Here is a 72,089-nt window from a genome sequence, read left to right on the forward strand (position 1 = left end):
ATATTAAATACATGTTTCGTGTATGAATATTAAATTCATGTTTATTGTATAAATAATAAACACATTTAAAGTGTATGAATATTAAATACATATTTAGTGTATGAATATTAAATACATGATTAGTGTATTAATATTAAATACAAGATTAGTGTATGAATATTAAATACATGTTTAGTGTATGAATATTAAATACATGTTTAGTGTATTAATATTAAATACATGTTTAGTGTATAAATAATAACTATATATTAGGTTATGAATATTAAATAAATGTTTAGTGTTATAATATTTAATACATGTTTAGTGTATTAATATTAAATATGTGTTTAGTGTATAAATAATAACTACATGTTTAGTGTATGAATATTAAATACATGTTTAGTGTATGAATATTAAATACATGTTTAGTGTATTAATATTAAATATATGTTTAGTTTATTAAAATTAAATACATATTTTTGTATAAATGTTAAATACATGTTTAGTGTATAAATAATAACTACATGTTTAGTGTATGAATATTAAATTCATGTTTATTGTATGAATATTAAATACATGTAAAGTGTATGAACATTAAATACATATTTAGTGTATAAATATTAAATACATGATTAGTGTATTCATATTAAAAACATGATTAGTGTATGAATATTAAATACATGTTTAGTGTTATAATATTAAATATATGTTTAGTGTATTAATATTAAATATATGTTTAGTTTATTAAAATTAAATACATATTTTTGTATTAATATTAAATACATGTTTAATTTATAAATGTTCAATACATGTTTAGTGTATGAATATTAAATACATGTTTAGTGTATAAATATTTAATACATGTTTACTGTATTGATATTAAATACATGTTTAGTGTATAAATAATAACTACATTTTTAGTGTATGAATATTAAATACATGTTTATTGTATAAATATTAAATACATTTTTAGTGTATAAATATTAAATACATGATTAGTGTATTAATATTAAATACATGATTAGTATATTAATATTAAATACATGTTTAGTGTATGAATATTAAATACATGTTTAGTGTATAAATATTAAATACATGTTTAGTGTATTAATATTAAATATATGTTTAGTTTATTAAAATTAATTACATGTTTTTGTATTAATATTAAATACATGTTTATTGTATAAATATTAAATACATGTTTAGTGTATTAATATTAAATACATGTTTAGTGTATAAATATAAGTGTATGAGAAACCAAACTTATGTAAAAAAAAAATAAAAGAAACGAAAAAAAGGAAAAAGAGAGAGAGAGAGACGGAGAGGACCGGACTTATTAAGAGGGAACGTGCGCCCTCCTGTGGACTTCTGCCGCAACTGCTCACATAAAGAAATTCATTATTTCCAAGTGTGCCTTATTTAGAGGATAATAAATACATGTTTACTGTATGAATATTAAATATATGTTTAGTATATAATTACATATACGTTTAGTGTATGAATATTAAATACATGTTTAGTGTATAAATATTAAATACATGTTTAGTGTATAAATATTAAATACACTTTTACTGTATAAATATTAAATACATGTTTAGTGTATTAATATTAAATATATGTTTAGTTTACTAAAATTAAATACATGTTTTTGTATTAATATTAAATACATATTAAGTGTAAGAATAATAACTACATGTTTATTGAATGAATATTAAATACATGTTTTTGTATTAATATTTAATACATGTTTAGTCTATAAATATTAAATACATGTTTAGTGTATTAATATTAAATATATGTTTAGTTTATTAAAATTAAATACATGTTTTTGTATTAATATTAAATACATGTTTAGTGTATTAATATTAAATACATGTTTAGTGTATAAATATTTAATACATGTTTACTGTATTAATATTAAATACATGTTTAGTGTATAAATAATAACTACATTTTTAGTGTATGAATATTAAATACATGTTTAGTGTATAAATATTAAATACATGTTTAGTGTATTAATATTAAATACATGTTTAGTGTATAAATATTAAATACATGTTTAGTGTATAAATAATAACTACATGTTTAGTGTATGAATATTAAATACATGTTTAGTGTATTCATATTAAATACATGTTTAGTGTATTAATATTAAATATATGTTTAGTTTATTAAAATTAAATACATGTTTTTGTATTAATATTAAATACATGTTTAGTGTATAAATGTTAAATACATGTTTAGTGCATAAATAATAAGTACATGTTTAGTGTATGAATATTAAATACATGTTTAGTGTATTAATATTAAATACATGTTTAGTGTATTAATATTAAATACATGTTTAGTGTATGAATATTAAATACATGTTTAGTGTATTAATATTAAATATGTTTAGTTTATTAAAATTAAATACATGTTTTTGTATTAATAATACATACATGTTTAGTGTATTAATATTAAATATATGTTTAGTTTATTAAAATTAAATAAATGTTTTTGTATTAATATTAAATACATGTTTAGTGTATAAATAATATCTACATGTTTAGTGTATGAATATTAAATACATGTTTAGTGTATAAATATTAAATACATGTTTAGTGTATTAATATTAAATATATGTTTAGTTTACTAAAATTAAATACATGTTTTCGTATTAATATTAAATACATGTTTAGTGTATAAATATTAAATACATGTTTAGTGTATTAATATTAAATACATGTTTAGTGTATTAATATTAAATATATGTTTAGTTTATTAAAATTAAATACATATTTTTGTATTAATATTAAATACATGTTTAGTGTATGAATATTAAATACTTGTTTAGTGTATGAATATTAAATACGTGTTTAGTGTATTAATATTAAATACATGTTTAGTATACAAATATTTATTACATGTTTACTGTATTAATATTAAATACATGTTTAGTGTATAAATATTAAATATATGTTTAGTGTATTAATATTAAATACATGTTTCGTGTATGAATATTAAATTCATGTTTATTGTATAAATAATAAACACATTTAAAGTGTATGAATATTAAATACATATTTAGTGTATGAATATTAAATACATGTTTAGTGTATTAATATTAAATACATGTTTAGTGTATAAATAATAACTATATATTAGGTGTTTGAATATTAAATACATGTTTAGTGTTATAATATTTAATACATGTTTAGTGTATTAATATTGAATATATGTTTAGTGTATAAATAATAACTACATGTTTAGTGTATGAATATTAAATACATGTTTAGTGTATTAATATTAAATACATGTTTAGTGTATGAATAATAACTACATGTTTAGTGTATGAATATTAAATTCATGTTTATTGTATGAATATTAAATACATGTAAAGTGTATGAATATTAAATACATATTTAGTGTATAAATATTAAATACATGATTAGTGTATTAATATTAAATACATGATTAGCGTATGAATATTAAATACATGTTTAGTGTATGAATATTAAATACATGTTTAGTGTATGAATATTAAATACATGTTTAGTTTATTAAAATTAAATACATATTTTTGTATTAATATTAAATACATGTTTAATTTATAAATGTCCAATACATGTTTAGTGTATAAATATTAAATACATGTTTAGTGTATAAATAATAACTACATGTTTAGTGTATGAATATTAAATACATGTTTAGTGTATAAATATTTAATACATGTTTACTGTATTAATATTAAATACATGTTTAGTGTATAAATATTTAATACATGGTTACTGTATTAATATTAAATACATGTTTAGTGTATAAATAATAACTACATTTTTAGTGTATGAATATTAAATACATGTTTAGTGTATAAATAATAACTACATTTTTAGTGTATGAATATTAAATACATGTTTATTGTATAAATATTAAATACATGTTTAGTGTATGAATATTAAATACACGTTTAGTGTATACATATTAAATACATGTTAAGTGTATGAATATTAAATACATTTTTAGTGTATACATATTAAATACATGTTTAGTGTATGAATATTAAATACATGTTTAGTGTATAAATATTAAATACATGTTTAGTGTATTAATATTAAATATATGTTTAGTTTATTAAAATTAAATACATGTTTTTGTACTAATATTAAATACATGTTTAGTGTATAAATATTAAATACATGTTTAGTGTATTAATATTAAATACATGTTTAGTGTATAAATATAAGTGTATGAGAAACCAAACTTATGTAAAAAAAAAATAAAAGAAACGAAAAAAAGGAAAAAGAGAGAGAGAGAGACGGAGAGGACCGGACTTATTAAGAGGGAACGTGCGCCCTCCTATGGACTTCTGCCGCAACTGCACACATAAAGAAATTCATTATTTCCAAGTGTGCCTTATTTAGAGGATAATAAATACATGTTTACTGTATGAATATTAAATATATGTTTAGTATATAATTACATATACCTTTAGTGTATGAATATTAAATACATGTTTAGTGTATAAATATTAAATACATGTTTAGTGTATAAATATTAAATACACTTTTACTGTATAAATATTAAATACATGTTTAGTGTATAAATATTAAATACATGTTTAGTTTATTAAAATTAAATACATATTTTTGTATTAATATTAAATACATATTAAGTGTAAGAATAATAACTACATGTTTATTGAATGAATATTAAATACATGTTTTTGTATTAATATTTAATACATGTTTAGTGTATAAATATTAAATACATGTTTAGTGTATTAATATTAAATATATGTTTAGTTTATTAAAATTAAATACATGTTTTTGTATTAATATTAAATACATGTTTAGTGTATTAATATTAAATACATGTTTAGTGTATAAATATTTAATACATGTTTACTGTATTAATATTAAATACATGTTTAGTGTATAAATAATAACTACATTTTTAGTGTATGAATATTAAATACATGTTTAGTGTATAAATATTAAATACATGTTTAGTGTATTTATATTAAATACATGTTTAGTGTATAAATATTAAATACATGTTTAGTTAATAAATATTAAATACATGATTAGTGTATTAATATTAAATACATGTTTACTGTATTAATATTAAATACATGTTTAGTGTATAAATAATAACTAAATGTTTAGTCTAAGAATATTAAATACATGTTTAGTGTATTAATATTAAATACATGTTTAGTGTATTAATATTAAATATATGTTTAGTTTAATAAAATTAAATACATATTTTTGTATGAATATTAAATACATGTTTAGTGTATTAATATTAAATATGTGTTTAGTTTTTTTAAATTAAATACATGTTTTTGTATTAATATTAAATACATATTAAGTGTAAGAATAATAACTACAAGTTTATTGTATGAATATTAAATACATGTTTAGTGTATAAATATTTAATACATGTTTAGTGTATTAATATTAAATATATGTTTAGTTTATTAAAATTAAATACATGTTTTTGTATTAATATTAATTACATGTTTAGTGTATTAATATTAAATACATGTTTAGTGTATGAATGTTAAATACATGTTTAGTGTATTAATATTAAATATATGTTTAGTTTATTAAAATTAAATACATGTTTTTGTATTAATATTAAGTACATGTTTAGTGTATAAATGTTAAATACATGTTTAGTGTATTAATATTAAATATTTGTTTAGATTATTAAACTTAAATACATGTTTTTGTATTAATATTAAATACATGTTTAGTGTATGAATATTAAATACATGTTTAGTGTATTAATATTAAATACATGTTTAGTGTATAAATATTTAATACATGTTTACTGTATTAATATTAAATACATGTTTAGTGTATAAATAATAACTACATTTTTAGTGTATGAATATTAAATACATGTTTAGTGTATAAATATTAAATACATGTTTAGTGTATTAATATTAAATACATGTTTAGTGTATAAATATTAAATACATGTTTAGTTAATAAATATTAAATACATGATTAGTGTATTAATATTAAATACATGTTTACTGTATTAATATTAAATACATGTTTAGTGTATAAATAATAACTAAATGTTTAGTCTAAGAATATTAAATACATGTTTAGTGTATTAATATTAAATACATGTTTAGTGTATAAATGTTAAATACATGTTTAGTGTATTAATATTAAATATTTGTTTAGATTATTAAACTTAAATACATGTTTTTGTATTAATATTAAATACATGTTTAGTGTATGAATATTAAATACATGTTTAGTGTATTAATATTAAATACATGTTTAGTGTATAAATATTAAATATACGTTTAGTGTAAAAATATTAAATACATGTTTAGTGTATTAATATTATATATATGTTTAGTTTATTAAAATTAAATACATGTTTTTGTATTAATATTAAATAAATATTAAGTGTAAGAATAATAACTACATGTTTATTGAATGAATATTAAATACATGTTTAGTGTATGAATATTAAATACATGTTTGTGTATAAATATTAAATACATTTTTAGTGTATTAATATTAAATATATGTTTAGTTTATTAAACTTAAATACATGTTTTTGTATTAATATTAAATACGTGTTTAGTGTATGTATATTAAATACACGTTTAGTGTATGAATATTAAATACATGTTTAGTTTATGAATATTAAATACAGGTTTAGTGTATTAATATTAAATACATGTTTAGTGTATAATGTTAAATACATGTTTAGTTTATGATTATTAAATACATGTTTAGTGTATTAATATTAAATACATGTTTTTGTATTAATATTAATTACATGTTTAGTGTATAAATATTAAATACATGTTTAGTGTATTAATATTAAATACATGTTTAGTGTATTAATATTAAATACATGTTTAGTGTATTGATATTAAATACATGTTTAGTGTATAAATGTTAAATACATGTTTAGTGTATAAATATTAAATATATGTTTAGTTTATTAAAATTAAATATATGTTTTTGTATTAATATTAAATACATGTTTAGTGTATAAATATTAAATACATGTTTAGTGTATTAAATTTAAATACATGTTTTTGTATTAATATTAATTACATGTTTAGTGTATAAATATTAAATACATGTTTAGTGTATTAATATTAAATACATGTTTAGTGTATTAATATTAAATACATGTTTAGTGTATTAATATTAAATACATGTTTAGTGTATTAATGTTAAATACATGTTTAGTGTATAAATATTAAATATATGTTTAGTTTATTAAAATTAAATACATGTTTAGTGTATTAATATTAAATACATGTTTAAGGTATAAATATTAAACATATGTTTAGTTTATTAAAATTAAATATATGTTTAGTTTATTAAAATTAAATACATGTTTTTGTATTAATATTAAATACATGTTTAGTGTATTATTATTAATTACATGTGTAGTGTATAAATATTAAATACATGTTTAGTGTATTAATATTAAATACATGTTTAGTGTATAAATATTAAATACATGTTTAGTGTATGAATATTAAATACATGTTTAGTGTATTAATATTAAATACATGTTTAGTGTATTAATATTAAATCTATGTTTAGTTTATTAAAATTAAATAAATGTTTTTGTATTAATATTAAATACATGTTTAGTGTATAAATATTAAATACAGGTTTAGTGTATTAATATTAAAAACATGTTTAGTGTATAATGTTAAATACATGTTTAGTTTATGATTATTAAATACATGTTTAGTGTATAAATATTTAATACATGTTTACTGTATCAATATTAAATACATATTTAGTGTATAAATAATAACTACATGTTTAGTGTATGAATATTAAATACATGTTTAGTGTATTAATATTAAATATGTGTTTAGTTTATTAAAATTAAATAAATGTTTTTGTATTAATATTAAATACATGTCTAGTGTATAAATATTAAATACAGGTTTAGTGTATTAATATTAAATACATGTTTAGTGTATAATGTTAAATACATGTTTAGTTTATGATTATTAAATACATGTTTAGTGTATTAATATTAAATACATGTTTTTGTATTAATATTAATTACATGTTTAGTGTATAAATATTAAATACATGTTTAGTGTATAAATATTAAATACATGTTTAGTGTATTAATATTAAATACATGTTTAGTGTATAAATGTTAAATATATGTTTAGTGTATTAATATTAAATATATGTTTAGTTTATTAAAATTAAATACATGTTTTTGTATTAATATTAAATACATGTTTAGTGTATAAATATTAAATACATGTTTAGTGTATTAATATTAAATATATGTTTAGTTTATTAAAATTAAATACATGTTTTTGTATTAATATTAAATACATGTTTAGTGTATAAATATTAAATACATGTTTAGTGTATTAATATTAAATACATGTTTTTGTATTAATATTAATTACATGTTTAGTGTATTAATATTAAATACATGTTTAGTGTATTAATATTAAATATATGTTTAGTGTATTAATATTATATACATGTTTAGTGTATAAATGTTAAATACATGTTTAGTGTATAAATATTAAATATATGTTTAGTTTATTAAAATTAAATACATGTTTTTGTATTAATATTAATTACATGTTTAGTGTATAAATATTAAATACATGTTTAGTGTATTAATATTAAATACATGTTTAGTGTATTAATATTAAATACATGTTTAGTGTATTAATATTAAATATATGTTTAGTGTATGAATATTAAATACATGTTTATTTCATGAATATTAAATACATGTTTAGTGTATAAATATAAGTGTATGAGAAACCAAACTTGTGTAAAAAAAATAAAAGAAACAAAAAAAAAAGGAAAAAGAGAGAGAGAGAGACGGAGAGGACCGGACTTATTAAGAGGGAACGTGCGCCCTCCTGTGGACTTCTGCCGCAACTGCACACATAAAGAAATTCATTATTTCCAAGTGTGCCTTATTTAGAGGATAATAAATACATGTTTACTGTATGAATATTAAATATATGATTAGTATATGATTAAATATATGTTTGGTATATGATTATTAAATACATGTTCAGTGTATTAATATTAAATACATGCTTAGTGTATGAATATTAAATACATGTTTAGTGTATTAATATTATATATATGTTTAGTTTATTAAAATTAAATACATGTTTTTGTATTAATATTAAATAAATATTAAGTGTAAGAATAATAACTACATGTTTATTGAATGAATATTAAATACATGTTTAGTGTATAAATATGTAATACATGTTTACTGTATTAATATTAAATACATGTTTAGTGTATGAATATTAAATACATGTTTGTGTATAAATATTAAATACATGTTTAGTGTATTAATATTAAATATATGTTTAGTTTATTAAAATTAAATACATGTTTTTGTATTAATATTAAATACATGTTTAGTGTATAAATATTAAATACATGTTTAGTGTATTAATATTAAATACATGTTTAGTGTATAAATATGTAATACATGTTTACTGTATTAATATTAAATACATGTTTAGTGTATGAATATTAAATACATGTTTGTGTATAAATATTAAATACATGTTTAGTGTATTAATATTAAATATATGTTTAGTTTATTAAAATTAAATACATGTTTTTGTATTAATATTAAATACATGTTTAGTGTATAAATATTAAATACATGTTTAGTGTATAAATATTAAATATATGTTTAGTTTATTAAAATTAAATACATGTTTTTGTAATAATATTAAATACATGTTTAGTGTATAAATATTAAATACATGTTTAGGGTATAAATATTAAATACATGTTTATTTCATGAATATTAAATACATGTTTAGTGTATAAATATAAGTGTATGAGAAACCAAACTTGTGTAAAAAAAATAAAAGAAACAAAAAAAAAAAGGAAAAAGAGAGAGAGAGAGACGGAGAGGACCGGACTTATTAAGAGGGAACGTGCGCCCTCCTGTGGAGTTCTGCCGCAACTGCACACATAAAGAAATTCATTATTTCCAAGTGTGCCTTATTTAGAGGATAATAAATACATGTTTACTGTATGAATATTAAATATATGATTAGTATATAATTACATATACGTTTAGTAAATGATTATTAAATACATGTTCAGTGTATTAATATTAAATACATGTTTAGTGTATGAATATTAAATACATGTTTAGTGTATGAATATTAAATACATGTTTGTGTATAAATATTAAATACATTTTTAGTGTATTAATATTAAACATATGTTTAGTTTATTAAACTTAAATACATGTTTTTGTATTAATATTAAATACATGTTAAGTGTATGTATATTAAATACACGTTTAGTGTATGAATATTAAATACATGTTTAGTGTATAAATAATAACTAAATGATTAGTGTATAACTATTAAATACATGTTTAGTGTATAATGTTAAATACATGTTTAGTTTATGATTATTAAATACATGTTTAGTGTATTAATATTAAATACATGTTTTTGTATTAATATTAATTACATGTTTAGTGTATAAATATTAAATACATGTTTAGTGTATTAATATTAAATACATGTTTAGTGTATTAATATTAAATACATGTTTAGTGTATTAATATTAAATACATGTTTAGTGTATAAATGTTAAATACATGTTTAGTGTATAAATATTAAATATATGTTTAGTTTATTAAAATTAAATACATGTTTTTGTATTAATATTAATTACATGTTTAGTGTATAATTATTAAATACATGTTTAGTGTATTAATATTAAATAAATGTTTAGTGTATTAATATTAAATACATGTTTAGTGTATTAATATTGAATATATGTTTAGTTTATTAAAATTAAATATATGTTTTTGTATTAATATTAAATACATGTTTAGTGTATAAATATTAAATACATGTTCAGTGTATTAAATTTAAATACATGTTTTTGTATTAATATTAATTACATGTTTAGTGTATAAATATTAAATACATGTTTACTGTATAAATATTAAATACATGTTTCGTGTACGAATATTAAATACATGTTTAGTGTATAAATATTAAATACATGTTTAATGTATGAATATTAAATACATGTTTAGTGTATTAATATTAAATACATGTTTAGTGTATTAATATTAAATACATGTTTAGTGTATTAATGTTAAATACATGTTTAGTGTATAAATATTAAATATATGTTTAGTTTATTAAAATTAAATACATGTTTTTGTATTAATATTAATTACATGTTTAGTGTATAAATATTAAATACATGTTTAGTGTATTAATATTAAATACATGTTTAAGGTATAAATATTAATCATATGTTTAGTTTATTAAAATTAAATATATGTTTAGTTTATTAAAATTAAATACATGTTTTTGTATTAATATTAAATACATGTTTAGTGTATTATTATTAATTACATGTTTAGTGTATAAATATTAAATACATGTTTAGTGTATTAATATTAAATACATGTTTAGTGTATAAATATTAAATACATGTTTAGTGTATGAATATTAAATACATGTTAAGTGTATTAAATTTAAATACATGTTTTTGTATTAATATTAAAAACATGTTTAGTGTATGAATGTTAAATACATGTTTAGTGTATTAATATTAAATACATGTTTAGTGTATTAATATTAAATCTATGTTTGGTTTATTAAAATTAAATAAATGTTTTTGTATTAATATTAAATACATGTTTAGTGTATAAATATTAAATACAGGTTTAGTGTATTAAATTTAAATACATATTTAGTGTATAATGTTAAATACATGTTTAGTTTATGATTATTAAATACATGTTTAGTGTATAAATATTTAATACATGTTTACTGTATCAATATTAAATACATATTTAGTGTATAAATAATAACTACATGTTTAGTGTATGAATATTAAATACATGTTTAGTGTATTAATATTAAATATATGTCTAGTTTATTAAAATTAAATACATGTTTTTGTATTAATATTAAATATATGTTTAGTGTATAAATATTAAATACATGTTTAGTGTATGAATGTTAAATACATGTTTAGTGTATTAATATTAAATACATGTTTAGTGTATTAATATTAAATCTATGTTTAGTTTATTAAAATTAAATAAATGTTTTTGTATTAATATTAAATACATGTTTAGTGTATAAATATTAAATACAGGTTTAGTGTATTAATATTAAATACATGTTTAGTGTATAATGTTAAATACATGTTTAGTTTATGATTATTAAATACATGTTTAGTGTATAAATATTTAATACATGTTTACTGTATCAATATTAAATACATATTTAGTGTATAAATAATAACTACATGTTTAGTGTATGAATATTAAATACATGTTTAGTGTATTAATATTAAATATATGTCTAGTTTATTAAAATTAAATACATGTTTTTGTATTAATATTAAATATATGTTTAGTGTATAAATATTAAATACATGTTTAGTGTATTAATATTAAATATGTGTTTAGTTTATTAAAATTAAATAAATGTTTTTGTATTAATATTAAATACATGTTTAGTGTATAAATATTAAATACAGGTTTAGTGTATTAATATTAAATACATGTTTAGTGTATAATGTTAAATACATGTTTAGTTTATGATTATTAAATACATGTTTAGTGTATTAATATTAAATACATGTTTAGTGTATTAATATTAAATATATGTTTAGTTTATTAAAATTAAATACATGTTTTTGTATTAATATTAAATACATGTTTAGTGTATAAATATTAAATACATGTTTAGTGTATTAATATTAAATATATGTTTAGTTTATTAAAATTAAATACATGTTTTTGTATTAATATTAAATACATGTTTAGTGTATAAATATTAAATACATGTCTAGTGTATTAATATTAAATACATGTTTTTGTATTAATATTAATTACATGTTTAGTGTATGAATATTAAATACATGTTTAGTGTATAAATATTAAATACATGTTTAGTGTATGAATATTAAATACATGTTTAATGTATGAATATTAAATACATGTTTAGCGTATAAATATAAGTGTATGAGAAACCAAACTTATGTAAAAAAAATAAAAGAAACAAAAAAAAGGAAAAAGAGAGAGAGAGAGACGGAGAGGACCGGACTTATTAAGAGGGAACGTGCGCCCTCCTGTGGACTTCTGCCGCAACTGCACACATAAAGAAATTCATTATTTCCAAGTGTGCCTTATTTAGAGGATAATAAATACATGTTTACTGTATGAATATTAAATATATGATTAGTATATGACTACATATATGTTTGGTATATGATTATTAAATACATGTTCAGTGTATTAATATTAAATACATGTTTAGTGTATGAATATTAAATACATGTTTAGTGTATAAATATTAAATACATGTTTAGTGTATAAATATTAAATACATGTTTAGTGTATGAATATTAAATACATGTTTAGTGTATAAATATTAAATACATGTTTAGTGTATGAATATTAAATACATTTTTAATGTATGAATATTAAATACATGTTTCGTGTATAAATATGAAATACATGTTAAGTGTATAAATATTAAATACATGTTTAGTGTATAAATATTAAATACATGATTAGTGTATTAATATTAAATACATGATTAGTGTATAAATAGTAAATACATGTTTAGTGTATTAATATTAAATACATGTTTAGTGTATAAATATTAAATACATGTTTAGTGTATTAATATTAAATACATTTTTACTGTATAAATATTAAAAACATGTTTAGTGTATTAATATTAAATATATGTTTAGTTTATTAAACTTAAATACATGTTTTTGTATAAATATTAAATACATGTTTAGTGTATGAATATTAAATACATGTTTAGTGTATAAATATTAAATACATGTTTAGTGTATGAATATTAAATACATGTTTAATGTATGAATATTAAATACATGTTTAGTGTATAAATATTAAATACATGTTTCGTGTACGAATATTAAATACATGCTTAGTGTATAAATATTAAATACATGTTTAATGTATGAATATTAAATACATGTTTAGTGTATGAATATTAAATACATTTTAATGTATGAATATTAAATACATGTTTAGTGTATAAATATTAAATACATGTTTCGTGTATAAATATTAAATACATGTTAAGTGTATGAATATTAAATACATATTTAGTGTATAAATATTAAATACATGATTAGTGTATTAATATTAAATACATGATTAGTGTAATAATATTAAATATATGTTTAGTTTATTAAAATTAAATACATGTTTTTGTATTACTATTAAATACATGTTTAGTGTATAAATATTAAATACATGTTTAGTGTATTAATATTAAATACATGTTTAGTTTGTGAATATTAAATACATGTTTAGTGGATATATAATAAATACATATTTAGTGTATTAATATACAAATACATGTTTAGTGTATAAATATGAAATAAATGTTTAGTGTATTAATATTAAATACATGTTTAGTGTATAAATAATAACTACATGTTTAGTGTATGAATATTAAATACATGTTTAGTGTATAAATGTTAAATATATGTTTAGTTTATGAATATTAAATACATGTTTAGTGTATAAATATTAAATACATGTTTAGTGTATTAATATTAAATACATGTTTAGTGTATGAATATTAAATACATGTTTAGTGTATAAATATTAAATACATGTTTAGTGTATTAATATTAAATACATGATTAGTGTATTAATATTAAATACAAGATTAGTGTATGAATATTAAATACATGTTTAGTGTATGAATATTAAATACATGTTTAGTGTATTAATATTAAATACATGTTTAGTGTATAAATAATAACTATATATTAGGTTATGAATATTAAATAAATGTTTAGTGTTATAATATTTAATACATGTTTAGTGTATTAATATTAAATATGTGTTTAGTGTATAAATAATAACTACATGTTTAGTGTATGAATATTAAATACATGTTTAGTGTATGAATATTAAATACATGTTTAGTGTATTAATATTAAATATATGTTTAGTTTATTAAAATTAAATACATATTTTTGTATAAATGTTAAATACATGTTTAGTGTATAAATAATAACTACATGTTTAGTGTATGAATATTAAATTCATGTTTATTGTATGAATATTAAATACATGTAAAGTGTATGAACATTAAATACATATTTAGTGTATAAATATTAAATACATGATTAGTGTATTCATATTAAAAACATGATTAGTGTATGAATATTAAATACATGTTTAGTGTTATAATATTAAATATATGTTTAGTGTATTAATATTAAATATATGTTTAGTTTATTAAAATTAAATACATATTTTTGTATTAATATTAAATACATGTTTAATTTATAAATGTTCAATACATGTTTAGTGTATGAATATTAAATACATGTTTAGTGTATAAATATTTAATACATGTTTACTGTATTGATATTAAATACATGTTTAGTGTATAAATAATAACTACATGTTTAGTGTATGAATATTAAATTCATGTTTATTGTATGAATATTAAATACATGTAAAGTGTATGAACATTAAATACATATTTAGTGTATAAATATTAAATACATGATTAGTGTATTCATATTAAAAACATGATTAGTGTATGAATATTAAATACATGTTTAGTGTTATAATATTAAATATATGTTTAGTGTATTAATATTAAATATATGTTTAGTTTATTAAAATTAAATACATATTTTTGTATTAATATTAAATACATGTTTAATTTATAAATGTTCAATACATGTTTAGTGTATGAATATTAAATACATGTTTAGTGTATAAATATTTAATACATGTTTACTGTATTGATATTAAATACATGTTTAGTGTATAAATAATAACTACATTTTTAGTGTATGAATATTAAATACATGTTTATTGTATAAATATTAAATACATTTTTAGTGTATAAATATTAAATACATGATTAGTGTATTAATATTAAATACATGATTAGTATATTAATATTAAATACATGTTTAGTGTATGAATATTAAATACATGTTTAGTGTATAAATATTAAATACATGTTTAGTGTATTAATATTAAATATATGTTTAGTTTATTAAAATTAATTACATGTTTTTGTATTAATATTAAATACATGTTTATTGTATAAATATTAAATACATGTTTAGTGTATTAATATTAAATACATGTTTAGTGTATAAATATAAGTGTATGAGAAACCAAACTTATGTAAAAAAAAAATAAAAGAAACGAAAAAAAGGAAAAAGAGAGAGAGAGAGACGGAGAGGACCGGACTTATTAAGAGGGAACGTGCGCCCTCCTGTGGACTTCTGCCGCAACTGCTCACATAAAGAAATTCATTATTTCCAAGTGTGCCTTATTTAGAGGATAATAAATACATGTTTACTGTATGAATATTAAATATATGTTTAGTATATAATTACATATACGTTTAGTGTATGAATATTAAATACATGTTTAGTGTATAAATATTAAATACATGTTTAGTGTATAAATATTAAATACACTTTTACTGTATAAATATTAAATACATGTTTAGTGTATTAATATTAAATATATGTTTAGTTTACTAAAATTAAATACATGTTTTTGTATTAATATTAAATACATATTAAGTGTAAGAATAATAACTACATGTTTATTGAATGAATATTAAATACATGTTTTTGTATTAATATTTAATACATGTTTAGTCTATAAATATTAAATACATGTTTAGTGTATTAATATTAAATATATGTTTAGTTTATTAAAATTAAATACATGTTTTTGTATTAATATTAAATACATGTTTAGTGTATTAATATTAAATACATGTTTAGTGTATAAATATTTAATACATGTTTACTGTATTAATATTAAATACATGTTTAGTGTATAAATAATAACTACATTTTTAGTGTATGAATATTAAATACATGTTTAGTGTATAAATATTAAATACATGTTTAGTGTATTAATATTAAATACATGTTTAGTGTATAAATATTAAATACATGTTTAGTGTATAAATAATAACTACATGTTTAGTGTATGAATATTAAATACATGTTTAGTGTATTCATATTAAATACATGTTTAGTGTATTAATATTAAATATATGTTTAGTTTATTAAAATTAAATACATGTTTTTGTATTAATATTAAATACATGTTTAGTGTATAAATGTTAAATACATGTTTAGTGCATAAATAATAAGTACATGTTTAGTGTATGAATATTAAATACATGTTTAGTGTATTAATATTAAATACATGTTTAGTGTATTAATATTAAATACATGTTTAGTGTATGAATATTAAATACATGTTTAGTGTATTAATATTAAATATGTTTAGTTTATTAAAATTAAATACATGTTTTTGTATTAATAATACATACATGTTTAGTGTATTAATATTAAATATATGTTTAGTTTATTAAAATTAAATAAATGTTTTTGTATTAATATTAAATACATGTTTAGTGTATAAATAATATCTACATGTTTAGTGTATGAATATTAAATACATGTTTAGTGTATAAATATTAAATACATGTTTAGTGTATTAATATTAAATATATGTTTAGTTTACTAAAATTAAATACATGTTTTCGTATTAATATTAAATACATGTTTAGTGTATAAATATTAAATACATGTTTAGTGTATTAATATTAAATACATGTTTAGTGTATTAATATTAAATATATGTTTAGTTTATTAAAATTAAATACATATTTTTGTATTAATATTAAATACATGTTTAGTGTATGAATATTAAATACTTGTTTAGTGTATGAATATTAAATACGTGTTTAGTGTATTAATATTAAATACATGTTTAGTATACAAATATTTATTACATGTTTACTGTATTAATATTAAATACATGTTTAGTGTATAAATATTAAATATATGTTTAGTGTATTAATATTAAATACATGTTTCGTGTATGAATATTAAATTCATGTTTATTGTATAAATAATAAACACATTTAAAGTGTATGAATATTAAATACATATTTAGTGTATGAATATTAAATACATGTTTAGTGTATTAATATTAAATACATGTTTAGTGTATAAATAATAACTATATATTAGGTGTTTGAATATTAAATACATGTTTAGTGTTATAATATTTAATACATGTTTAGTGTATTAATATTGAATATATGTTTAGTGTATAAATAATAACTACATGTTTAGTGTATGAATATTAAATACATGTTTAGTGTATTAATATTAAATACATGTTTAGTGTATGAATAATAACTACATGTTTAGTGTATGAATATTAAATTCATGTTTATTGTATGAATATTAAATACATGTAAAGTGTATGAATATTAAATACATATTTAGTGTATAAATATTAAATACATGATTAGTGTATTAATATTAAATACATGATTAGCGTATGAATATTAAATACATGTTTAGTGTATGAATATTAAATACATGTTTAGTGTATGAATATTAAATACATGTTTAGTTTATTAAAATTAAATACATATTTTTGTATTAATATTAAATACATGTTTAATTTATAAATGTCCAATACATGTTTAGTGTATAAATATTAAATACATGTTTAGTGTATAAATAATAACTACATGTTTAGTGTATGAATATTAAATACATGTTTAGTGTATAAATATTTAATACATGTTTACTGTATTAATATTAAATACATGTTTAGTGTATAAATATTTAATACATGGTTACTGTATTAATATTAAATACATGTTTAGTGTATAAATAATAACTACATTTTTAGTGTATGAATATTAAATACATGTTTAGTGTATAAATAATAACTACATTTTTAGTGTATGAATATTAAATACATGTTTATTGTATAAATATTAAATACATGTTTAGTGTATGAATATTAAATACACGTTTAGTGTATACATATTAAATACATGTTAAGTGTATGAATATTAAATACATTTTTAGTGTATACATATTAAATACATGTTTAGTGTATGAATATTAAATACATGTTTAGTGTATAAATATTAAATACATGTTTAGTGTATTAATATTAAATATATGTTTAGTTTATTAAAATTAAATACATGTTTTTGTACTAATATTAAATACATGTTTAGTGTATAAATATTAAATACATGTTTAGTGTATTAATATTAAATACATGTTTAGTGTATAAATATAAGTGTATGAGAAACCAAACTTATGTAAAAAAAAAATAAAAGAAACGAAAAAAAGGAAAAAGAGAGAGAGAGAGACGGAGAGGACCGGACTTATTAAGAGGGAACGTGCGCCCTCCTATGGACTTCTGCCGCAACTGCACACATAAAGAAATTCATTATTTCCAAGTGTGCCTTATTTAGAGGATAATAAATACATGTTTACTGTATGAATATTAAATATATGTTTAGTATATAATTACATATACCTTTAGTGTATGAATATTAAATACATGTTTAGTGTATAAATATTAAATACATGTTTAGTGTATAAATATTAAATACACTTTTACTGTATAAATATTAAATACATGTTTAGTGTATAAATATTAAATACATGTTTAGTTTATTAAAATTAAATACATATTTTTGTATTAATATTAAATACATATTAAGTGTAAGAATAATAACTACATGTTTATTGAATGAATATTAAATACATGTTTTTGTATTAATATTTAATACATGTTTAGTGTATAAATATTAAATACATGTTTAGTGTATTAATATTAAATATATGTTTAGTTTATTAAAATTAAATACATGTTTTTGTATTAATATTAAATACATGTTTAGTGTATTAATATTAAATACATGTTTAGTGTATAAATATTTAATACATGTTTACTGTATTAATATTAAATACATGTTTAGTGTATAAATAATAACTACATTTTTAGTGTATGAATATTAAATACATGTTTAGTGTATAAATATTAAATACATGTTTAGTGTATTTATATTAAATACATGTTTAGTGTATAAATATTAAATACATGTTTAGTTAATAAATATTAAATACATGATTAGTGTATTAATATTAAATACATGTTTACTGTATTAATATTAAATACATGTTTAGTGTATAAATAATAACTAAATGTTTAGTCTAAGAATATTAAATACATGTTTAGTGTATTAATATTAAATACATGTTTAGTGTATTAATATTAAATATATGTTTAGTTTAATAAAATTAAATACATATTTTTGTATGAATATTAAATACATGTTTAGTGTATTAATATTAAATATGTGTTTAGTTTTTTTAAATTAAATACATGTTTTTGTATTAATATTAAATACATATTAAGTGTAAGAATAATAACTACAAGTTTATTGTATGAATATTAAATACATGTTTAGTGTATAAATATTTAATACATGTTTAGTGTATTAATATTAAATATATGTTTAGTTTATTAAAATTAAATACATGTTTTTGTATTAATATTAATTACATGTTTAGTGTATTAATATTAAATACATGTTTAGTGTATGAATGTTAAATACATGTTTAGTGTATTAATATTAAATATATGTTTAGTTTATTAAAATTAAATACATGTTTTTGTATTAATATTAAATACATGTTTAGTGTATAAATATTAAGTACATGTTTAGTGTATAAATGTTAAATACATGTTTAGTGTATTAATATTAAATATTTGTTTAGATTATTAAACTTAAATACATGTTTTTGTATTAATATTAAATACATGTTTAGTGTATGAATATTAAATACATGTTTAGTGTATTAATATTAAATACATGTTTAGTGTATAAATATTTAATACATGTTTACTGTATTAATATTAAATACATGTTTAGTGTATAAATAATAACTACATTTTTAGTGTATGAATATTAAATACATGTTTAGTGTATAAATATTAAATACATGTTTAGTGTATTAATATTAAATACATGTTTAGTGTATAAATATTAAATACATGTTTAGTTAATAAATATTAAATACATGATTAGTGTATTAATATTAAATACATGTTTACTGTATTAATATTAAATACATGTTTAGTGTATAAATAATAACTAAATGTTTAGTCTAAGAATATTAAATACATGTTTAGTGTATTAATATTAAATACATGTTTAGTGTATTAATATTAAATATATGTTTAGTTTAATAAAATTAAATACATATTTTTGTATTAATATTAAATACATGTTTAGTGTATTAATATTAAATATGTGTTTAGTTTTTTAAAATTAAATACATGTTTTTGTATTAATATTAAATACATATTAAGTGTAAGAATAATAACTACAAGTTTATTGTATGAATATTAAATACATGTTTAGTGTATAAATATTTAATACATGTTTAGTGTATTAATATTAAATATATGTTTAGTTTATTAAAATTAAATACATGTTTTTGTATTAATATTAATTACATGTTTAGTGTATTAATATTAAATACATGTTTAGTGTATAAATGTTAAATACATGTTTAGTGTATTAATATTAAATATATGTTTAATTTATTAAAATTAAATACATGTTTTTGTATTAATATTAAATACATGTTTAGTGTATAAATATTAAGTACATGTTTAGTGTATAAATGTTAAATACATGTTTAGTGTATTAATATTAAATATTTGTTTAGATTATTAAACTTAAATACATGTTTTTGTATTAATATTAAATACATGTTTAGTGTATGAATATTAAATACATGTTTAGTTTAAGAATATTAAATACATGTTTAGTGTATAAATATTAAATACATGTTTAGTGTATTAATATTAACTACATGTTTAGTGTATAAATATTAAATGCATGTTTAGTGTATTAATATTAAATACATGTTTAGTGTATAAATGTTTAATACATGTTTAGTCTATGAATATTAAATACATGTTTAGTTTACTAAAATTAAATACATGTTTAGTGTATAAATATTAAATACATGTTTAGTGTATTAATATTAAATACATGTTTAGTGTATTAATATTAAATATATGTTTAGTTTATTAAAATTAAATACATGTTTTTGTATTAATATTAAATACATGTTTAGTGTATTATTTATTAAATACATGTTTAGTGTATTAATATTAAATACAAGTTTAGTGTACAAATAATAACTACATGTTTAGTGTATGAATATTAAATACATGTTTAGTGTATTAATATTAAACACATGTTTAGTGTATTAATATTAAAAATATGTTTAGTTTGTTAAAATTAAATACATGTTTTTGTAATAATATTAAATACATGTTTAGTGTATAAATATTAAATACATGTTTAGTGTATTAATATTAAATACATGTTTAGTGTATTAATATTAAATACATGTTTAGTGTATTAATATTAAATATATGTTTAGTTTAATAAAATTAAATACATATTTTTGTATTAATATTAAATACATGTTTAGTGTATTAATATTAAATATGTGTTTAGTTTTTTTAAATTAAATACATGTTTTTGTATTAATATTAAATACATATTAAGTGTAAGAATAATAACTACAAGTTTATTGTATGAATATTAAATACATGTTTAGTGTATAAATATTTAATACATGTTTAGTGTATTAATATTAAATATATGTTTAGTTTATTAAAATTAAATACATGTTTTTGTATTAATATTAATTACATGTTTAGTGTATTAATATTAGATACATGTTTAGTGTATAAATGTTAAATACATGTTTAGTGTATTAATATTAAATATATGTTTAGTTTATTAAAATTAAATACATGTTTTTGTATTAATATTAAATACATGTTTAGTGTATAAATATTAAGTACATGTTTAGTGTATAAATGTTAAATACATGTTTAGTGTATTAATATTAAATATTTGTTTAGATTATTAAACTTAAATACATGTTTTTGTATTAATATTAAATACATGTTTAGTGTATGAATATTAAATACATGTTTAGTGTATAAATATTAAATACATGTTTAGTGTATTAATATTAACTACATGTTTAGTGTATAAATGTTAAATACATGTTTAGTGTATGAATATTAAATACATGTTTAGTTTAAGAATATTAAATACATGTTTAGTGGATGAATATTAAATACATGTTTAGTGTATAAATATTAAATGCATGTTTAGTGTATTAATATTAAATACATGTTTAGTGTATAAATGTTTAATACATGTTTACTGTATTAATATTAAATACATGTTTAGTGTATGGATAATAACTAAATGTTTAGTCTATGAATATTAAATACATGTTTAGTTTACTAAAATTAAATACATGTTTAGTGTATAAATATTAAATACATGTTTAGTGTATTAATATTAAATACATGTTTAGTGTATTAATATTAAATATATGTTTAGTGTATTAATATTAAACACATGTTTAGTGTATTAATATTAAAAATATGTTTAGTTTGTTAAAATTAAATACATGTTTTTGTAATAATATTAAATACATGTTTAGTGTATAAATATTAAATACATGTTTAGTGTATTAATATTAAATACATGTTTAGTGTATTAATATTAAATACATGTTTAGTGTATAAATATAAGTGTATGAGAAACCAAACTTATGTAAAAAAAAATAAAAGAAACAAAAAAAAAGGAAAAAGAGAGAGAGAGAGACGGAGAGGACCGGACTTATTAAGAGGGAACGTGCACCCTCCTGTGGACTTCTGCCGCAACTGCACACATAAAGAAATTCATTATTTCCAAGTGTGCCTTATTTAGAGGATAATAAATACATGTTTACTGTATGAATATTAAATTTATGATTAGTATATAATTACACATACGTTTAGTATATGATTATTAAATACATGTTCAGTGTATTAATGTTAAATACATGTTTAGTGTATGAATATTAAATACATGTTTAGTGTATAAATATTAAATACATGTTTAGTGTATAAATATTAAATACATGTTTAGTGTATTAATATTAAATCAATGTTTAGTGTATAAATATTAAATACATTTTAGTGTATTAATATTAAATATATGTTTAGTTTATTGAACTTAAATACATGTTTTTGTATAAATATTAAATACACGTTTAGTGTATGAATATTAAATACATGTTTAGTGTATTAATATTAAATCCATGTTTAGTGTATAGATATTAAATACATGTTTAATGTATTAATATTAAATACATGTTTAGTGTATGAATATTAAATACATGCTTAGTGTATTAATATTAAATATATGTTTAGTTTATTAAAATTAAATACATGTTTTTGTATTAATATTAAATACATGTGTAGTGTATTAATATTAAATATATGTTTAGTGTATAAATTATAACTACATGTTTAGTGTATGAATATTAAATACACGTCTAGTGTATAAATATTAAATACACGTTTAGTTAATTATTATTAAATACACGTTTAGTGTATTAATATTAAATCAATGTTTAGTGTATAAATATTAAATACATTTTAGTGTATTAATATTAAATATATGTTTAGTTTATTGAACTTAAATACATGTTTTTGTATGAATATTAAATACACGTTTAGTGTATGAATATTAAATACATGTTTAGTGTATTAATATTAAATCCATGTTTAGTGTATAGATATTAAATACATGTTTAGTTTATGAATATTAAATACATATTTAGTGTATGAATATTAAATACATGTTTAGTGTATAAATAATAAATACATGTTTAGTGTATGAATATTAAATACATGTTTCATGTATGAATATTAAATTCATGTTTAGTGTATAAATATTAAATACATGTTAAGTGTATGAATATTAAATACATTTTTAGTGTATAAATATTAAATACATGTTTAGTGTATGAATATTAAATACATATTTAGTGTATAAATATTAAATACATGTTTAGTGTATAAATAATAAATACATGTTTAGTGTATGAATATTAAATACATGTTTCATGTATGAATATTAAATACATGTTTAGTGTATGAATATTAAATACATATTTAGTGTATGAATATTAAATACATGATTAGTGTATTAATATTAAATACATGTTTCATGTATGAATATTAAATACATGTTAAGTGTATGAATATTAAATACATATTTAGTGTATGAATATTAAATACATGATTAGTGTATTAATATTAAATACATGTTTAGTGTATGAATATTAAATACATTGTTGTATATCCTAGCTTCTATGCTAGCGTCCTTTATTTGTTTTATTCTACTAGCTCCAGCATTTTGTTATATAGCTCTTTTTTGTTATTTAAATAAATTGTGTATATCTTATCTTTGCTGTGTTCACTTGACGCATCCTCGAGGGAATCGAACCCGGTACCACGATGCCGAACCGGCGTAACAGCTACCAAGGAATGTACAACAATTCTTCTCAACTAAAGAGGAGAAATATAACCTTTGAGGAAAATCTAACTTAAAACATTTGTATGCACGTACAACACTTAAAACTTTTAGCATATCAGTATGTGGAATTAAATGATGGAATGGATTAAGTAAAGAAGTTAAAGATTGTACTGATATCAGCCAGTTTAAGAGGACGTTTAAATTAATAGTGCTTACAAAGTACAAAGAAGAAGTATTATGAGAAACACTTTCAAACTTATTGAAAATAAGATATTCTTCATCTTAGTATGTTAATAATGACTGAAATAATTAAGTACATGTTAAAAAACTGCTGTGTTACTCACTCACAGATGTTATTTTGCTATTTTGGTTTCCCCGAATTATAAATAACCTAATGTAAATAATCAAATGTTCTTCTGTTGTATATACTTGTTCTTATGCTATCTGAACTCACTATGTACCATGAATTGATTAACGTGGACCATGATTTAAACAAGTTGAAAAACTTATTGAGGTGTTACCCTTTAGTGGTCAATTGTTCGGAATATGTACTGTACTCTGCAATCTACTAATAAAAGTATTAATTAATCAAACAAACAATGCTGCTAATCCACATTTTAATAGCAATTTTGTTCATCCTTACTTTTAATTGAATAATAATATCAATAAAATCAAATAAAAAAAATGTGTGGATTTATAAGAAACAACAACACCCCTAATGGAAATAATAACTTATCCTCTCTTCAAAGATGAGAAGAAAAAAAAATAGTAACTACATATATGATATTCAATAAATGCACACAACTTAAAGGCCTACTGAAAGCCACTACTAGCGACCACGCAGTCTGATAGTTTATATATCAATGATGTGTGAATGTGAGTGTGAATGTTGTCTGTCTATCTGTGTTGGCCCTGTGATGAGGTGGCGACTTGTCCAGGGTGTACCCCGCCTTCCGCCCGACTGTAGCTGAGATAGGCGCCAGCGCCCCCCGCGACCTCAAAAGGGAATAAGCGGTAGAAAATGGATGGATGGATGGAAATATAAACATTGCAACACATGCCAATACGGCCTTTTTAGTTTACTAAATTGCAATTTTAAATTTGCGCCGAACCATCCTGCTGGAACGTCGCGGTATGATGTGCGTGCGCGTGACGTCACGCATTGTAAAGGACATTTTGTTCCAGCACCGATTCTAGCTATAAGTCGTCTGCTTTCATCGCATAATTCCACAGCATTCTGGACATCTGTGTTACTGAATCTTTTGCAATTTGTTCAATGAATAGTGGAGACGTCAAAGAAGAAAGCTGTAGGTGGGAAGCGGTGTATTGCAGCCGCCTTTAGCAACACAAACACAGCCGGTGTTTTCTTGTTTACATTTCCGAAAGATGACGGTGAAGCTTTACTATGGAACACAGATGTCAAGCGAACACGGTTGGATTAGACCACACACACAAAGTACAGTGTATTATGCAGCGATCATTTCGAAAGATCGTGTTTCGAAGAGGGTCCCTTGCGAATGGCAGAGATGGGCATCGCCACCACCCGTCAACTGGTGCTGAAGAAAGGTGCGGGGCCGACCTTCAAGTTGTACAGGTATGACCATATTATCTCGTTAAAACACTAGTAACACAATGAGCAGATAAGGGTTTTTCCAGAATGATACTAGTAAATGTGTCTAATAACATCTAAATCGCTCTCACTGAATAGTCTTTATTTTGTTCATTTTATCTAGTCCTTCACTCTCACTTTCCTCATCCACGAATCTTTCATCCTCGCTCAAATTAATGGGGAAATCGTCGCTTTCGCGGTCTGAATCGCTCTCGCTACTGGTGGCCATGATTGTGAACAATGTGAGGATTTGAGGGAGTCCACAACCTGTGACGTCACGCGCACATCGTCTGCTTCTTCCGGTACAGACGAGGCTTTTTTATTAGCGACCAAAAGTTGCGAACTTTGTCGTCGATGTTCTCTACTAAATCCTTTCAGCAAAAATATGGCCGTATCGCGAAATGATAAAGTATGACACATAAAATGGACCTGCTATCCCCGTTTAAATAAGAAAATCTCATTACAGTAGGCCTTTAAAAAGTAATTCCAGGACAACATATAACAGTAGAAGATGAGAAGCATTACATACAACATCAAATATACATTCATATTAACCATGCTGTGTCCATAAAGTAAATTTTGCACAATCACTGTTTAAGTGTTTTTAAATTCCTGCAGCTTCCGTGACTGTTACACACTTGTGTTTACTGACTTTATACTTAACCCGGAACATCTTATCACACACAGTTCATCTGAACGGTTTCTCTCCAGTGTGTGTTCTCATGTGTGCTGTCAAGTTTTGTTTTCTGGAGAAAGTCTTCTTACATACAGAGCAAGTAAAAGGTTTCTCTCCGGTATGTGTTCTCATGTGCATGGACATGTTAGGCTTTCTGGAGAAACTCTTTTTACAAACAGAGCAAGTAAAAGGTTTCTCTCTAGTATGTATTCTCATGTGTCTGGTCATGACAGTCTTTATAGTGAAACTCTTCTTACAAACAGTGCAAGTAAAAGGTTTCTCTCCCGTATGTATTCTCATGTGTGTGGTCATGTCAAACTTTCTGGAGAAACTCCTGTTACAAACAGAGCAAATAAAAGGTTTCTCCCCAGTATGTCTTCTCATGTGTATGGTCATGGCAAGCTTCATGGAGAAACTCTTCTTACAAACAGAGCAAATAAAAGGTTTCTCTCCAGTGTGTGTTCTCATGTGTGTGGTCATGTCAAGCTTTCTGGAGAAACTCTTCTTACAAACAGAGCAAGTAAAAGGTTTCTCTCCAGTATGTGTTCTCATGTGTGTGGTCATGTTACGCTTTGTGGAGAAACTCTTCTTACAAACAAAACAAGTAAAAGGTTTCTCTCCAGTGTGTTTTCCCACGTGTATCGTCATGTGTTGCTTTGTGGAGAAACTCTTCTTACAAACAGAGCAAGTAAAAGGTTTCTCTCCAGTATGTGTTCTCGTGTGTGGTCATGTTACGCTTTGTGGAGAAACTCTTCTTACAAACAGAGCAAGTAAAAGGTTTCTCTCCAGTATGTATTCTCATGTGTACTGTAAAATTACTCTTGTGTCTAAATGATTTCCCACATTCAGAGCAGTCAAAGTGTTTGTTGTTAGTGTGATGTCTCGTATCACCTTTAGAGTCGTTTTTACTCTCCAAAGGTTTTTGGATGTGGTCACTGTGATCAGAAGAGTGTGACATCATGTGGTCCATGTCTGACAGTGGAGTAAAGATGCTGTCTGGTTCTGACTTTATATCTTCACAATGCTCTCCATCAGCTTCTGTGATGTGTTGACTTACAAGCTCCGCCCCTCTGTTCTCCTCACTTTGACTGTGATGAAGCTGTAAGGACTGAGCCTCGTCTTCATCATTATCCTCCACCAACATTTGAAGCTGCTTCCACAGTTCCTCCTCTTCTTCTTTAATGTGGGAGGGGGCCTGTCGCTCCTTCTGTCCCACACTGGAGCTCCACTCCTGCTGCTTGGAGGGAATCTCTTCATGACTCTCTGCTGACACCTGCTGGACGTCTGCAGAACATACAACACAAATGAGGTGTTACTGTATAGAAGTTTGCAGTATTCAAACTATTCAGATGTGAGCTAGGCCAAATAGACAGTGATGGGCAAGCGACCTGGAAAACGTAGTAAGCTAAGCTACAAGTTACTCTCCATTAAATGTAGCAAAGCTATCCTTGGAGAATTGTAGCAAGCTACACTACACGCTACACTGCAAAAGTAGCTTGCCACATCAAAGCTACATTTAACAGCATTTCTATCTATTGGCCCACATGTATAATGTCAGTGTTAATGTAACTGAGAGTGTGCACATGGACCCAGTGAGGGTCAATTGCTGTTAACTATCTGTCATTGAGCTGGGGACACCTTACAAAACACTCCACTGTGTGCATTCATGTATTTGTTCTTGTATTTCTACCCTTCTTGAGACACCAAGTACCTTCCATATGAGGAGGTGTGAACAAGTTAGGACATAAATCATGGTGCCATTACGGAAAACCGTTGTATCTAATAGAGAATGTCTCATTTGCACCCCCGGTGGTGAAATCTATCAAAATTAGGGTGGTCCCAAAAAGGAGGAATTTTTCAAATTGAATGTGTGTCGGTTTTAAAAGTGCTCCCCTTCTGATCAACATATGAAATAACAAGTGAATGTAAGAAATCGAAATGATCCTGCTTATGCCAAAACTATTTCGAAAAAGTGTATACCGTATTTTCAGAGTATACGTCGCTCCGGAGTATAAGTCGCACCTGCCGAAAATGCATAATAAAGAAGGAAAAAAACATCTAGGTCGCACTGGAGAATAAGTCGCATTTTTTGGGGACATTTATTTGATAAAACCCAACACCAGGAATAGACATTTGATAGGCAATTTAAAATAAATAAAGAATAGTGAACAACAGGCTGAATAAGTGTAGGTTATATGAGGCATAAATAACCAACTGAGAAGGTGCCTGCTATGTTAACCTAACATATTATGCTAAGAGTCATTCAAATAACTATAACATATAGAACATGCTATACCTTTACCAAACTATCTGTCACTCCTAATCGATAAATATCATGAAATATTATACGTCTAGTCTCTTACGTGAATGAGATAAATAATATTATTTGATATTTTACAGTAATGTGTTAATAATTTCACACATAAGTCGCTTCTGAGTGTAAATCGCACCCTCGGCCAAACTATGAAAAAAACTGTGACTTATAGTCCGGAAAATATGGTGTGTGTGTGTATATATATATATATATATATATATATATATATATATATATATATATATATATATATATATATATATATATATATATATATATATATATATATATATTAGTGGTGTGGGAACAAATCAATTCAAAGTTGGGTCGCGATCCTCACGTTGTGCGATTCAGAATCGATTCTCACTTTTTTTTTTTAAATAAATAAAAACTAATCAATCCAACAAAACAATACACAGCAATACCATAAAACAATGCAATCCAATTCCAAAACCAAACCTGACCCAGCAACACTCAGAACTGCAATAAACAGAGCAATTGAGAGGAGACACAAACACCACACAGAACAAACTAAAAGTAGTGAAACCAAAATGAATATCATCAACAACAGTATCATTATTAGTTATAATTTCAGCATAGCAGTGATTAAAAATCCCTCATTGACATTATCATTAGACATTTATAAAAAAAAAAAAAAATAACAATAGTGTCACAGTGGCTTACACTTGCATGGCATCTCATAACCTCGATCCTGACCTCATGGTAAACTACCGACCGGTGTCTCACCTTCCCTTTATTTCAAAAATCCTCGAAAAAATTGTTGCGGAGCAGTTAAATGAACACTTAGCGTCTAACAATCTATGTGAAACCTTTCAATCCGGTTTCAGGGCAAATCACTCCACGGAGACAGCCCTCGCAAAAATGACTAATGATCTATTGCTAACGATGGATTCTGATGCGTCATCTATGTTGCTGCTCCTCGATCTTAGCGCTGCTTTCGATACCGTCGATCATAATATTTTATTAGAACGTATCAAAACACGAATTGGTATGTCAGACTTAGCCCTGTCTTGGTTTAACTCTTATCTTACTGATAGGATGCAGTGTGCCTCCCATAACAATGTGACCTCGGACTACGTTAAGGTAACGTGTGGAGTTCCCCAGGGTTCGGTCCTTGGCCCTGCACTCTTCAGCATCTACATGCTGCCGCTAGGTGACATCATACGCAAATACGGTGTTAGCTTTCACTGTTATGCTGATGACACCCAACTCTACATGCCCCTAAAGCTGACCAACACGCCGGATTGTAGTCAGCTGGAGGCGTGTCTTAATGAAATTAAACAATGGATGTCCGCTAACTTTTTGCAACTCAACGCCAAAAAAACGGAAATGCTGATTATCGGTCCTGCTAGACACCGAACTCTATTTAATAATACAACTCTAACATTTGACAACCAAACAATTAAACAAGGCGACACGGTAAAGAATCTGGGTATTATCTTCGACCCAACTCTCTCCTTTGAGGCACACATTAAAAGCGTTACTAAAACGGCCTTCTTTCATCTCCGTAATATCGCTAAAATTCGCTCCATTCTGTCCACTAAAGACGCTGAGATCATTATCCATGCGTTTATTACGTCTCGCCTCGACTACTGTAACGTATTATTTTCGGGTCTCCCCATGTCTAGCATTAAAAGATTACAGTTGGTACAAAATGCGGCTGCTAGACTTTTGACAAGAACAAGAAAGTTTGATCACATTACGCCTGTACTGGCTCACCTGCACTGGCTTCCTGTGCACTTAAGATGTGACTTTAAGGTTTTACTACTTACGTATAAAATACTACACGGTCTAGCTCCATCCTATCTTGCCGATTGTATTGTACCATATGTCCCGGCAAGAAATCTGCGTTCAAAGGACTCCGGCTTGTTAGTGATTCCCAAAGCCCAAAAAAAGTCTGCGGGCTATAGAGCGTTTTCCGTTCGGGCTCCAGTACTCTGGAATGCCCTCCCGGTAACAGGTCGAGATGCCACCTCAGTAGAAGCATTTAAGTCTCACCTTAAAACTCATTTGTATACTGTAGCCTTTAAATAGACTCCCTTTTTAGACCAGTTGATCTGCTGTTTCTTTTCTTTTTCTTCTATGTCCCACTCTCCCCTGTGGAGGGGGTCCAGTCCGATCCGGTGGCCATATACTGCTTGCCTGTACTGCTTGCCTGTGTATCGGCTGGGGACATCTCTGCGCTGCTGATCCGCCTCCGCTTGGGATGGTTTCCTGCTGGCTCCGCTGTGAACGGGACTCTCGCTGCTGTGTTGGATCCGCTTTGGACTGGACTCTCGCGACTGTGTTGGATCCATTGTGGATTGAACTTTCACAGTATCATGTTAGACCCACTCGACATCCATTGCTTTCCTCCTCTCTAAGGTTCTCATAGTCATTATTGTCACAGACGTCCCACTGGATCATTATTGTCACCGATGTCCCACTGGGTGTGAGTTTTCCTTGCCCTTATGTGGGCCTACCGAGGATGTCGTGGTGGTTTGTGCAGCCCTTTGAGACACTAGTGATTTAGGGCTATATAAGTAAACATTGATTGATTGATTGATAAGCTGGACAACACACTGTGTCCAATGTTTTCACAAAGATAAAATAAGTCATATTTTTTGGTTCGCTTAATAGTTAAAAAACATTTACATTATTGCAATCAGTTGATAAAACATTGTCCTTTACAATTATAAATGTTTTTTTACAAAAATGTATTACTCTGCTAGCATGTCAGTCGACTGGGGTAGATCCTGCTGAAATCTATGTATTGAATGAATACAGAATCCTTTTGAATCGGAAAAATATCGTTTTTGAATTGGGAATCATGTTGAATCGAAAAAAATCGATATCTAATCGAATCACAACCCCAAGAATAGATACTGAATCGAATCGTGGGACACCCAAAGATTTTCAGCCCTAATACATATATATATACATATATATATATATATATATATATATATATATATATATATATATATATATATATATATATATATATGTAGTGAGGTCCACAAGTATTTTGTACACCCTGCAATTTTGTGAGTTCTCCCTCTTAGAAATTAGGGAGAGGTGTGAAATGTTCATCATAGCTGTATTTCCACTTTTACAGACATAATCTAAAAAGAAAAATCCGGAAATCACATTGTATGATTTTTTTTTTATGATTTATTTGTATGTTACTGGGGTTCATAAGTATTTGTACACATGAGAATATCAGTGTTAATACTTAGTGTAGAGCAATTACAGAGGTCAAAGGTTTCCTTTAGTTGTACAGCAGGTTTGCACACACGGCAACAGGGATGTTGGCCCACTCCTCCACACAAATCTTCTCTAGAACTGTCAGGTTTCAGGGCTGTCACCGACCAACAAAAAGTTTCAGCTCCCTCCAAAGATTTTCTATTGGATTTATATGTGGAGACTGGCTAGGCCACTCCAAAACCTTGATATGCTTGGTATGGAACCAGTCCTTGGTTATCCTGGCTGTGTGCTTCGTGTTGGAAGACCCAGCCACGATCCATCTTCAATGCTCTAAATGAGAGAAGGAGGTTTTTGGCCAAAATCTCTCAATACGTGGCCCCATTCACCCTCTCCGGAATCGAGTGCAGTCGCCCTGTCCCCTTTGCTGAAAAGCACCCTCAAAGCATGATCTTTCCACACCCATGCTTCACTGTAGGAATGGTGTTCTTGGGATGATACTCAGCCGTCTTTTTCCTCCTAACCCGACGGGTGGATTTTACACCAACATTTTCTATTTTGGTCTCATCTGACCACATGACTTCCTCCCATGACTCCTGTGGATCATCCAGATGGCCATTGGCAAACTTCAGACGGGCCTGGACATGGGCTGGCTTAAGCAGGGGAACCTTCCGTGCCATGCATGATTTTAAACCGTGGCGTTCTACTGATAGTAGCCTTAGAGACAGGAGTCCCAGCTCATTCACCAGCTCCTGCCGTGTAGTTCTGGGCTGATGCCTCACTTTTCTTATCATGAGTGATGCCCCGCTAGGAGAAATCTTACATCGAGCCCCAGTCCGAGGTAGATTAGCAGTCATGTTTAGCCTCTTCCATGTTCTAAAAATTTCTGCAACAGTTGTTCTATTCTCACCAAGCTGCTTCTCAATTGTCACATAGCCTTTTCCAGCTTTGTGGAGCTCTACAATTTTGTATCTAGGGTTCTTCTGACAGCTCTTTGGTCTTGTCCATAGTAGAAGGTGGATCTTGACTGACTGTGGGCTGCACATGTGACTTTAATGAGCTCAAAAGAGTGGTGGGTGGGTGTTTAGTTGTGGGTTGAAGGTGGACTTTTTTAAGGTAGAATGACATCTCTTTGAGAGTCATAATTATTGCTGAGTCTCACGTGTGCAAATACTTATGAACCCCAGTAACATACAAATTTATCATAAAAAAAAATCATACAATGTGATTTCCGGATTTGTCTTTTTTGATTATGTCTCTTAACAGGGGAAATACGTCCATGATGAACATTTCAGACCTCTCACTAATTTCCAAGTGGGAGAACTTGCAAAAATGCAGGGTGTGCAAATACTTGTGAACCTCACTGTGTATATATATATATATATATATATATATATATATATATATACATATACATATATACATACATATATATATATACATACATACATATATATATATATACATATATACATACATATATATATACATATATACATATACATATATATATATATACATGCACACACACACACATGTACACATATACATACATACATATATATATATCCATCCATCCATCCATTTTCTACCGCTTATTCCCTTTCGGGGTCGCGGGGGGCGCTGGCGCCTATCTCAGCTACAATCGGGCGGAAGGCAGGGTACACCCTGGACAAGTCGCCACCTCATCGCAGGGCCCACACAGATAGACAGACAACATTCACACTCACATTCACACACTATATATATATATATATACACACACTCCTCTCTGAGCTGCCACCTTATCATGGTAGAGGAGTGTGCGTGTCCCAATAATCCTAGGAGCCCTGTTGTCCGGTGGCTTTATGCCCCCTTGGTAGGGTCTACCAAGAGATACTGGTCCTAGGTCAGACAAAGAGCAGCGCGAAGACCTTTTTGAAAAATACAAACAAAGGACCCAGATTTCCCTCGCCTGGACGCAGGTCACTAGGGCCCCCCATCGTGTCCTCGGAGGTGGGACACGATGGCGAGCGCCTGGTTCCCATGGGCACAGCCCGAAGAGGCCACGTGGGTTCCCCCCTCCAATGGGCTCACCACCCATAGCAGGGGTCATAGAGGTCGGGTGCGATGTGAGCTGGGCGATAGCCGGAGGCAGGGCACTTGGCGGGTCCGATCCTCGGCTACATCTTGGGACGTGGAATGTCACCTCCCTGGGGGGGAACGGAGCCTGAGCTAGTGCGCGAAGTAAAGAAGTTCCGGCTAGATATAGTCGGACTCACTTCGACGCTCAGCAAGGGCTCTGGAACCAGTTCTCTCGAGAGGGACTGGACTCTCTTCCACACTGGCGTTGCACTCAGTGGGAGGTGGTGGGCTGGGGTGGCTATTCTTGTTGCCCCCTGGCTCAAAGCCTGGACGTTGGAGTTCAACCTGGTGGAGAGGGTAGCCTCCCTCCGCCTTCGGGTGGGGGGGACAGGTCCTGACTGTTGTTTGTGCTTATGCACCAAACAAACAGTTCAGAGTACCCACCCTTTTTGGGAACACTCGAGGGAGTACTGGAAAGTGCTCCCCCTAGTGATTTCCTTGTCCTACTGGGGGACTTCAACGCTCATGTTGGCAACGACAGTGAAACCTGGAGAGGCGTGATTGGGAAGAATGGCCGCCCCGATCTGAACCCAAGTGGTGCTTTGTTATTGGACTTTGATGCTCGTCACAGTTTGTCCATAACAAACACCATGTTCAAACATAAGGGTGTCCATATGTGCACTTGGCACCAGGACACCCTAGGCCGCAGTTCCATGATCGACTTTGTAGTTGTGTCATCGGATTTGCGGCCTCATGTTTTGGACACTCGGGTGAAGAGAGGGGCGGAGCTTTCTACCGATCACCACCTGGTGGTGAGTTGGCTGCGATGGTGGGGGAGGATGCCGGACACACCTGGGAGGCCCAAACGCATTGTGAGGGTCTGCTGGGAACGTCTGGCAGAGTCTCCTGTCAGAGAGAGTTTCAATTCCCACCTCCGGAAAAACTTTGAACATGTCACGAGGGAGGCGCTGGTAGTGGCGTTCTGTACAAAATTTAACTTTAATTTAGTGTTGTTTTGATATGCCATATTAGTGACATCATGCACAAAAGTGCACTATGAGCTTGTTTTAAAATGTCTCTGACAATCTTGCACTTTGTTTGGAAATGACATGAATGTTTGTGCCATTGCTCAATAACTGTTTAGTAAATACACTTTTGCTAATTTGACTTAGTTGTGACGCTTGTGTGGCATTGTAATGCCGGATTGGTTCTTCCGGGGATGCGTCGAAGCGATGAACACAACAAGGTAAGTTATAAATGGATTTATTAAATAAACAAATGGCTTAGCGTAAAAGCTAGCGAGAATATACATACAAAGATGAAGGTCGAGAGTCGTCACTGTTGCGCGTGGGCAAATTAGGATCCGAGACTGAACAAAGAAAAGAGGAAAGCTTATATAGGGAGAAATCAAGGAGAACCAGGTGTGTAGAAAACGAGGAGCAGGTGAAATCAATGTGTAACCATGGTAACGGACTAAACAGGAAGTAAGTGGGTCAGAAGAGAATGAAACAAAGATGGAAAAATAAACATGTGAAGATCTGAGTCACAGATCGCAACAGTATTCCCCCCCCCAAAAAGACAGATTCCAGATGTCTCAAAGAAAACAAAAACAAATAAGAAACAACTTGAACCCCCTCCCCAAAAACAGAGTCCACAAACGAAGGGAGGGCGGAGGGAGGCCACGGTGGAGGGTCGCCAAGTCGTGTGTCCCCGAATCCACCGAGGACAAGTCAAGTGGCGGCGGCGGATGGAACGCCGCTGCCGAAAAAGTTTTGGCGGGCGACCTCGAAAAGGCCACATTAGTGGCCGCATCGCAGGATGAGGTGCCCGGCGAGGCGGACGACCCGGGCACGGCCACATCCGTGGCCGACATGGAGGAGGGAGTGTCTGGCGAGGAGGATGACCTCGCAGAGGCCACGCCCGTGATCGACGTGGTGGACGACGCCTCAGCACCGAAATCCCAGCAGGCTTGGAAGCAGCAGACGAGGGTGCGGGGACTGCAGCCAAAGCAGGCCCGAGTGCAGCTGGCGAGGATGATGCGGGTGCTGCAGCCGCAGGAGTCGTCGGAGGCGGCCTGGGAGCCGCAGGAGTCGTCGGAGGCGGCCTGGGAGCCGCAGGAGTCGTCGGAGGCGGCCTGGGAGCCGCAGGAGTCGTCGGAGGCGGCCTGGGAGCCGCAGGAGTCGTCGGTGGTGCTGGTGTGGGCTCCAGCCCCGTCGTCGACGCTGGTGTGGGCTCCAGCCCCGTCGTCGACGCTGGTGTGGGCTCCAGCCCCGTCGTCGGCGGTGCTTGGCGGCGCGGAGCTGGTACCGGCGCTTGGCGGCGTGGAGCTGGTACCGGCGCTTGGCGGCGTGGAGCTGGTACTGGAGTAGGCTCCAGCTCTGGAGCTGGTACTGGAGTGGGCTCCAGGCTAAAGTCTGTAACTGGTATGAGAACCAGTTCTGGGTCGGAGGCTGGTGTGAGAACCAGGTGGGAGTCTAGTGCTGGCTTGAGAACCAGGCTAGAAACATTTTCTGGTGTGAAAACCAGGCGAGAGTCTAATTCTGGCTTGAAAACCAGGCGAGAGTCATGTGCTGGTGTGAGAACCAGACTGGGAGCAGTGCAGAACACCGGTGGTGGAGGATGTGCTGGAGGTAATGACCTCGCGAGTCCGAACACCGGTGGAGGAGGTCTACAAGGCCGTTGAGACTTGGCCGGGGGAAAAACAGGTGGAGGAGGTCTACAAGGCCGTTGAGATTTGGCCGGGGGAAAATCAGGTAGAGGAGGTCTACAAGGCCGTTGAGACTTGGCCAGGGGAAAAACAGGTGGAGGAGGTCTACATGGTGGCTGTGGTTTAGAGGGTAGTATCTGTGCTACCTCCGTAGCACAGCTATAGGTCATAGCCCCTTCCTCCAGACGGGGATCCCAGACCCGTTCCCTATGGTCAGGGACTGACCTTAAGGGAGGGTGGTGGGAGGCTTGGAGGCGGGCCGACTCCTCCCCTTTAATTTGTCCAGAATTTCCTTTAGAAAAGGGAGGAAACACCTTGGACTTGGCCGGAGAATGAGGTTTTAAAGGAGGTGTAGGAGAAAAACTAGGTGACTGAGGTTGACTAGAATAATAAGAAAAAATATCCTGATAATTACGTATTTTATCATAAATGTTATTGGTATTCGAAAAAGGTTGGGAATGAAAAGTACTGTCCACAATATAAAAATCTTCTGAAAAAATGTCAACAACAGGGGGCGGTGTTGCGTCACCGGTGGGCGTACCCCAAATGTCGTGACTGCTAGAGTCAGGGGAAAAAAAACAAGCTGGATTACCGGTAGTGGAAGGTGAATCCTGGTCGGGGTGAATTTTGCTGTGTTCGTAGGAAGGATGAAGTGGTGCTGGATAATTACTGCCGTGCGGGGGACCTCTCCACTGGACCCCCCGCCTCTTCGGGGCAGCGCGAACGGCTTCGGAGGGGACTTCAGGCCCACAGTCAAGTCTTTCCTGCTCCCAAGCCACGAGCTCCAACCACAAACCCAAGTCGAAGGGTTCCTCCCGTGGTTTCGACGCGGAAAAACATTTTGATGCTCGGATCCTACTGTGACGCTTGTGTGGCATTGTAATGCCGGATTGGTTCTTCCGGGGATGCGTCGAAGCGATGAACACAACAAGGTAAGTTATAAATGGATTTATTAAATAAACAAATGGCTTAGCGTAAAAGCTAGCGAGAATATACATACAAAGATGAAGGTCGAGAGTCGTCACTGTTGCGCGTGGGCAAATTAGGATCCGAGACTGAACAAAGAAAAGAGGAAAGCTTATATAGGGAGAAATCAAGGAGAACCAGGTGTGTAGAAAACGAGGAGCAGGTGAAATCAATGTGTAACCATGGTAACGGACTAAACAGGAAGTAAGTGGGTCAGAAGAGAATGAAACAAAGATGGAAAAATAAACATGTGAAGATCTGAGTCACAGATCGCAACATTAGTTGTGGTTTCCCTCTCTGCATGAAAGTTTAAAAGTAGCATATATGAATGCAGTATGAAGAAGAATGTTTGAATGTAGACACATAGAATCATCTTACTGCTGTGATTATATGCATCAAGTGTTCATTCAAGGCTAAGGCAAAATATCCACATATATATGCTGTATCGTGATGTGGACTAAAAATATTGACATATTAATGAAAGGCCATATCCCCCAGCCCAGTTAGAATGTGATTTTTTTTTTTTTTTAATATCTCCACTATCATGTCTTTTATAATGATTGTGAATGATAGAAAAATTCCCCAAAAAAGTACAGCTCCACTTCAAATTCCAATGATTATATTCAAGACTTGAAGTGTATGAGCATGAAGTGATGAAGCCTACTTGGATGAGAGGACAAAGGTCTTGTAAGACAAAGTGAAGAGTCCAGTTGTGATGGATTGAATGCCCTGAGAATAAAATGTTGTGCTTACTTGGACTGTGATGAAGCTGTGAGGACTCAGGTGGTTTGTCTTCATGCTCTTCAGTCTTCACAGAGACAACAGTCAGTGGAAACTTGCTGACATCAGCCTCCTCCTGCCCTACAGGACACTCTCCTTCCTGACTGATCCACACTTCCTCCTCTTCCTCTTTAATGTGGGGGGGGGGGGGGGGGGGGTTGTGGATCCTCCTCTTCCTCTTTAATGTGAGGGGGCTCCTGGACATCTGTTGGGTAAATAATTAAATAAAATTAATGGAAAATATGAATAGTTTTGGACTGACACTGTTAACACAATGACATTAAATGTGTTGTTTTGTGTGTTGTGTTAAAAGCGTGTATAGTAAAACAACCAATACAAATACGGGAAATACCTCCTTTTTTCCCAAAATTAATTCAAAAGTGGTACAGTGAGTACAAAAACCGACCTGTAAATTTGATGGGAGGCAATTTGAAAAGTGTTTTATAAGTATGAGGCAGCATTGATTGAGCCTTTTTTAACCTTACACTCACTGATGTTAAGTGTGTAAATATTTTATTGTGTATATTGTCTATAAGTTGGAGGAACACATGACAGTCCAGCTCAGTGATAGCCAAAAGGAGCTCCCCCTCGGATCACCGGGGCACGTACCTCGCCCACCTGAGCCTTCCTCGCAGTTTGACGCCACTCCACCAAGATGGGCTGAGGTTAAACAAGTGGTTGAGCGTGCAAGAACTGCTTCAGCACCCGGACCGAACGGGGTACCTTACAAGGTTTTCAAAAACTGTCCCGGACTCCTGAGGCTGTTGTGGAAGCTGATGGGCGTTGTCTGGAAAACCCAGTCAATACCATCATCATGGAGCAGAGCAATAACAACCTTTATCCCAAAGGAGAGCAACTCCTGCAACATCGACCAGTTCAGAGGCATTGCCCTACTAAATGTGGAAGGGAAGCTTTTCTTCACCGTGGTGGCGAAGCGGATGACCAACTACCTTCTGGCAAACAATTACATCAACACCAGTTGTCAGAAGGCAGGCGTTCCAGGCTTCCCTGGCTGCGTGGAGCACTCAGCCATGATCTGGGAGCAAATCCAGTCAGCCAAGCGCAACAAAGCGGACCTGCATGTGGTTTGGTTGGATCTGGCAAATGCCTATGGATCGGTTCCACATCAACTCATCAGCTTTGCACTCAACTTCTTCCACATTCCATCATGCATCCAAAGTCTGGTAGTAAACTACTTTAACAACTTCGAAGTCTGCTACACGACTCAGGAGATCTCAACTGGTTGGCACCAGCTAGAGAAGGGAATAGCAATGGGTTGCTCTATCTCTCCAATACTGTTCACAACAGCCTTCGAGATAATCCTTATTGGTGGAAGACAGATGGTCCGAGGAGTGAGATCTGAGTCAGGCCAGCGACTCCCGGCGCTGCGGAGCTACATGGATGATGTTACCACCCTCCTCCAGACGGCTGCATGTACCTCCAGACTCCTGAAAAGACTTGGGGAGCTCTTAGCATGGGCACGGATGAAAATAAAACCTGCCAAGTCCCGCAGCCTCTCCATCCGGAAAGGAGCCAGGAATGACAACATCTCATTCTCAGTGGATGGCGAATTAATCCCACGCGTGGTCGACCAACCTGTGCGGAGCCTCGGAAGGCTTTACACTGCTGACATGTCTGATAAGCACATGGCTGCCTCCGTCACTTCTCAGCTGACGGATGGCCTGAACAAAATAGATCAAAGTTATCTTCCAGGGAAATTCAAGATCTGGTGTTACCAGTTCACCTTATACCATCGCCTGATGTGGCCCTTGAAGTTGTGCGACATCACCTCCACAACAGTCCTCAAAATGGACTCAAAAGCCAATAACTACATCCGCAAATGGCTGGGCCTTCCCAGATGTCTTTCCAACACGGCACTGTTTGGAAGAGCCATTCTGAAGCTGCCACTGAAATCCATCAGCTTGGGCTACAAACAGGAGAAGGTAAGGCTCGTGTTCGAGCTCAGAGACTCACCTGATCCGTCTGTCCGTAACACCAAGACCCAAGTCTGTACAGGGCGTAAGTGGAATGCTATGCAGACAGTAGACCAGGCCATCATCCGGCTGAAACACCAGGAGATGGTAGGACAGATACAGTCTGGCAGAGCCGGCTTCGGATGGGGAACAGCACCCAAGATGTGGTCCAAAGCCTCAAGGAAGGAAAGAAAAGATCTGGTGATCTCAGAAGTGGTCAAGATGGAAGAGGAGAGCTATATGATCAAGGCTGTGGGCCAACAGCAGCAGGGGAGATGGACCAATTGGGAGGCCGTTGTCAACAGAGTTGTTACGTGGGCAGACATGTGGAAGATGCCCCAGGCGAGGCTAAGTTTCCTCATCAGGGCCACGTACGATACCCTCCCCAGTCCCAGGAACTTGCATGTGTGGTACGGGGCAGAGGTGATCTGCCAGCTCTGTGACTCCCAAAACCCAAGCTTGCATCACATTCTTTCTGGCTGCAAGGTGGCTTTGTCGCAGGGCCGGTATGGTTGGCGGCACGACCGCGTCCTGCGGAAGCTGGCTGAAATTCTGGAGGCACGCAGAGTGGAAGCAAATGGGGCCACTCCGGGAACAGCACAGAGGTTGATTAAGTTTGTCAAGCAAGGTGGCCAGCCTTGCAGCAGCAGCAAGAGCATCCAGTCCCTCCTGTCAGCTGGCGGCGAGTGGAGCATGAGGGCTGATCTAGATCGTCAGTTGAAGTTCCCTCAAGAGATTACAACAACCTTGTTACGCCCAGACATTGTCCTGTGGTCCACCTCTAGTAAAACTGTCATCATGGTGGAGCTAACGGTATCATGGGAAGAGGGAATGGAGGCTGCTTTTGAAAGAAAGAGCGACAAGTATTCAGAGCTGGCAAGCGACTGCGCACAAGCAGGGTGGAGGCCCTTCCCCTATCCAGTAGAAGTTGGCTGTAGAGGCTACACTGGAGCGTCCACCCAGCGGCTCCTAAAGTCCCTCGGGATCAAAGGCTCCAATCTAAAGAAGGCCCTCAAAGCCCTGGCAGAGGAGGCAGAACAAGGGAGCTTCTGGTTGTGGCTCAGAAGAAACGACAAGGCTTGGGGAAAGCAGGGTGTGTAGACAGGGGGAAGTAACATGGGTCTCGGGGTGCTGGAATAGCAGCACCCCGAGACCCATGTTAGGGTATGCGGTCAGGCCTTCGCTTGACTCAGGGAGATGGACGTCCCTGCCATGCATAGTCCTTTAGGACTCTTTCCATATACACAGCAGCAATAACACCGGGGTTGGAATGTGGGTACAGTATGGATCCTTTAGCTGGCTGCAGGGGGCGGCGGGGAGACGTCCCTGTCGCTGCTCCACCACCCAGAGATGTTCCGGGATTAAAGGAGCGAAACATCCGTGAAGGGTGGCTCCCGGCTGATGACCCTGCAGCCGGCACCACATGGCACTGTCGGAGGTGCGTCAGGCAGTAATGCCCTGCAAGTGTTGATTTGTGCTTTCATCTAAAACCTGAACTTTATCTCTAAATTTAACCATGATCTTGTAATGACATAGTCATTATCATAACTTCAATATCATGGAAATAAAAATCTAAAATTCCAAAATAACTTAAATAGTTTGTAATTGTCATCATGCAAAACACATTTTTGTGGTCATTTTGTTGGCTAGGCCAAAAGGAACTTTGACCAAAAACATGTGGTGTTTTATGGAGTATCTCCATCAACAAATCCTCTTTAGGAATTGGAGACCATCTACGACACGCTGAAGGAAAGTCAGTCACCTTTATGTTCTTTTAATAATTCAAGTTGTTGACTACTTTGGTTATTGAAAATAAATGTTTAATTTTAATTATTGATCCATGTAAGTCCCAATCAGGAAGTGGTTAAGGTGGGGGGCAGGGTTGAGGTGGGTGGGGTTTGGTGCTAGCGAGAGTGTATATTGTAGCTTCCCGGAAGAGTTAGTGCTGCAAGGGTTCTGGGTATTTGTTCTGTTACGGTGCGAATGTTCTCCCGAAATGTGTTTGTCACTCTTGTTTGGTGTGGGTTCACGGTGTGGCGCATATTTGTAACAGTGTTAAAGTTGTTTATATGGCCACACTTAGTGTGACCTGTCTGGCTGTTGATCAAGTATGCCTTGCATTCACTTGTGTGTGTGTGTGTGTGTGTGTGTGTGTGTGTGTGTGTGTGTGTGTGTGTGTGTGTGTGTGTGTGTGTGTGTGTGTGTGTGTGTGTGTAAAAGCCGCATATATTATACGACCAGTTGCTGAGAACAACAAAGGCAGCAAAGGCATGCCCCCAATATTGTTGTCCGGGTGGAAATCGAGAGAAATTTGGGAGAATGGTTGTCCCGGGAGATTTTCGGGAGGGGCACTGAAATTCGGGAGTCTCCCGGGAAAATCGGGAGGGTTGGCAAGTATGCCATGTACCTGTTTAAATATTTCAAAAATGTAAAATATATTCACCATTACAACACCAAAGGCAGTTGTAAAAATCACATTCAACCCAGATCTCACTCCAAAAAAGGTTCTAATTTGTGTGCCTTCTATATCACCAAAATGTGGAACACCCTATCAAAAAGAAAATACATTACAGGTTGCGGCTACTCGTAACTGGGAATACAAAGCCTTTTACCTACTTCAACTATATTTTACTGCAGTATATTTGTATTTGAAATGCTACTTTCTACATAGTAATGTGTGAATTAAAATATATTTCAACTGAAAGCATCTCAGGCTTTCTTGCAGCAGTGAATGTGTACCGTGACGAAAGTGTACCCTTTCCTATGCAAACTTCTCATAACTCCTTCAATCAATCAATCACACATTGTTACAAACTGAGAGGAACATCAACCTCAAACTGTCTCCTTTTCATGAAGAATCTAAGTCAAAGCATTGCATCATCCCCACAAGACAACGCATCTTCTGTTGAAAAAGAGTGTTAATTATGAAATATAAAGTTGGTAAAGATGTGAGAGTAAGAAGTCAACAAACCTGTTCTGTGTAACACAACTTGATGTTTCTTGAAAACAGCGTCCAGTAGTTGATGTTGTCGCTCCTTCTCCTCTTTTGTTGGACAAAGTTCCTCCTGATACTTTGCTATGGTTCTTTGGCACATTTTCACACAATCACAACACTTTACTCTCACACTTGATCTCTACTTAGCGATGTGTTGATAACTTCTGTGTCTTCTGTTAGCAGCTAACAAGCTAAGCTAACTAGCACAAGAGGCGATAAAGTGCGCTCAGACTAATGTATCCGCTGACAAACAATGACTAAGAATGTTTCATCTACTACACGACACATATATGCGTACATGTATGCACTAAATACAAATAGAGAAACAATAATGGCCAGTGGCCACGTTTAGGCCTTCTCCGTCAAACGCCATTTTGCTTTTTACTCCTTCGTCTTCTTTGGATTTCCAGCAGACTAGTAGAGCATCTTAAGCCTCCACTGCTTCTTAACGGGACTTCTTCGTCCTGTCCTGTGGTCCATACTACATTCTACAGTACAGGAGGTTGTCCTATCAACTTTTCAATGGACCACTTCCAACTTGGCTTCGTCGCTCGTCTTCTTTGTTTGTTGAATGGCGGTTAGGATACATGGAGGGCACTAGGACCGCTCTTTGTGGCCGCAGGAAGAGCAGCAGAAAGTTTCTCTGAAGAAAAAAATAGGTGAGTGAATAAGCTTTTTATTTTATTTTTATTGTATATATATATATATATATATATATATATATATATATGTAACGGTGTAGAAAACAGAATATCCTTATGCTTGATTAAATTATGAATGAAGTGTTGCAACAGCGCCTGTTGCTGGCGAGAAGTGGTATGTAGGTCACCTGTGGGAAGTGGTATGTAGGTCACCTGTGGGAAGTGCTCAGAACTGTGATGCCTCCAAACTGGTGAGACACGTTTTTGTATTGTCCGGGATTGATTACTATTTAGTGAATATTGACTGTTTATATTTTGATTAGTACTTTGTAACAGACACATAAAAAGTTTCGCTAATTGGTATTGACCAAAACTGTATCCTGGAGTGATATTTTAAAGACATTAACACACTTTTACTGTGTAAACTAATTGGTGATTATTGATGTGTTATTTAGAGAATCCCGTGACCCAAGTGGACTCACAGTCTCACAAGTTGCACTGTTTTACAGGTAATATTATATTTCATGCCACTGTGTTTGTTTGGCTGTTCACATATTTGTCCTCACCTATTGTTATGATGCTAATGCTAGCATGGCTAGGCCGCAGCCTGGTTTATCAACAGCATGGTTTGAAGCAGCCATTTTGGATGCGAGGTGTGTTTAGGGACATCCTGTAAAATATAGTTTCTGTAAATTTACTGTGTATTTTGCATATAAAAAAAAAGGATTATTGTTAATTTGAGCACACCATTGTCAGTACATGTGAAACCATTGAAGAAATTAATATGATAATTAGTATAAAGATTTGGTCTAAACACTATACGATCACACCCAAATGTAACATGTTGTTTGTACAATGAAACTATGGTTTGTTATGTCAAACATCAGAACTGTGATGCCTCCAAACTGAGAATCCCGTGACCCAAGTGGACTCACAGTCTCACAATTTGCACTGTTTTACAGGACACTGTTATTAAAGAAATTCATAATCCACCTGGTGCCAGTGATATGTTGAAGGGACAGCAGTGTGGAGCTGCATTTTGCCACATCCAGTTGTGGACCGTCACATATATATATGTATATATTTTTTTATTATTATTTTTTTCCCTACAGGCTGTGCTTCTAACATAGTCTTAATACGTTTTTCCTATTGTTCTTCTTTTCTTTATGATCAATCAGAAGTGTCACCAGGACGTCCCCTGGCCCTAACACTCCATGAAGGACATTTACGGCCATTGACTTTTGTCTTATATGGACATTCACATGGACATTGTTAACATCCATATTATCAACCTTTCTGTTTGGTCCCTGTGTGCCAGCTGTTTAATGGCAAATGTTTTTGAAGAAACTGCAAATGTTCAGTTTTGCACATTTTACATTGATCAGGATTCATTTTATTTAAGTATGACGTTTAGCAAGCGCTCTTTTTCACACTGCTGTGGCGGTGTGTGCGGACCTCTCTTTCTTTCTTGTTCTTGTAAGTGCTCAGTTTTGATCCAGCACCCATCCCAATTGTTTTTTAAAAAAAATTCACCCTATGTTTTGCACATTTTGGAAAAATAATTGTATGGTTGAAGAATACAATTTTCTTGTGATTATGGTATGGATAGGACTTACAGTAAGTGCAACAGTGGTCTAGTGGAGGTGTTAAGTTGATTGTTCTAAGCATTTTGGCATTTTTAAGCATTTTTGAAGCATTTTTTCAGGCCCGGACTGAAATAGGGGTAACCCAAATTTTATAAGGGACACCAAAAATGTTCCGACTGCCTGCAAGATGTCCCTAATTTCAAAGTCTGGGTGTTGGCAACCCTAATGGTTTGAAAAAGGCATTTTTTCGCTGATGCACTTAATGAAGTACGACGTGCGAATAGATGAAAATATTTAAAAAAACAATTATAAAGGTCTCCGTTCAAAATATTCTAAATACAGCATGCAATGTTTTTCAGAACTTTTTCTAAACTTTCTGGGCTTTTGGTGGAAGGACACAATATTACAGATTTGAAACTCTGAAATTAGACAATTATTTACTATTTCCTATTTGCTGTATTTTCTCTGGAACAAAACAAAAAAAAAAATACTCATAACCAAAGGCAAAGGAGTTAATGAAAAAAATAAAAAATAAAAAAAAAAACCCAGAATTGACCACTTAAAAAAACGTTTAAGATGTTTTGCAATTGAAGACAACACTTGTTCTTTCTGCTGAAGAGAAATAAAATAAACCGTTTATTTTAAGAATGTTTGCAAAGTAAATCTCTGTGGGATGATGTACAATATTGGCTTTTGCTTGACACTCCAAACTTGTTTTCTGAAATTGATAATGTTTTGGGGATCTTAAAAAAAACAACAACATATGTTTAAAACACAATAATTGAAAATTGTGTTTCATCCACAAATGTAAAAACTTTGTAAAAACAAAACCATCCCTCCATAAACAATTCAGACATTTCATTTAATATTTATATTGCATAAAGGTCTGGGGACATACATGTAAAACAATCACAACACAATCATCATATAATAAAAGAAATTAATAAAAATAATTAATAAAATGGACTATAGAGACCCAACAAATGATTCATAAAATCACACATTTTAAAATTGTATAAAAGACAACTGTTCAAATGATGTATAAAGTAAATAATAATATGCTTCCTGAAGTGGTCCAGAAGATGTTTCAGATGTGAACCAGTACATATGTATATCATATAAAGGTGATAATCTATGGGATGATTAATTATTAGAAATAAAATGTCACACTTCAATATTTCAAACACCTATAAAAAACACTATTATGAATAAGTCTAATATTGTATGATGAATATATATACACTTGCATCTTTTTAATGTATGTCAAATATGTATTGTACTGTTTACTCTCACCTTTTCAGTCAAATTGTTCAATTTTTAATAAAAGTACACAATGTTGCATATTAATGCAGGTACTCGACTAAAAAAAAAAAACACTAATACAAAATATCTAATCCATAAATGTAGAAGCATATTAGAATAGTATTACACAAATAATGTTACACATACAGTCACACATTTTAAAAGGAAATTATTTTGTATAAAATATATGTACACTAAATGTAATTTGAATGTATCACATGTTTTGTACTGTTTTGGATTTACTGACCTCAGAAAAATTGTTCCTTTTGTAATTGATGTCAATATAAAAGTAAACAATGTTGCATATTAATGCATGCAATGGGCTGCTAAAATGTTGTATAAATATAGAAGCATGTTAACAAGATTGTGTTACACAAACAACAATGTCACACATGTTATATGTGCTGATGTTGTTAGAAAGTCAAAATGAAAGTCTGGACAGTTTATTTCAAATCCTGCAGTTTCATTTGCTGCTGCTGTTCTCACCAGCACACGTGTGTTTCTTACACTGCTACTTAGAAGACAATCTTTCACCACACACACTGCAACTCAACACTTTCTCTCCTGGGTGTCTTCTCATGTGTGCTACAAGGGTTGATCGATGACGAAAACTTATGTTGCAGATTGAACAGGAAAGTGATTTTTCACCAGTGTGTATTGCATGTGTCCTTTCACATCTGTACTTGTAAAACCTTTACCACAGGTTGAACAGGAAAACGGTTTTTCACCAGTGTGTGTTCTCATGTGTACTTTCAAATGTTGACTTTGTGTAAAACCTTTACCACAGGTTGAACAGGAAAAAGGTTTTTCTCCGGTGTGTGTTCTCATGTGTATTTTCAAAATGTACCTTTGAGTAAAATCTTTACCACAGATTGAACACGAAAAATGTCTTTCTCCAGTGTGTGTTCTCATGTGTCTTTTCAAATTGTTACTGTGTGCAAAACCTTTACTACAGAGTGAACAAGAAAAAGGTTTTTCTCCAGTGTGTGTTCTCATGTGTGATTTTAGACGACAATGGTATTTAAAAGTTTTGTGACAGAGAGAAGATGTGAAGTGAGTGTTGTCAGTGTGACATGTCTTATCATCTTTAGAGTCTTCATCATCAGTGTCAGGAGAGTGTGACGTTGTGTCCTCACTATCTGATAGTGGAGCTAAGAGCTTGTCTGCTTGTGATCCTCCACAGTGGTCTCCATCAGCTTCTGTTGTCATGTGTTGTGTTGAGCTGCTGCTTGGAGGCTCCCCCCCTCCCCTCTCCTCACTTTCACCTTTCACCTCATCATCTTCACTCTTCACAGGGACACCAGTCACTGGGAACATCAGTCCTGCAATATGCTCTCCCTCCTGACTGACGCTGTGTTCCTCCTCTTCTTCTTTAATGTGTGAGATCTGTGGCGCCTCTTCTTCCTTTTTAAAGTGGTAGGTCAGTGGCTCCTCCATGTTCAGTTTAATGTTGGGGGTCAGTGGATCATTCACTTTCTCTATAAAGTGTGGGGTCTCTGGTACCTCCTCTTCCTCTTTAAAATGGAGGAAGAGTGGGTCCTTGTCTTCCTCTTTCAAGTAAGAGGGCTGAGGCTCCTCCTTCACCATCCTGGAGCTCCACTCCTGTTGCTCAGAGAGAAGATGTTCTTCACAGACGTCTGCAAGACACATTATAATGACTTTTATGAGAAATAAACAGAACTTTTCCTAATGTGTTTGTTTCAACTCTGAAGTTGCACGCAAGGAACAAACTGAGCCCACACAAACCCTCATGGTAGCACAAGACATTGTTCTATCCTTCCTGGGTGGGCACACACACACACACACACACACACACACACACACACACACACACACACACACACACACACACACACACACACACACACACACATTAACATGTCTAACATAGTAGCCTCTCCATTTTTAAGAGTTTTATAGAGTGTATAGTTGACATACACACTACTGTTAAATGAAATATATTAGATGTACAGAGATGACAGACAAGTCCTTCATAGATTTTCAAAACAACTGACATCTGACAAATCAGACAGTTAGTATCAGACTGTAAAATACATGGTCATCTTTAATGGATTGATCAGTCAAATCATACTGTCAGTGACCTACTGATCACATCAAAATCCGGGGGCGTGGCTTAGAGGTCATAAACCATTTTGATTGATGGGTTTTTGACTATTTGACAGAGAGTGGGTGTTATATTCTCTTATGGCCCCCACCTGTGGAACAGCCTGCCAGAGAGCCTCAGGACTGCAGAGATCGTTGATCCATCCATCCATCATCTTCCGCTTATCTGAGGTCGGGTCGCGGGGGCAGCAGCCTAAGCAGGGAAGCCCAGACTTCCCTCTCCCCAGCCACTTCGTCTAGCTCTTCCCGGGGGATCCCGAGGCGTTCCCGGGCCAGCCGGGAGACATAGTCTTCCCAACGTGTCCTGGGTCTTCCCCGTGGCCTCCTACCACCTGGACGTGCCCTAAACACATCCCTAGGGAGGCGTTCGCGTGGCATCCTGACCAGATGCCCGAACCACCCCATCTGGCTCCTCTCGATGTGGAGGAGCAGCGGCTTTACTTTGAGTTCCTCCCGGATGGCAGAGCTTCTCACCCTATCTCTAAGGGAGAGCCCCGCCACACGGCGGAGGAAACTCATTTGGGCCGCTTGTACCCGTGATCTTATCCTTTCGGTCATGACCCAAAGCTCATGACCATAGGTGAGGATGGGAACGTAGATCGACCGGTAAATTGAGAGCTTTGCCTTCCGGCTCAGCTCCTTCTTCACCACAACGGATCGATACAACGTCCGCATTACTGAAGACGCCGCACCGATCCGCCTGTCGATCTCACCATCCACTCTTCCCCCACTCGAGATCGTTGATATATTTTTTAAAAGGGCTAAGGACACACCTTTTTAATCAGACTTTTTACTGATCATGTTCAACTCCTGTTTAATATTATTCATTGTATTGTTTTCTATCAGTGTGTCTAAGAATTATTAGGGCCTATCCCTCTTTGTGCCATTTTTAAGAAAGCTATTGAGGATGCCCCCATGTTCTTCTTCTTGGAGTTTCCATCATATATTGTAAAAACTGGCAGATGATCACAATTGTTGGTTATAAGTAGACCACTTGTAATGTTGTTATCAAAATCATTGGTAAAGATATATGATCAATAAGCGTGGCACAGTGTCCTGTGATGCTGCTTGGCTTTGTGATTTTAGGATATAAACTGATTGTATCAATGAAGTCATCAATGGACTTTTGCTTGTTAGGGTTCAATAAGTCAATATTAAAGTCACCACATAAGAACATTATTTTTTGACCATTGTCCATGTAATTTGCCTTTATCCAATCTTCAAATGTTTCTATACTTAATCTATATATACAACTGATGAATATGTGTTTACTTTTTTCCTGACATATTTCAATGCTTATACATTCTACAAAACCCAAAACTAGTGAAGTTTGCACGTTGTGTGAACCGTAAATAAAAAAAGAATACAATGATTTGCAAATCCTTTTCAACCTATATTCAATTGAATAGACTGCAAAGTCAAGATATTTAACATTCGAAACGGAAAACTTTTTTACTGTTTACAAATATTAGTTCAATTGGAATTTGATGCCTGCAACGAATTTCAAAAGAGCTGGCACAAGTGGCAAAAAAGACTGATAAGGTTGAGGAATGCTCATCAAACACATAATTGGAACATCCCACAGGTGAACAGGCTAATTGGGAACAGGAGGGTGCCATGATTGGCTATAAAAGCAGCTTCCATGAAATGTTCCCTCATTCACAAACAAGGATGGAGCGAGGGTCACCACTTTGTGACAAAATGTGTGAGCATTTTGTCGAACAGTTTAGGGACAACATTTCTCAAAGAACTATTGCGAGGAATTTAGGGATTTCAAAATCTGCGGTCTGTAATATCATCAAAGGGTTCAGACAATCTGGAAAAATCACTGCATGTGAGCGAGGACATTAAATCCCTCAGGCGGTACTGCATTAAAAAGCGACATCAATGTGTAAAAGATATTACCATGTGGGCTCAGGAACACTTCACAAATCCACTGTCAGTAACAACAGTTAGTCGCTAGATCTGTATGTGAAAGTTAAAACACTACTATGCAAAGCCAAAGCCATTTATCAACAACACCCAGAAACGCCGGCAGCTTCGCTGGGCCGAGCTCATCATAGATGGACTGATGTAAAGTGGAAAAGTGTTCTGTGGTGTGACGAGACCACATTTCATATTGTTTTTGGAAACTGTGGACCTTGTGTACTCCGGACCAAAGAGGAAATAAACCATCCGGATTGTTCTAGGCACAAAGTTGAAAAGCCAGCATGTGTGATGGTATGGGGGTGTGTTAGTACCCAAGGCATGGGTAACTTACACATCTGTGAAGGCAACATTAATGCTGGCTTTTACATACAGGTTTTGGAGCAACAAATGTTGTCATCCAAGCAACGTTATGATTGACGCCCCTGCTTATTTCAGCAAGACATTGCCATGCCACGTGTTTCAACAGCGTGGCTTCTTAGTAAAATAGTGTGGCTTCTAAACTGGCCTGCCTGTAGTCCAGCTATGTCCCCCATTGAAAATGTTTGGCGTAATATGAAGCCTAAAATACTACAACAGACCCTGGATTGTTGAACAACTTAAGCTGTACATCAAGCAAGAATGGGAAAGAATTCCACCTGAAAAGCTTTGAAAATTGGTCTTATCAGTTCCCAAACATTTACTGAGTGTTGGTAAAAGGAAAGGCCATGTAACACAGTGGTAAAAATGCTCCTGTGACAACTTTTTTGCAATGTGTTGCTGCCATTAAATTCTAAGTTAATGATTATTTGCAATTTAAAAAAAAAAGTTTCTCAGTGTGAACATGAAATATCTTGTCTTTGCAGTCTATTCAATTGAATATAAGTTGAAAAGGATTTGCAAATCATTGTATTCTTTTTTTATTTACCATTTACACAACGTGCCAACTTCACTGGTTTTGTAAGATATTATCTACAGCAAATGACATGTTTTTTACCACTTTGTGGTTCAGGTTCTTCATCACATACACAACTACTCCTCCTCCTTTTTTGTTGCTTCTGTTGATGTAGTTTAGTTCATATCCTTCCAGATCAAAATATATTCCTTCTTTATCATCAATCCATGTTTCTGTGACAGCGATCACTTTAAAGGGTTTGTTGAATTGTTCTAAAAAGTGCTTCATGTTGTTAGAATTTGCATACAAACTTCTGCTATTAAAATGAATAATTGACAGTTTGTTATTACAATTAATGTTGCTATTATATTGTTCATCTGGATAATAACAACTATTATTACTGATGTGGGGGAAAACATTTGTATCTGGATCGATATCATTTTCCAAATCTTGTTTTTTTTTATCTTTGTTGCAGAAGTTTTTCAGTTCCATATTTTTTTGTTCAAAAATCTTTAGTTATTTTCCGATGTGAACGACTCAGTGCTTTGTTTTTATTTTGATATTTGTCAGTGTGTGTGTGTGTGTGTGTGTGTGTGTGTGTGTGTGTGTGTGTGTGTGTGTGTGTGTGTGTCTGTGCGTGCGTGCGTGCGTGTGTGTGTGTGTGTGTTTGTGTGTGTTCTGGCAATGCTTAATTATTGGGGACTTCGCTCTGTTTGCAAAGTCCCTTTAGGGGACCTTTGACGTTATGGGGACAAAAAAACGGGTCCCCTAAAAAGAAACTTTTTAAAATAATAGTCAAATCCATTCTGAAGATGCCTAAGTGATTTTTAAGCTTTTTTCCCCCCCATAAACCATGTTTACTGTTTAGTTTGAGTGTGAGACATTTGCACAGCAGCCCCCTCATAGGGCTGTAGCTGGTACTGCACTCGCTGTTGGGCTCATATCCCTCCCCTGATTACCAATGGACTACACCTGGTCCCCAAACTGAAGGAGGTTCCTCTGCAGTGCAGGACATGTCGGCTGACTCAACACCAAAATAAGCTGTTTAAACCAAAAAGGTAAGCACATCTTTCTTATAAATGGAGGTTGTTGACTATCATTTGTGCAAGAGCAATGTGTTCATAAGCAAGTTAAGCCAAGAAATGAGGTAAGGTAGTTACGTCTTGTGAGGTAACATAGCATTGCTCCTAGAAAGCTTTTGAATCACGTTATGTTGCTTTTTTTGGGCATTTGGACTGGAACTTATATATTTTACTACAAAGAGTTAAAGATGTATTTTTTTGGTAGCGAAACTTTTCCAACGGGTGGACTTTGTGTTGCTTTTTTTTCCCGCATTTGGACTGGTTTATAGTCAAAGTAGCTCTAATTTAATGTTAATTGGTTGTCTAGAAGGACTTCTAAGAAGTTAACACTTAGCGTCTAACAATCTATGTGAAAACTTTCAATCCGGTTTCAGGGCAAATCACTCCACGGAGACAGCCCTCGCAAAAATGACTAATGATCTATTGCTAACGATGGATTCTGATGCGTCATCTATGTTGCTGCTCCTCGATCTTAGCGCTGCTTTCGATACCGTCGATCATAATATTTTATTAGAACGTATCAAAACACGAATTGGTATGTCAGACTTAGCCCTGTCATGGTTTAACTCTTATCTTACTGATAGGATGCAGTGTGTCTCCCATAACAATGTGACCTCGGACTACATTAAGGTAACGTGTGGAGTTCCCCAGGGTTCGGTCCTTGGCCCTGCACTCTTCAGCATCTACATGCTGCCGCTAGGTGACATCATACGCAAATACGGTGTTAGCTTTCACTGTTATGCTGATGACACCCAACTCTACATGCCCCTAAAGCTGACCAACACGCCGGATTGTAGTCAGCTGGAGGCATGTCTTAATGAAATTAAACAATGGATGTCCGCTAACTTTTTGCAACTCAACGCCAAAAAAACGGAAATGCTGATTATCGGTCCTGCTAGACACCGAACTCCCGGTGGCACACTCCTTTGTGGAGGGGGTCCGGTCCGATCCGGTGGCCATGTACTGCTTGCCTGTGTATCGGCTGGGGACATCTCTGCGCTGCTGATCCGCCTCCGCTTGGGATGGTTTCCTGCTGGCTCCGCTGTGAACGGGACTCTCGCTGCTGTGTTGGATCCGCTTTGGACTGGACTCTCGCGACTGTGTTGGATCCATTGTGGATTGAACTTTCACAGTATCATGTTAGACCCGCTCGACATCCATTGCTTTCCTCCTCTCCAAGGTTCTCATAGTCATCATTGTCACCGACGTCCCACTGGGTGTGAGTATTCCTTGCCCTTATGTGGGCCTACCGAGGATGTCGTAGTGGTTTGTGCAGCCCTTTGAGACACTAGTGATTTAGGGCTATATAAGTAAACATTGATTGATTGATTGATTGAAGTTATATGTATAGTTATGATGGACATTGGAGATGAAGTATATTTTAAAAAATATACTTTTTTGTTGATCTTAGCGCTGCTTTCGATACTGTCAATCATAATATTTTATTAGAGCGTATCAAAACACGTATTGGTATGTCAGACTTGTAGAACAGGAGGGCCTTATCCGGCCCGTGGGACCTATGTTTGACAGCCCTGATCTAGGTCCTTTGTGTCCTCAAAGAGAGTTGGCTCACAGGTTGCTGCACAACAGCCATCTTGGCTTGGTTGACCACCACCTTTTTCACTTCCCGGGAAAAAAATGTCAAGTTAAAGTACCCGTGATTTACCCCCCAACTCCAACTCTTGATGCTGCAAGCCAAGCAGGGAGGTAATGGATTCCATTTTTATAGTCCTTTTTATGACTCGGCCGGGGTTTGAACTCACGACCTACTGATCTCAGGGCAGACACTCTAACCACTAAGCCACTGAGTAGTGAAGAAGTCATGTAGTATGTAACTGAGTTCAAGTAGAAACTTCTTCCCTCATGTCATGTTAATATCCATCCATCCATTTTCTGCCACTTATTCCCTTTGGGGGCGCTGGTGCCTATCTCAGCTACAATCGGGCGGAAGGCGGGGTACACCCTGGACAGGTGGCCAACACAGATAGACAACATTCACACTCACATTCACACACTAGGGACCATTTAGTGTTGCCAATCAACCTATCCCCAATACAATATTTTTATTGAGCAAAATATCATTTTTCATTGAGAACAAAGCTCCAGATATAAATATCAAAGCCATTCATACATTCTAATCTTGCAACTTGCAACTTGTTTCTATATCTAAATTCATGCAGAGGCTTTCAACACAATGATGTTTATGTCAAATAGAAAATAAATGAATCACTCATTTTAAAAAGGTGTCATCTCCCAATTGTTCTGGACTTTTCCCACTGTTATAAAACACAAAACATATCTAAAAGAAACAATCTTGTTTCTACAGGATAATCATCATGAAGACAATGTCAAATAAAATTCACAAATCAAGAGTGTCATCCAATAATTTAGTGAGCATTCTACAAGCTGTTGATTCTACTCAGTGGCCTAGTGGTTAGAGTGTCCGCCCTGAGATGGGTAGGTTGGGAGTTCAAACCCCGGCCGAGTCATACCAAAGACTATAAAAATGGGAGCCATTACCTCCCTGCTTGGCACTCAGCATCAAGGGTTGGAATTGGGGCTTAAATCCCCATAAATGATTCTCGGGCGTGGCTCCGCTGCTGCCCACTGCTCCCCTCACTTCCCAGGGGGTGAACAAGGGGATGGGTCAAATGCAGAGCACACATTTCACCACACCTAGTGTGTGTGTGACAATCATTGCTACTTTAACTATAACTTTAACTTTACGTGACATAAGGTGAAAAGATGTCCACAAACCTGCTCTGTGTAGCACAACTTGAGGTTTGAAAACAGCGTCCAGTAGTTCTTGTAGACGTTTGTTCTCCTCCTTTGTCCTAGAAAGTTCCTCCTGGTACTCTGCTACGGTTCTTTCCAACACTCCAAATAGTTCTTCAACAGTAAGATTGAGTCGCTGCTCCATCAACCTTCTCACCTTTTGGAATCCCCACATTTTTTCCTGCCTTATTTCTTGGCTCATGTTTTACATGTAAAAAGCTGATTTAAAAAGTAAGTAATTAGTTTGAGTGCAAAAAGAGATGAGATGTTAGCATTTGAGGCTCCCAACACGGAGTGATGGGTGCTTGGCGAAGGATCGGCCTTTAAAAGATGCTGCTCTTTGAAGTAGCAGCTCTTTGACATGAAAGAAGCTTTGAGCAATTCTTCCTTGAGTTGAAGGGCAGCTTGCAGCAATGTCATGAAAGGTGCATACTGCCACCTACTGCAGCGGAGTATGTCACATATATTCATGTACTTACACTGTCAAAACTAATACTGGATGATAATAATATATATAATACTGCCACCTACTGCAGCGGAGTATGTCACATATATTCATGTACTTACACTGTCAAAACTAATACTGGATGATAATAATATATATAATACTGCCACCTACTGCAGCGGAGTATGTCACATATATTCATGTACTTACACTGTCAAAACTAATACTGGATGATAATAATGTATATAATACTGCCACCTACTGCAGCGGAGTATGTCACATATATTCATGTACTTACACTGTCAAAACTAATACTGGATGATAATAATATATATAATACTGCCACCTACTGCAGCGGAGTATGTCACATATATTCATGTACTCACACTGTCAAAACTAATACTGGATGATAATAATATATATAATACTGCCACCTACTGCAGCGGAGTATGTCACATATATTCATGTACTTACACTGTCAAAACTAATACTGGATGATAATAATATATATAATACTGCCACCTACTGCAGCGGAGTATGTCACATATATTCATGTACTCACACTGTCAAAACTAATACTGGATGATAATAATATATATAATACTGCCACCTACTGCAGTGGAGTATGTCACATATATTCATGTACTTACACTGTCAAAACTAATACTGGATGATAATAATATATATAATACTGCCACCTACTGCAGCGGAGTATGTCACATATATTCATGTACTTACACTGTCAAAACTAATACTGGATGATAATAATATATATAATACTGCCACCTACTGCAGCGGAGTATGTCACATATATTCATGTACTTACACTGTCAAAACTAATACTGGATGATAATAATATATATAATACTGCCACCTACTGCAGTGGAGTATGTCACATATATTCATGTACTTACACTGTCAAAACTAATACTGGATGATAATAATATATATAATACTGCCACCTACTGCAGCGGAGTATGTCACATATATTCATGTACTTACACTGTCAAAACTAATACTGGATGATAATAATATATATAATACTGCCACCTACTGCAGCGGAGTATGTCACATATATTCATGTACTTACACTGTCAAAACTAATACTGGATGATAATAATATATATAATACTGCCACCTACTGCAGCGGAGTATGTCACATATATTCATGTACTTACACTGTCAAAACTAATACTGGATGATAATAATGTATATAATACTGCCACCTACTGCAGCGGAGTATGTCACATATATTCATGTACTTACACTGTCAAAACTAATACTGGATGATAATAATATATATAATACTGCCACCTACTGCAGCGGAGTATGTCACATATATTCATGTACTCACACTGTCAAAACTAATACTGGATGATAATAATATATATAATACTGCCACCTACTGCAGCGGAGTATGTCACATATATTCATGTACTTACACTGTCAAAACTAATACTGGATGATAATAATATATATAATACTGCCACCTACTGCAGCGGAGTATGTCACATATATTCATGTACTCACACTGTCAAAACTAATACTGGATGATAATAATATATATAATACTGCCACCTACTGCAGTGGAGTATGTCACATATATTCATGTACTTACACTGTCAAAACTAATACTGGATGATAATAATATATATAATACTGCCACCTACTGCAGCGGAGTATGTCACATATATTCATGTACTTACACTGTCAAAACTAATACTGGATGATAATAATATATATAATACTGCCACCTACTGCAGCGGAGTATGTCACATATATTCATGTACTTACACTGTCAAAACTAATACTGGATGATAATAATATATATAATACTGCCACCTACTGCAGTGGAGTATGTCACATATATTCATGTACTTACACTGTCAAAACTAATACTGGATGATAATAATATATATAATACTGCCACCTACTGCAGCGGAGTATGTCACATATATTCATGTACTTACACTGTCAAAACTAATACTGGATGATAATAATATATATAATACTGCCACCTACTGCAGCGGAGTATGTCACATATATTCATGTACTTACACTGTCAAAACTAATACTGGATGATAATAATATATATAATACTGCCACCTACTGCAGCGGAGTATGTCACATATATTCATGTACTCACACTGTCAAAACTAATACTGGATGATAATAATATATATAATACTGCCACCTACTGCAGCGGAGTATGTCACATATATTCATGTACTTACACTGTCAAAACTAATACTGGATGATAATAATATATATAATACTGCCACCTACTGCAGCGGAGTATGTCACATATATTCATGTACTTACACTGTCAAAACTAATACTGGATGATAATAATATATATAATACTGCCACCTACTGCAGCGGAGTATGTCACATATATTCATGTACTCACACTGTCAAAACTAATACTGGATGATAATAATATATATAATACTGCCACCTACTGCAGTGGAGTATGTCACATATATTCATGTACTTACACTGTCAAAACTAATACTGGATGATAATAATATATATAATACTGCCACCTACTGCAGCGGAGTATGTCACATATATTCATGTACTTACACTGTCAAAACTAATACTGGATGACATTAAAAGCAATGCTTTGTCCTGACTTACTTTTTGTGGAATTAATTGTAAGTCTATCAAAACAAATGAGCAGTCATTTTGGGCTTAACTTTACATTTCATTCACTCTTTCTGAGCTGCCCTAACTTAGAGAAATATCACTTTAGAAGTTTAGAAAAAAGTTTGTTAAAAGCAATTATGGGGTGCCGAATGTTAAAGTTCAGTCTAACTTTTGTAGCAGATATATTTCTCACATTCAGCTTATTTAATCACATTTAAATGTAGACTCTAAATATTATATCTAAATGTTCAATCTAAATCTCAATCACAATTTAAATCTCAAATATTAATCTATACGTTAAGGGAATAAGCTATAGAAAATGGATGGATGGATGTTAAATCCAAACCTAAATCTTAAATCTTAACCTAAATGTTAAATCTAAATCTAAATGTTAAATCTAAACCTAAATCTTAAATCTACAAACCCCGTTTCCATATGAGTTGGGAAATTGTGTTAGATGTGAATATAAACAGAATACAATGACTTGCAAATCATTTCCCACCCATATTCAGTTGAAAACACTACAAAGACAACATATTTGATGTTCAAACTCATAAACCTTTTTCTTTTTTCGCAAATAATAATTAAATTTGAATTTCATGGCTGCAACATGTGCCAAAGTAGTTGGGAAAGGGCATGTTCACCACTGTGTTACATCACCTTTTCTTTTAACAACACTCAATAAGCGTTTGGGAACCGAATAAACTAATTTGAAGCTTTGAAAGTGTAATTCTTTCCCATTCTTATTTTATGTAGAGCTTCAGTCGTTCAAAAGTCCAGGGTCTCTGCTGTCGTATTTTAGGCTTCATAATGTGTCACACATTTTCCATGGGAGACAGGTCTGGACTGCAGGCGGGCCAGGAAAGAACCCGCACTCTTTTTTTTTAAAGTTAAAGTTAAAGTACCAATAACTGTCACACACATACTAGATGTGGCAAAATTATTCTCTGCATTTGACCCATCACCCTTGTTCACACCCTGGGAGGTGAGGAGAGCAGTGGGCAGCAGCGGTGCCGCGCCCAGGAATCATTTTTGTCGAATTAACCCCCAATTCCAACCCTTAATGCTGAGTGCCAGGCAGGGAGGTAACCGGTCCCATTTTTATAGTTTTGGTATGACTTGGCCGGGGTTTGAACTCACGACCTATCCATCTCAGTGCGGACACTCTAACCACTAGGCCACTGAGTAGCCACGCTGTTGTAACACGTGCTGAATGTGGCTTGGTATTGTCTTGCTGAAATAAGCAGGGGCGTCCATGAAAAAGACGGCGCTTAAATGGCAGCATATATTGTTCTGAAACCTGTATGTACCGTTCAATATTAATGGTACCTTCACAGATGTGTAAGTTACCCATGTCTTGGGCTGTAATGCACCCCCATACCATTACAGATGCTGGCTTTTCAACTTTGCATCGATAACAGTCTGGATGGTTCGCTTCCCTTTTGGTCCGGATGACACGATGTCAAATATTTCCGAAAACAATTTGAAATGTAGACTTGTCGCACCACAGAACACTTTTCCACTCTGCATCAGTCTATCTTAGATGATCTCGGACCCAGAGAAGCCGGCGACATTTCTGGGTGTTGTTGATAAATTACTTTCGCTTTGCATAGTAAAGCTTTAACTTGCACTTACAGATGTAGCGACAAACTGTATTTAGTGACAGTGGTTTTCTGAAGTGTTCCTGAGCCCATGTGGTGATATCCTTCGGAGAGTGATGCCGGTTTTTGATACAGTGCCGGCTGATAGATGGAAGGTCACAGTCATTCAATGTTGGTTTCCGGCCATGCCGCTTACGTGGAGTGATTTCTCCAGATTCTCTGAACCTTTTGGTGATATTATGGAGCGTAGATGTTGAAATCCCTAAATTTCTTGCAATTGCACTTTGAGAAAACGAATAAAATATTAAAATAAAATAAATAAAAAAATGGGTCTAAACCTGGGCCTCTGGAGAGGGATCCAGACAGAGGCCAGGGGAAAAAAAACAACTCATAGCCATAGCACACACAGTACACATCCCTCTTACATGTGGAGGGAAACAACAAACATCAAAGAACACAAAGGACATGAAAGACATTAAAGCAGCGGAGCTGATGCAACCAGACACTTCTACATACATACATGAATGATAAATGGGTTGTACTTGTATAGCGCTTTTTCTACCTTCAAGGTACTCAAAGCGCTTTGACACTACTTCCACATTCACACACACATTCACACACTGATGGAGGGAGCTGCCATGCAAGGCGCCAACCAGCACCCATCAGGAGCAAGGGTGACGTGTCTTGCTCAGGACACAACGGACATGACGAGGTTGGTACTAGGTGGGATTTGAACCAGGGACCCTCGGGTTGCGCACGGCCACTCTTCCACTGCACCACGCCGTCCCCGAATATGAATAAAAAGTAATGTGATGAGCATTCCTCAACTTTATCAGTATGTATTGCCATCTTTCCCAACTTCTTTGTCACGTGTTGCTGGCATCAAATTCTAAAGTTAATGATTATTTGCAAAAAAAAATGTTTTTATCAGTTTGAACATCAAATATGTTGTCTTTGTAGCATATTCAACTGAATATGGGTTGAAAAGGATTTGCAAATCATTGTATTCAGTTTATATTTACATCTAACACCATTTCCCAACTCATATGGAAACAGAGTTTGTAAACGTGAGCGTTAAATGTTAAAACTAAATCTAAATCTTAAATCTAAACCTACATCTTAAAACTAAATTATTATCTAAATGTCAGTGCTAAATCTTCGATGTAAGTCTAAATGTTAAATCTAAATCTTAAATCTACATCTCTATCTAAACGAGAGCGCTTCATGTTAAATCTAAACATAAATCTTAAATCTGAATTTAAATCCATCCATACATCCAAGTCTCTACCTCATCACAGCTGAATCTAAATCCGAGCACTAAATGTTAAAACCAATCTTTAAACTCTAGGCCACCTACTCAGTGGCCTAGTGGTTAGAGTGTCCGCCCTGAGATGGGTAGGTTGGGAGTTCAAACCCCGGCCGAGTCATACCAAAGACTATAAAAATGGGAGCCATTACCTCCCTGCTTGGCACTCAGCATTAAGGGTTGGAATTGGGGGTTAAATCAGCATAAATGATTCCCGGGCGTGGCTCCGCTGCTGCCCACTGCTCCCCTCACTTCCCAGGGGGTGAACAAGGGGATGGGTCAAATGCAGAGGACACATTTCACCACACTTAGTGTGTGTGTGACAATCATTGCTACTTTAACTTTAACTTAAGTATTCAGCCCAAAGTTCAATAATTGGGAATAGTATACCACGGGAAATCGAACCATCCCCTTCTTTTCTCCATTTTTCTGCATCTAAAATTTATTGAATGCGATTCTTGAAGACAAAATATATTGTGTTTTTTTTTCCTTCAGCCACATAAATATAAGTTATCTTTTTCTGTTGTCTGCAAGACCATTGCAATTATGACTCATTTATCCAACTTCATTATCCTTCTTATAAACCATGTGACCTGAGTAGATTCATGATATATTTGATTGCTTCAGATCAAGTATTATCAGTGTATTTTCTGGAGGGATGTAGTTGATGAGAGAAGTGGCAGCCAAGTATTGCTTTTGAATGGAGAATGGCTTCTGAATGGAATGGTGTGGAGGCCAAAGATTGACAGGCCGAGTAGCCAGTGAGAAGGTATATTTTGGAGCTGACAAATTGTAAACAGAGGTCACAACACTGGAAGTATATTAGCCCAGGGGGCGTGGCTAAAGGATAGTTCTAGAATGTGCAGTGTGTGTGAGGAAAGGTTCTCTCAAAACTCTCCAAATCTTGCAAGCAAAAAATGATTTAGTTTAGGAGCCCCGAAGCCAAACATCAAATATTAAGTCTTGAAAATGTGAATGATTGTGCCCCTCGCCCCAGATTCACGTATCGCCACCAAAATCACCAGCGGCATCTATCATGACAGGAGGAACGTAAAAGTCTCAAGAAGCCATATTTGAAAGCCAAAAGGAAGTCGGCCATTTTGGTTTCCATCAGCCATGTTGAAGGCAAAAAGGGGTGGTACTTGAACAAACTCCTCCTCGGGACTTTGACCAAACTTTGACCTGATGGCTCGCCACACAACTTTACACATTTATAACTCGGCTCCACAAACTGAGATTGTACTCAGAGTTGGTACAAATGATGATGATGACACCCTGTCGTGCAGAATGGGTCAGTACCTGTTGGTACCCATTGGTGGTGGGCGGAGCCTGGCGGCCAAAACTGCCCCTCGCCATCAACCATCAAGTTGTCTTTACTTCTCTTTAGATGATGGGATCTCCTTGCAAACTGATATGAGGCCTTTAGGTCGGGGTCTGATCATGACTAGTCATTGATATTGACACAAACATCGCCCCCATGTGGTGGAAAATGATAATAGTCATAACTTCCTTCCTCAAGCTCCAATCTTCCTGATTTGTTTTTTTAAGGTGGGTTGAGATCATAGTCATTCTACATCCTGTACACAAATTCATTATGACATTTTTCATACTCTGCACATATGCTAATGTCACATATTGTTGTTTGTGTTGCACAATCTTGTCAATCTGCTCAATAAGGTTAAATTAAAATGTAATACAAGTAATAAGTAAGACTTTATTTTCACACTTAAGGAGATTTGTTTTCAGGTGAAAAAGATGCTACCTCACTAAAAAGATTGTTTAACAATTAAATTTCCATGAATTAATTTAGATCCAGAACACACATTTTTATATAACGTATTACAAAATAATGAGTATTATAAATAAAGGTAAGTTTGTGTAAAATAGTTTCACACAACAAAGTGTGAATACATGTTGTAAAGTGTGGGGTTGAGTTATAATTGATATAATACAATTAGGTATGGCAAATGCATTTTGTTTACTTGCCAACTATTCAAATTATATTTAATATACATATTGATATAATGTCATGTAATAGGACTTCAACATTTTATGTTAATGAAAGTTTATTTGCTAGCCAGTTCTACTTCTGAGTATTTTATTTTGTTATTGAACAATTAAACATACATAAACAATGTTTAGACACATTAAGGTACTTTCAATACAATATGAGTCAATGTTTTTTCAATATTTTACTCAGCAATATAAAAAACATCACATTAAATCCAATCCTCTTACAAACAAAACCCGTTAAAGAAAGTAATAGTAAATCCATCCATCCATTTTTTACCGCTTATTCCCTTTTGGGGTCGCAGGGGGCACTGGCGCCTATCAGCTACAATCGGGCGGAAGGCGGGGTACACTTGAGAGACAATTCGAATAAGATTTAAATAAAATGTATATAATTAAATGATAAACTTTTGCTTGAATGTGCTTATTTAAAACGACTTAATATATTCCAATAAATATAATAATGTAAGTGTTTTTCTATTTTGTACAAATCTTCTAAGACTGAATGAATAAATTGAAATCATTAACACAATGTGAGGATTTGGATTTCACTTTAAGAATGAGACTTTTGTTAAAGAGAGCAAATGTTTCACACTTTTAAAAAATTGATATAAATTCACGACACGATCGATCCACGCATGCGTGAAGTTACGTCACTTCCTGTACTTTTTTACAAAGGAGCTCCTGCGACGTCACGTTCTGTGATATTTCAATGTTTTATTAATGTTTTGTATGAAATAGATTATCTAGGAGTAAAAGGGAACAACAATAAAAACACGTGGAAGGGTAAATTTAAAAAAATCTAGCAGTAGTATCGCTACAATTTGTAGCACTTTCACTCTTGTCATTGCAATGAATGTCGCACGGGGGCGCCACTGAACCCCAACATTAAAGCTTTGTTTGATATACTTTGAATTTATTTTTTAAAAACAAGACACTCGTTTGTATCACATTGTTATTCAAATAAATATTACGTAAAAGAAAAGCATGGTAACAGTGACAGCAGGCAATATCTTATATAGAGCTACCTCTTTCACCGCTCGGCTGTGACGTCATTCCCAGCTTCCGGGGTAAACGGAAAACATCAGAATTGGAGGAGAAGGAGAAAGAAGTGTGCAGGACGCTAATAAGTCAGTTTTATTTGTTATCCAGTTTGAAATATACATCTGTGATTCATTATTTAAGGATAAAGTGGTCTCGATGCGCTAGAAACACTGTGCCGCTTCTCGTGCTATCTTTGCTTGTTAGTTAGCTTAGCTGGCTAGTTAGCTTAGCTTGTTAGCTGCTAACAGAAGACACAGAAGTTATCAACACATCGCTAAGTAGAGATCAAGTGTGAGAGTAAAGTGTTGTGATTGTGTGAAAATGTGCGAAAGAAGGATAGCAAAGTATGAGCAGGAACTTTGTCCAACAAAAGAGGAGAAGGAGCGACAACATCAACTACTGGACGCTGTTTTCAAGAAACATCAAGTTGTGTTACACAGAACAGGTTTGTTGACTTCTTACTCTCACATCTTTACCAACTTTATATTTGATTAATAACACTATGCTTAATATATTGTGTATAAGAAGTTGTGTTGTCTTATGAGGATGATGCATTCCGTCTGCTACTTGCAACGTGGTCTTGCAACCACGTAACGGTTGTCTGTGTTCTGTGGAATGTAACTACTAAAGATGAGTTACATATCCCAGTCCATTTGTACTACAAACTGTCAGTGGTGGAACAAGTCAGAGTTGGGCTGTGGACGAGCCCCATGACATGGCCCCTAAACCCAAATAATAAAGGTAACTCTACCATAATTTTATAACACACAATCATCTCTGGGCTTACTACAAACAATCTCTAACCAGGTTTTAAAAAGTTTGTCCGCCATTTTTGCTTAAATTTGCATTTCCCGACATTTACTTATTTTCTCACGTTCACCACAGCATCAGCCCTTTCACAGGATGTAGAACAATTATCAAAGGGGATCTGATTTTTTTTTATTTTGCCTATCATTCACAATCCATATGTAAGACAATAACATGTTTTTATTCTTTATGCATTCTAAGTCCTAAACAAACATTAGCAAAATCTTGACTATCCTAATTCTCACAATGGAGTCAATGAGAGCGCCTCTATTCCGCTCACTAACAAGAATTATTTGATCAATATAATATACCCAGAAGTCATTTTTTTAAATGCTATCTCTTTAAAACATGCTGTAAAAATGCATATCCTCTGGAAATATGTCTTATAATAGCCACAAACTGTAGGATACATTTTAATTAGGATACGATTTAAATAAATAGTGTAAAGGTTTTATGGAATTTTCCAGGGTGTACCCCGTGTTCCGCCCCCCTGTGAATCCAAAAGGGACAAGCGGTAGAACATGGATGGATGGATGGGACATTATGGACAGGCCTCAAATTTTTACTTTTTAAGGTCAAGACAAGTGTTGCCTTAAAGGAGGGTTCATATTTTAGGGCACCAAGGCAAGTTAGAAGGGCACCAAGGCAAATGCAATTTTTTTTCCAGTTTGTTTATTAAATGTAGAATTGCTCACATTTATTTGTGCAATAAACCTTTGGACAATTTTGACCTGTACTTTGGGTCAAAGCATAATAATTGTGTAAATGCATCAATAAGTTCATTACGCTTGTTTAAGGTGCTTTTTTTTTTAAAACCTTTATTTTGTTAACGCAGTCAGACCTATTATTGTGAAGGGGAAGTGTGTTGCTGTTCTCAGAACGATGTGTGGAGGCGACACTTGCGACTGCTGTCCTCTTTGTACATTATTCCAACATTGATGATGTCGTTCACAACACAAGCAGATGAGATGTGTTGTGGGTGTATGGATTTTCCTTTCCAGCTTTAGCTTCGTTGTTTAGTCGCTAATTTAAATGACAGCGTGTTTAAAGGATGAAGGAGTGGTCCAGAACAAATTATTTTCCATCCATCCGTCTTCTTCCGCTTATCCGAGGTCGGGTCTTGGGGGCAGCAACCTAAGCAGGGAAGCCCAGACTTCCCTCTTTTTCCAGCCACTTCATCCAACTCCTCCCTGGGGGATTCCGAGGCGTTCCCGGTCAGCTGCAAGACATAGTCTTCCCAACGTGTCCTGGGTCTTCCCCGTGGCCTCCTACCGGTCGGACGTGCCCTAAACGCCTCCTGACGGAGGCGTTCGGGTGGCATCCTGACCAGATGCCCGAACCACCTCATCTGGCTCCTCTCCATGTGGAGGAACAGCGGTTTTACTTTGAGTTCCTCCCGGATGGCAGAGCTTCTCACCCTATCTCTAAGGGAGAGCCCCGCCACTCGGCGGAAGAAACTAATTTCGGCCGCTTGTACCCGAGATCTTGTCCTTTCGGTCATAACCCAAAGCTCATGACCATAAGTAAGGATGGACCTTTGAGCGACCGATAAAGAGAGCTTTGCCTTCCGGCTCAGCTCCTTCTTCATCACAACGGATCGATACAGCGTCTGCATTACTGAAGACGCCCCACCGATCCGCTTGTTGATCTCACGATGCACTCTTCCCTCACTCGTGGACAAGACTCCTAGGTACTTGAACTCCTCCACTTGGGGAAAGATCTCCTCCCCAGCCCCGAGATGGCACTCCACCCTTTTCCGGACGAGAACCATGGACTTTGGAGGTGCTGATTCCCATCCCAGTCGCTTCACACTCTTCTGCAAACCGATCCAGTGAGAGCTGAAGATCTTGGCCAGATGAAGCCATCAGGACCACATCATCTGCAAAAAGCAGAGACCTAATCCTGCTGTCACCAAACCAGATCCCCTCAACGCCCTCACTGCGCCTACAAATTCTATCCATAAAAGTTACGAACAGAATCTGTAACCAAGGGCAGCCTTGGCGGAGTCCAACCCTCACTGGAAACGTGACCGACTTACTGCCGGCAATGCGGACCAAGCTCTGGCACTGATCATAGTGGGAGCGGACCGCCACAATCAGACTCTCTGAGCACTCCCCACGGGACTTCCTGGGGGACACGGTCGAATGCCTTCTCCAAGCCCACAAAACACATGTAGACTGGTTGGGCAAACTCCCATGCACCCACAAGGACCCTGCCCAGAGTATAAAGCTGGTCCACAGTTCCACGACCAGGACGAAAACCACACTGTTCCTCCTGAATCCGAGGTTCGACTATCTGGCCTAGGCTCCTCTCCAGTACACCTGAATAGACCTTACCGGCAAGGCATTATTTTCCCTGACAAATGTTGCTTCTCCTTAGAATGACATCATTGCTCTTACATTTATGTCAATTTCCCTGATATTGTGCAATGAAAAGCAGATTTTGTTTTATTAGCCAGTTCTGTGACACCGTAAGCCATTTTTGAAATAATATGCCTTATTTTTTTTGTTGAGTTCAGTGATTATTGACTGGATTATTACTTTGGGAAGGTCAGAGAAGAAGAGTTGTGGTCTTGTGAGAATTTTCTCATAGGTCACCTGCTAATGTTAGCCAAGTTAGCTGCTCATGTGTGTTGGAGTGGAGACGGCTGAGGGGAGTCGTGTATGAAACAAGCTCAGCTTCCTCATGAACATGACATGATGATGTCACATAAGGACTACACTCACAAAAGAATGGCAACGTTTGGGCCCCCAGACCCGCTTTATTTTTGTCTTATTGAGGCAGCGCTTTTTTACGCTTTCAGACCAAACGAACGAAGTTTGAGAGCCGCAGCCGGAGAAAATAAACACACAGTGTATCCATGACTGCAAAGTTCATTGACCGTTTGTTTGATTGACTGACTAATGTTTTAATACCTCCGTTTTAATACCTCTCACACAAACATGCTTGTGGGGGAGTTTTCTGTGTCTACGTACCTTCCACACATCCGTACACCCACCTGAGTGACATTTGTCCAGGTTGCACCATCCCCAAGTTTTCTGTGTCTACGTACCTTCCACACATCCGTACACCCACCTGAGTAACATTTGTCCAAGTTGCACCATCCCCACATTTTTCAACCTATTCAAACCATTCCAACATCAACACATTCCACTCACATATATTATATTTTAAGGTTTATTTGAAATAGGGACGGATCCAAAAAACCATAGACATATGAAACAGTTATCCAATGTATGCATCATAGTGTTTGTAGCCAAAGCTAATTTACAACACTTGTCCCCAACAACAACAACAACAACAACACAGATCCAACATCATTAAAACAAGAAAATGAAAATAAGACAAAAATGAGTCGATAATAATGATAATAGAAATAATACAAAGCGCAAACTAGATAAAAGCCAATGATAATAATAACAACACAAAGTGCAGGCTAGATAAAAACCAATTAGTAAAAATTAGAAAAAACTAAACATGGGAACACGATTGCTGCTCAACTAGCCATAATTTTGTTTGTTTTTTGAAAGTGACAAGTGCAGTTATACTTTTCAAAGTGTCAGGTAAAGAGTTCCATAGTTGTGGTCTTTTTATTGAAAAGGCAGTCTGGGCAAAAGATGTTCTACGGAATGGAACGCAACAGTTGCCTTTTGACATTGCTCTGGTGGTAGATCTGGTACCACTTTGCAGTCTTGTAATGGCCTTGCAGAGCAATTGGGGAGCAGAGTTATCCAAACATTTAAAAACCAGTTTGACTGGATGTAACAAAATACAATTGGTAAAACTTAAAATATTGTATTTGGTTAAAATTTGGCAAGGTTTTCATCCATCTGGGAATTGCCCAGTTTCAATGGAAATATTAAAATGTGGTTAAAATTTGGCAATGATGATATTGTATTCTCTTCTTGTCTAGGACTTTCAAGGCCCGGTAATAAAGACACTCAATGGTCTTGACTGCTGACTGGGACCATGTAGTTAAGCCATAAGATATGTGTGAAAGAATCATTGAATTCATAAAAGTAAAAGCACAGCTGAGAGTTAAACAGTTTCTTATAATCTTAAAACAGCCTAGGTTGGCCTTCAGAGTTTTACACATTTTCTTAACGTGACTTTTAAAATTCAGCTGATAGTCTATGATTATGCCCAAATATTTGACTTCAGGTACTTGTTCAATGACCTCATCATTAATTTTTATATTCAGGTTTTTTTGAGGTTGCTTTTTTATGGAGAAGCAGACAGAGTTAGTCTTTTTAGTGTTCAGGGTTAAACAGGATGATGCCAGCCAAGATGCTATTTTGTCTAATTTAGCTTTTAGCTTTTCAGCAACTAGAGTACAGGTCTTACCAGATGTATATATGACTGTGTCATCCGCATACATCTGTAAATCTATATCTGTGCATACATCTGGTAGGTCATTGATGTATAGACTAAATAGTATCGGTCCCAAGACACTACCCTGAGGTATCCCTGTTTCAATTTTGCGGAAGGAAGATCTCACATTATTAATGGTGACACATTTTTCACGGCCCTTTAGATGTGACTCAAGACAGGACAATGACTGTTTGAATAAGTTGAATTTACAGTAGTTAGTTTTGAAGTTAAAATGTTATGATTGACTGTATCAAATGCTTTTTTTAAGTCTGAAAATTCTGCACCGACTACCTGTCCTTTGTCAAGGGAATGTTTGATCTTTTCAGTTAAAAAACAAGTGGCAGATTCTGTAGAATGGTTACGTCTGAGTCCGAATTGCAAGGGATTCAAATAGTGATTTGTCTCAAGGTGGTGCATTAGTTGTTCCGAAACAATCTTCTCCAGGACTTTAGATGAAACTGGAAGAAGGCTGATGGGTCTATAGTTAGATGTTAATCCAGCATCACCAGATTTTAAAAGTGGTATTACCTGTGCAGTTTACCATCCATCTGGGAATTGCCCAGTTTTAATGGAAATATTAATAAGACGGGTAAGAGGCTGTATAAGGATGCCGCTATTTTTAAAAAATAAAAGCTGTGTCTAGGTTATAAATATCCTTTGAGTATGTGGTGTTTAGGTCATGTATGGCATTTAAGACAGTTGTCTGACTAACCTCCTTGAGCTGAAATGAGCTGTCTTGTTTATCAGGTATGTCTGTTGTTTGATCATCATTAGTCAGACAGGAAAAACCCGAGGAAAGGTTTTTGACAGATTCTATAAAGAATTATTTGAACTCATTTGAGACTTGAGTACAATCAGTAATGATTTTGTCTCCTACTTTAGTTTATATTGGGTTTGGGTGGTGTTACCCTCTGGGTTTAATAGGTTGTGTAGTAGTTTCCAGATCATTTTACCATTTCCTTTGGCCTCTAAAAGCATGTGGATGTAATAG

At 32.7% G+C, this 72,089-nt stretch overlaps 2 protein-coding genes across 2 annotated transcripts in view; one reads left to right on the forward strand and one right to left on the reverse strand.

Moving 5' to 3' along the window:
* Positions 1-26,081: 26,081 nt before the first annotated feature.
* On the reverse strand, positions 26,082-45,189 carry LOC133547403 (zinc finger protein OZF-like). The gene is made up of 4 exons (XM_061893086.1): positions 44,532-45,189; positions 39,561-39,792; positions 28,330-28,836; positions 26,082-28,247 (listed from the first exon to the last, which is right to left on the reverse strand). The coding sequence occupies exons 2-4, from the start codon at positions 39,790-39,792 to the stop codon at positions 27,565-27,567; spliced, it is 1,422 nt and encodes a 473-aa protein (XP_061749070.1). The 5' UTR covers positions 44,532-45,189; the 3' UTR covers positions 26,082-27,564.
* Positions 45,190-65,932: 20,743 nt separating this feature from the next.
* The window catches only part of LOC133547408 (zinc finger protein 391-like), a 12,933-nt gene continuing 6,776 nt past the window's right edge, over positions 65,933-72,089 (forward strand). Inside the window, exon 1 of the mRNA XM_061893090.1 lies at positions 65,933-66,365. Within this exon, the coding sequence (XP_061749074.1) occupies positions 66,242-66,365 (124 nt within the window). The 5' untranslated portion in view covers positions 65,933-66,241. The remainder of the gene's footprint in view (positions 66,366-72,089) is intronic.

This window comes from Nerophis ophidion, unplaced genomic scaffold (genome assembly GCF_033978795.1).
Source record: "Nerophis ophidion isolate RoL-2023_Sa unplaced genomic scaffold, RoL_Noph_v1.0 HiC_scaffold_97, whole genome shotgun sequence".
Lineage (NCBI taxonomy): Eukaryota > Metazoa > Chordata > Actinopteri > Syngnathiformes > Syngnathidae > Nerophis > Nerophis ophidion.

Coding starts and splice junctions, on each gene's coding strand:
- LOC133547403 (XM_061893086.1), bottom strand. CDS start 39,792: ATGTCCAGGAGCCCCCTCACATTAAAGAGGAAGAGGAGGATCCACAAC. Junction 28,837..39,560: donor ACAGCTTCATCACAGTCCAA/GTAAGCACAACA, acceptor TATGTTCTGCAG/ACGTCCAGCAGGTGTCAGCA. Junction 28,248..28,329: donor AATACATACTGGAGAGAAAC/CTTTTACTTGCT, acceptor CTGGAGAGAAAC/CTTTTACTTGCTCTGTTTGT.